The 72,089-nt window shown below is 38.1% G+C and overlaps 1 protein-coding gene across 1 annotated transcript; it reads right to left on the reverse strand.

The window, feature by feature from the left end:
• Positions 1–11,574: 11,574 nt before the first annotated feature.
• On the reverse strand, positions 11,575–50,452 carry NDUFS4 (NADH:ubiquinone oxidoreductase subunit S4). The gene is made up of 5 exons (XM_053448063.1): positions 50,309–50,452; positions 42,718–42,796; positions 13,928–14,100; positions 13,067–13,140; positions 11,575–11,793 (listed from the first exon to the last, which is right to left on the reverse strand). The coding sequence occupies exons 1-5, from the start codon at positions 50,386–50,388 to the stop codon at positions 11,690–11,692; spliced, it is 510 nt and encodes a 169-aa protein (XP_053304038.1). The 5' UTR covers positions 50,389–50,452; the 3' UTR covers positions 11,575–11,689.
• Positions 50,453–72,089: the final 21,637 nt, after the last annotated feature.

Consider the following 72,089-nt stretch of genomic DNA (forward strand, 5'->3'; position numbering starts at 1 on the left):
GAAACTGGGCTGCTACCTGATAACTAGCCAACCAGAGGCTGAGCTGCTAGCTGATAACTAACCAACATAGGCACTATTAGTCTAGGATAGGAGTTGTGAGTGACACTTCTTGCATCTATCATTCACTCTCCATTATACCCGCTGACGCCACATCTGGTGATGTTACGACGACATCCGCTTGTTGCTGAAGCAAAAGTTTCTTCATCCGTGTACACTGCAGTCTGCAGATTGACACACTCATTGTCCGAATATGAAGGTGGCAGGGGCCCGGGACAGTGCCCCAAAATGCGGGACCGTCCCAGGTGATCCAAGACACATGGTCACCCTAACGTGTAGTGATATGTAGCCCAGGATAAAGAAGCATGATATGCAGACTGAATTAATGAGAGACAATCTTAGTAAAATGTCTGTCTCTATCCATCTTTGTTTAAAATAAAATGTTTGGAAACTACAGACATTAAAAAAGGTGCAAAACTAATCAGTGCGGAAGAAAAATTGCTGCATGGTGAGAAATATCTCATATGTAACATACGGTTAAGGTTAGAGGTTAAAATAGTTTGGAAGCTGTCGAAGACTGTTCTGTTGGTTAGAGTTCTCAGAGGTGTCAATTCTAGTTTCGTTCAGCAGTGTGGCATTCTTTAAAAAAATAACCATTTCCATTCACATTGTCTATTCTCAGACAAGCGCTTTTTAATAATTTCTCTTGTAAAGTTTTTTTTTTTTTTAAACAGGCTACAAGTTTGCATTTGAACAAAACTGACAGACCTGCTTAAGATTCAATAGTTCTTTTTTCACATGGACCTATACATCGCATACTGCTAAATGCATCAGGCCAAGGCACATTTTATTGGCTGTATAATAAAATGTCTCCAGAATTGTCCAGACAACAGGTGTGGAATTTACACATGCCAAATGTGCTGTTGATTAGTGCTGACATGGTCCTGGTTGGTCTGAGTTTTTGCTCCAGTACGTGATTTGGATGCTGTTGCTGTACGGTACTAGGTGCAAGACGTTTTAATAAATCATAAAACAAAAGCAACTTAGCAAAAGTCTGAGACTGGGGCACATTCCTTCTGATCCTGGTGGTCCCAGACAGCTGAAATGAGTGAGTGACTTGTGTGATTAAGCATGAAACGTAGATTTCTTTAGTTAGAAACACTGCTGTGTTAGAACATCATGTCTCAAAACTAACGTGGGGCTGGTGGTAGAAGCCACTGTGTACAAGCAAAAAAGCAACAAGGCATTCATTGTTAATGTAATAAAATTAGGTATAGTCCTGGTCCAGGGGGAAAAAGGTGACGGGGAGAAGCAGGGTAATGAAAAATAGAAAAAGAGAGGAAAAAAGCAGCTGAAAACACAAACAAAACAGTTCCCAATGCTCAGAGTGCAACCATATAAATGATGGGGATAGTGCTAATAGAGAGTAGGATTATAATACTGGGTACGTTCAATATAGACAGAAAATTCAAAATAAATAGTACATATAAACATGTTCCAATGGAATACAATTGACAGGCAGAGCATAAAATAAGATAAAATGCTTGTTTGTCAATGGTGCAATGAACAAAAGACATGACGCACCGTAAGGCTTCTTCTCAGGTAGTGGTGTTAATAAGAAAAAAGAAGGAGAAGGGAAATATTGATGCCTACTATGTAATATATTTTACAATAGGCAAGCAGAAACTGTTTACGCCGAATATATATATATATAAAAAAATTAGCTGACTAAAAGTAAACAATTGTAGTTTATTCCTAAAATACAGAAATTAATTAAGCCTCTCGGCATTGTTAGAAATGTACTTATGAGAGAATGCAACAACTCAACATAAGAGATGGTTATAAACATATGGCAATAGAAAAACACATGAAAGTTACCATAGTGGGGATTTGGTTATTCAAAATGATAACTGAGAATAATAAACATACTATAGAATACTGCCACACCCTACTATTACTGTACAGTTGGACATGTATAAATATCCAAAATTATTACTCATTTTTGTATAGTATTAGCTAAAAAAAAAAAAATTTTAAAAAAAATTAAAAAAAAAAAAAAAAAGATATGCGGCTAGATGGTTGATGGATAAAAGAGCTGAGATATTGGTACAAAAGAGGATCTGTAAATAAAGAACTGCAGGAAATGAGAAATCAAACATGAACATGGAGCTCTTTTTAAGTGTTAAATAGGGGGGGAATAGTGCATCTCCAATTGCACATGAGCTCCATGTTTGGTTCCTCGTTCTACAGCTCTCCACAGACTTGCTTTTGTTCCAATATCTCAGGTCTTTTATCCAGCAGAAAGTACGGTTCCAAAAATGCAGAGAGATTTAATTTATTATTGTTTTTTTGGGATACATCCAAAATTGTTTTCAATTGGTCAGCCAATATTGTTTAAAAAAAATATTCCCTGTAAACAGTTACTGCTTGCCTATTGTAAAATATATTGCATAGTAGGCCTCAATATTTTCTTTTTTTTCTCTTCCTTTTTGTTTGTAGGACTTTGGGACTTAAGTTTGTGTTTTCCGATCAATACCTCTAAAGAAGCCTTACTGAAAAATGTATCCTGTCTTCCTCACATTGTGTCATTGATAAACAAGCATTGTATTTTGTTTTGTGCTTTGTCGTCCAATGTCATTAGGATATGTTTTATATGTACCATTTATATTAAGTTTTATGTATATATTATTTAACATACTCTGTGTTTTCAGCTTACTTTCTATTTGCGCCATCATTTGTATTGATCCATTGAAAATGATTTCGGAAATCCAAGAGGGCAGATTAACATGCAGGTGGAAATGTGCCCTCTTTATCCGATCGGGTCTTCTCAACTGTGATCCAGGTATTCATATTTGCCCTTAGAGCCAGCTAAGCCATTATTAGCTGAAAAGTACATGTCTTTTATCTAATATTTCAGCGTTTACCAGGCTTTTCCCAACACTTGAAAACTGCCCCGAGTTGACTTCAGTGGAGCTGTTGAGTTCCTCGTGAATTCAGCTGCTCAGGCAGTTTATCATGGATTTGCCTTTGTGACAGCAGAGGCCAGGTGCTGAGGGACAGCACTCAGATTAGAAATCGGTAGCACCAGCTACTTAAAGCAGGTTGTTATTGCACCAAAATGACTTGGAAAAATGATGAGTGTGGCTGTTCTAGGGTTTGTCGTGCTGCATTGGGTCATAGTGCTCAGCGGTATCATTCCGATAAGTCTCAGGTTGTTGATGTTTACCTTTTGCACATATGAGGCATTCCTTCCCCCCAAAATTACACTGTGAATATAGAAAAACCAAGTTTTAATATTAATTTTATTGAGTGTTGGTGTCCCTGACAACAGGTGCTGTTGCACTTGTACAAAAAAGTAAAACCTATGGTATGCAGACCACAGCTTTTTGTATTTGTAGTACTCTGTAGTTAAACATATTGGTCCTATGATTAATTTACACAATCACAGAGCCAAGCATCAGAATAACTGTTCCTTGTCTGCTCTACACTTCTACTGTATCAAACTTGGATATGATTTTCTTCAGATTCTTAAGATCAGAAACTGTCCAAGTTTTTGAAGATGCCCAAAGTATAAATTCCAATTCAGCAATCACACACACAAATACAGGGGAGGGCTACGATCTTCTGGCCTGGGGGGCATTTACAGCTGAGTGGCACCCACCTAATAACACACACTAGCACACACACTTTAACCAATACACACTAGCAAGCATGTACATTCACTCTAACACACACATAAATACTCAATCACACCTTACACATCAGACCAATCCATATGTGGATACTGTGCACTCGCCTCCATGAGTGGGCCGTTTGAAGTTGGACTTGCCCTGTTTGAAGAATTTTGGACCAGCCTTAGGGGGCAGTCAGTCCCTGTACAAATCCTTATTTGATGATCTTGGTTGTAAAAATATGACAGCAAAGGATAACAAATTTGTCTATTTTTGTCTGTCAAGTCTTGTGTCAACATGTTTCTTTCATCCTGCAGATTATCACAAATTTCCTAATCATACTTGCCTCTTCCACTTTTGGAAGGCAATCACACACCTGACACTCCAAATTTAAAATATTAGACTTGTTGAGATACTCCTCATATCAAAACCACCAGTATTCAAATACTACTCTTAGGATAATGACTTTATGTTATGCCTTGATATATAGAGAATGACAGTAGATATCACATATATGAACTAACCTACTGGGGACAAAGTAAACTGGAAACTGTTTGATTAAATAAATTTACAATACTTTTGTTTTCATAATTTGTCAAATGGTAGGTTATGAAAATAGCTTTCCCAATAAATAATTCAAATCAGTAATTCCTCCTTCCCTGTAAGTTCAGACACACAACATTGGTTTCTCGCTGTGATATTAGTAACTTATTTAACAAACTCCCCTATTTTTGAGGTACGTGTTTTTAACCATAATGTGGCTTTGGACATTTTTGGATTGGAATTTTAAATGGGTCTGTAAATGTTTCCAAATGGGAATATGCTAATTAATGTCATTTACAGATTAAAAAAATAATATAGACCTGGAAAAGAAACTTTATGTGCATACCATGAGCGAGGAATATTAACTTCCCTGTCTCTAGCTATAACTGGTTATTCCTCCATATTAAGGTATCTCTCCCATGTAGTTAAGATTCTTTTTGTTGGGTGGTTTTACTAACTGGTTTAGGCAGTCTTTGTCAGGGAAGGCGAGGAGATCTCCAGGACAGTAGTTTTATTAGATAATTCTAGCTCTGCCACAGCCTGCCACCGATCTGAGCTTCCACAAGATTCTATGTTGTAAAGAAAACAGAGCATTACTAAAGGATCAAACATTTCAATGATTTTAACTTTTTATTAAAATGTATTGTTGTTATGCAGCAGGTCCACACTGCCCATCGGTCACACTGCGGAAATCCCACGTACCGCAAGCACTACTGCTCTGCCTGATCTAATGCTATAGTATGTGGTCGCCCTCTGCATACATGAGAAATTTGGGTGCATTTAGGGTGACAGGTCAATAGCTGAGTGTTACATACAAAACAAGTGGACTAATCAATCATAAAATTTAGTAACTTGCTTTCCACCGAGGACTGCAATACATAGCAGACATATTTAGCGGTGAAACCACGAGTTATATTTTGTTTTTGTTTTGGATTTTTGCCTCCTAGGAGATGCCGGATATGCCTGTTGGCCATGACATCTAAGTTCTGTCTCAAACTGTAGGTCAATGGTAGAACATTCCTCTAATGAATCCCAAGCACGCAAACGCTCTGTAATACAGGGAACATTTGCATTGTTAAAATAATTGATTCAGATGTCTAGATAAGTCAGGCATCATACTACACTACAGCCCCTAGACTTTGCTGAGACTGCGATTGTTGCATTTTACACAACCTTGCCATACAGTACAACATCGCTGGAGGCAAAGCTCCAAAAACACAGGAGGAGGGGGATTTCATGTGGGAACACCTGTTGTTGATAACGAGCAAACTCTTGTGTAAGTCAGCTAAAAACGCTGAATATGTTTTCCGAATTTTACTTAATAAAAAAAATGTATATATGTTACCCTAATAAGGTTGATCATTTTTCCAAATTTCACATTCCCTACCAAGACTTTTTATGCGACCTTTTTGAAGTTTTTTTTTGTAATTAAGAAAAACATTTAGAAGACATTTTCACAAGAGTTAATTTCTAATCACTTTTTATGCTTTTTTGTATTCCATGCAGCCATGGCCGCTTTTTATTAATATTCGTTACTGTTACAAGACCATGCGGTTAATAAACATATTTTCTGTCCACTGATTTATGAGCTGTGCTAATCACACCATTAATGTTAAATTAAATTAAATGTTTTGAATTAGTCAATAAAATCTAAATTGAACCTAGCCACAAACAGTCATAGGAAAGTGAAATACAACTAGTGGATGTTCATCTAGCTACAATCTTTAACATTAAATAATGTATCATGTATTTAATTTGTAGCTGTGATTAATAATACACAATCTATAATACAATTGGCTTGAGAGTGATACATAAAGATGTTAGGATTATGGCTCAAACGTGAATTACTATAATGGCGTTTGTCTAAATTCCATCCATGGATGAACAGTGAATATCTGAAAAGTCTACACTTGTTTTTAAATATGTACAGACATTCTAAATACCAAAAATAATAATTGTAACCATTGTAAAGTAATTAGGATGGACTGAAACGTTGAGAACCACGGCTCCTATAGTCTATATACCTGTCGGGTATAGTAAGTGTTGCCCCTCATATTAGTTGAACAACTGATCGGTATCCAAATGGTTGGGGACTTCCAGATGATTGTTGGATTGACCATGTAAAAGTGAAAATGCCTCCTCCCATAGGCTGCAACCTTTAAGTGTCAATGAGGGACAGTGGACCCTTTGGGGGGTAGGATTTATTTTGCATAAAAAAAATCCAACAAAAGGACAAGTACCAACGCCATCCTACTTGATTGGGAGGGAGAGGCACATGGTGGGGCCTATGCTTTTCCAAAGGTTTTTTTAACCACTGCATCACAGTGGGAAGAAGATGGAGGGCACAGACGGCACTAAGGCTTTGTAGACTATTTTTAGCTCTCTTCCCACCAGGCATAGCATGGGGTATGAGACTGGCCTAGAATGGGGTCTAAGCCTCTCATAGGGACCTTTATTATAAATGGATCCCTGATCCCACTGAGCAGGGATTCAGGGTGAGTGGGTATACTTGGGGTCTTTTCTTATTACCACCCAACCGAAATTGGGTGAGGTAAAGGAAGTATGGTCATAGGCCCATAATCGGTTAAAACTTTAATAATGTTTTGGAGCAGGAGGAAGAAGAGGAGTGTAGTAAGTGATGTCTGTAAAGAATTTGCCACTAATAATCACAAAAAGGCATTTCTTAATGTGATATGGCAGGAAGATGGCATCTCTAACAGAAAATAAAGCTTAAAAAAAACAAACAAACCAAACACTTCTTGGCATGGAAAAATTTAATGGATTGGGGCTAATCGTTAAGTACAAGAAAGGGAATCTGTGTAATTAAGTGAATCATCATTTGCGTAATCAACGGGTTAATTAAAAAAAAATGTTTTCTTCTTCTAAATAGGTATTGCATATGTTGGCAACTTTCTTTTCTTTACAAATTCTTGGCCTGTAATCCAAAACACACCCCGTTTAGCCGGGTGTATTTGTCTAGAGCCCAACCACAATTATACTCCATTTCATTGACTGCAGGTTATACAGGTATCAATGTTCTGGCCTGTTGAAAGTTTCTTTGAAGTTTTCACTCGGATTCCATCATGCCACCTCTGAGACGGCTGGAATGTGTTCAAAACGAGTAGCTCCTGGCCTATTACACAAGCGTGCACTCCGAGCAGGAAGCACACTCATTCCTTTGGCTGTCAGATGGTCAGATTCACCTGATTGCAATTGTGACACTCCAAGGATGTTGAGAATGGACACACCTAGGTAAGCTTTGCTAATTAAGCTGTGTAGGGACTTCCTACATTCCATTTATCTACAATAATGACAATTTACAAACAAACATTGGCAGCTGGCTTAAAAAAATGTAATCTTTTACTTAGTCTTAAGGATTCAAAGCCATGTTTTAAATTCCGTGGGTCAAAAGCGTATGCAGTCTTTGTGGATGGCGAACGGAATGTATTGTTTGTACGTTTTTCAAATGGAAATGCAACTTTTAGTAAAATACTAAAAGTGATGATTTTTTTTAAACATCTTACTAGTACATTTGCTGCAAATAATCTTATGAAATACCTTAAAATATGGGTCCAAGGGATTACTGAAGAATAAGTGGAGACTTTTGACAAATGTAGTATTCAAAGAAAAACACGCTTAATATACGTATAAAGAAGTATAATAAGCTACAATGAGACTTCTCGGGGGAGAGCTAGCACTTTTTTGGCTAATGGACAGGTACAGCCCCCTACCCCTCCATTACACACAGACCTTACCCGCTGGGTATCTCGCTTCCCTCCTGCTCACACACAGAGCAAGCTACCACATTACTAGTGAAAGTTTATCAAGAATTCTGACCGGCCTAGAGAGGAGTCCTCCCTGCTTGGGCCAGATTGCTTCTCTTACTTAAATGGAAGTCACAGGTTCTTGGATTTGACACTTTGAGTATAAAGCTCATCATCAGTTTCTTAGCAGGTATACAAATTAGGTAAATTCGTCAGATGAACAACACATATTACACCGTGTCATGACTTATTCAACAAAATAGTTGATACGATTAGTAAAACTACACGAGATGTACTTTCAGTTTGAAACATTGTGAACAGTGGCAAAGATCAAGAGAATATTAACACCGAAATCCCTCTTGATTTTACATTATGATGAATAACACCCACCCATGCATAACAGTAGTTATTCTGTTTGTGATTGGTTATATACACACCTGTTCCATAAAATGCTGGTGACAGATTTGGCATATTAAGAACAGGAACTCTTTGTAGCTGTTAACTGACAGATGCCAGTCTGTCCTGTAGGAAAAAAAATGCTAATAATGGAACAAAAGAAAACCCATAGAGCCATAGTTGAGACATTCTAATACAGATGCATCTGTATCCCAGTCAGTTTACTTGTTTTAATTTTCTTGAGAACCATGTAAAATGTGGTCTTTGTTGCTGAGAAAACAGTACTAAAATTGTCATATATACACAATGCACTACATGCTGCTCATAGTTGCCCTGTGTATTTGGCTCCTATGCCCACTATTGTAGTAATTGAGAACCCTGGTGCTGATGGCAGCTCCTGTTTGGTGAACTGATACATTTTAAAACCCTTACCAGAAATAATGCTTTAATCAAATAAAATGGGCTCATCCATTACTTTTGACCAGAATTCTTAATCTATTGTGTGACACAAAAGGAACTGGTGGGTTGGTGATATAGAAACTAAAACATATTTAGAAAGCTCAAATCTGGATGAAACAGGGCCATTAAGGGGATCACTAAATGGGGGAAAAATACGTATTTCTTCACAAAACTGGAAGTTGAGCCATGTTCATTGTAATACCTAGGGCATGCTATTGTGTTCAGTTGACCTATGAAAGGAGGTAACCAACACCGAGTTGAGCTGATAATTATAGGACACAATGAGAGTTATGGAACCAGCCACACAGAACACAGGAGAGCATTACCAAATTGGTTTAAAATGAGTTTCTGACAGATGTTCCCCACATTTTAGCTACTTTGTAGGCAACGCTAAGGCTAGAAACACATCTTCAGAACGCACTTTTTTCACGCGTTGTGCTGAATTCGCCCATTGAGGAAGCGGACGCGAAGGAATTTTGTGAGAATCTAGCTGTCACTGCTACAGCACGGCACAATTCCGGTCCTCTCCACAGGAGCTTTAAATTTATTTAATGTAATAATTTTTCTATGTTAGATACTATTTTTTAACTCCTCATCTTCTTCTGTTATACCAGCACACAGAAGCCGCTCCATTCCATTCCCCAGAAGGGGCTCCATGGGTTTTCTAACAGAGGAGCCTACTGAAGAGTCCACTTTGATACATTTAAGTATTGTTTAACTTTCACACATATTGTGGTGCCTTTTGTACACTTTGTGCAGCACCTTATTTTTCTGGTTTGTGTACTATCTTTCACACACTTGTGGTCAGTGTGTTGGGTTTGCAGCATCAAGGTATTATACCTGTTTAAGTTGTGTCATTATACCAGAAATCTGGCATTTTTATTTCAAGCGCTGAATATCACTCTCTCTCTTTTGAAGTAATGTAGATTAGGACCGACAAAAAAAACACTTATCTTCCTTTGTTCAAATAAATTCCCTTTATCTTCAGGCCTGGGGACTACCTTTGTTGCCAGTCATGTGATATCATGCGATATATACTCAGACGCTGAGCTGCTTCTTTACGGCAATGCCAAGTAGTCCCTTAAACTTTCATTAATCAGAGTGTCCAGCTGAGTGGATAGGACAGAACCATTCTATCCTTTAAGTTTCCCAACCAATTTTCTACATAGAAAGTAAGAGGAATAACGGTATTAAAAGGCTGCACTCAAACCTACCTTTTAATAATTGTGTGTTTGAAAACCACTGTTAAAATTTTATTGCTAACATTTCAAGCAATTGACGATGAATGTAAACAGTGGGAGCTGTAAAAACAGATAAAATTAAATCCAAAAGGGCACGGATTATAAAAATCACTAATTTTAGGGCCTATTTTTAGCATAAATGCATGATAAATAAATCTAGCTAATTGCACTAAGATGAGTTTTGCATGTGTTTAGACTACCCAATTGCAGAGTTTATTTCCAGGAATTAAATATCATATACACATATATTTCACGATTTCTGTTTCAGATCATATATCTTTTTTTTTTTTGTTGTAAAAATAAACTGTACCGATTTCCACCCTCCAAAACAGCATGTTGTTAGACTGAATAGTGGCTCATTCATTCACCCACGCAATGAGCACGGGATTAATATTTACACCGTATCATAGTCAAAATGTCTATATAAATGCTAATGGTTTAAAATGTTTATGTAATACATACAGTCTTCAGTGCCGGTGTGAAGATATTGTATTTAAGCTTTTGACTAAATAAAGGGCACAGAGGAATTTAGTTTAGAGCTTGCCATTGGAAAACACCTGCTTGTGCCAGACGTTTCCGCAGGAAGCAGAAGAGTGGCATATCCACATATAATTTAATTGGTTCTCTGCTGCAAGTGCACCTGCTTCTTCACTACTCTGGAAAATCTGTTTGCACCTTGATACAATATCAAGCAATACAAAGCCATGCCACGTAAAAACTAACATGAGTGCACTGAAAACACAGAAGCTTTGCAAATATGCCAGCAAATGTATTATCGTAATTATTAAATGTGGGTATCAAATACAATTTTAATTGCGAATTTGATTCCGGTAGAAAATGATTGTGTGCTACTGCAGAGAAGAGCAATATCTGTAGACAGATATTTTCTTTTTAAAACAGCAAATGTATACAATGTATTTCAATGTATACAAAGACAACATAAATCCAGAAACTTAAAAAAAAAAAAAAATGCATATATAATTTTAAAAAAGCCAGTCCTTGGATTTGAACATAACCAGGCCTATTCGTATATAGTTTAAATTCAGTAAAAGGTGTATTTTTTCACTTCACAGGTATAGAAGCATAGAGTAACACATTTGTACAAGATTTTTTTTTTATCATTTGTTAAATTTTTCCTCCATTAATATTTCTTACAGGTGCTATTTCTTTCAATATTGATGTATGTAAGCCTTTTAACCAGTGGGGTGTTGATATTAAATGATAAACACAGTGTGTAACTATTTATATAGCTATATTGCCAGCCTTAAATCTTTATAAAACATATTTTATGTGGAAAATGGGAACAGGAGATGGTCTAGTGGTAGGAATATAAGTATAGGATTGAACAATGCAGCTGATCAGAAGTCTGCTATTATCAGACATGTCCTTCAGCAATTTCCTTGATGTATGAACCCTCTAAATCGCCTCTCTCTATATATATAAATTTATCAAAGGCTCAAACTTAAACTTCAAAAACATTTTAAATAGAAATGACAAGATGCGTTTGTAGTTTAAAGGTCATATTTATTAGGAGATTAAGAGTTGTATTATACTTGTTCTATAAATACAGCACAGCTGACTTTGTTCACAGTCAGACTTATGTATGGCCAATAACAATTCACTTTGTAGATACCCTTGTACGTTTGTTCCAAGAAAAGTTTGCCCCATAAGACTTGGATTTTGGTTTTGGAATCCTCTTCTCTTCAACTTCATAACTCCATCCTGTAAAATAAATAAATGGGAGTTTAATCTAAGCTTCTCTTCTTTAGTTCATGCAATGAAACATCAGAAAATTATCTATTTGAGGACTTTGGCGCTGTGGCTCTAAATAGGCTACATATTGTGTTCACAATCACACACAATGTTTGTCTGTCTGGTGGACAAGTTTTCATATATTGTAATACACACACATACTTCTAGATGAACAAACACTCGAGCATCACAAATAACGTCAAAAAAGTAGATGCTTTAATGCATAAAAAAACGGATCAACACTCAACCCAGCTCACTGCTGCCCGGTGGAACCCATCTAGTTTACCAGTGTAGGTTTTAATGGGCTCCATGGAAAGAAAAGTTATGCAAGTTTAATGGTCGTAGGATGCCAATGCAAACATTTTCTTTCAAAAGTCAGACATCAGCACTCTCAACACAGAAAGCTCCAAAAAGAATTGCGAAATCACGTTTCAGACAGAGCTCAAGTAAAGCAAGCATTCCAAAGCCGAAGACGTTCGTGAGGCAGGCTTTATTCTGATAAGATTTATGAAATTAGAGGAGTAAGTCAATAATATCCTCTTGTAGCTGTGACAAGCTGCATAGCCAACAGCCAGAGGCGTTTTTGTTTTGTTTTCTTTGTACTGCCAGTAATGACAGATTTGGGATAATTGATATTTTTATACAAATATTACATTTGTTTTTATTTTTTTCACCACAGGTGACATTGTTCCGGGAAATGACCTGGGTTTGGGTTAACTATGTAATAGATATTTTTAAAATTTAAATTATGAATTACTCTTTTCATGTAGTTTTATAGTTTTACTTGAATCCTTTGGCTTGGTGAATGACATGGGAGGCAGCAGCCATCATGAAACCAGTCACACGGCCACAGATTATGTGACTTAAAGCGACTGGTTAAGCCACCGACCCTTTAAAAGAAAATACTCATCTATGTAAAAGAACCAGAAATATTTTAAAGGAACAGTTATGTCTACATGTTTTGATGTTACTTTTGTCTACATATTGAAGTAGCAGCATGCTCCCCATATCCTATGGGGAACATCTTTTCAGGGTTTCTGGGGATCATCTTTTCAGTTGGGGCAAAAATAAAATTCAGAGGGTTGGGAACAAAATTTGAGGCACTACTAAATCATCTACTGTCCTAGAGACCAAACATACAATCACCTGGTGACCTGCACCTACAGAGGTGTTGTGATTTCTGCTAAGTAGCCTATATATGAATAAAAGAAAGACATGTGAGCAGTTTACGAAGACCACTTACCATTCTTTTCTGCAAAGGCAATGGCGTCTTCCTTAGAAGAAAACGACAGGAACATGTTTGACAAAGGATCGGCGCTTCAAAGAACATAAAAATAGAGAATTAGAACAACCTACTGAAATTCTTTTAACTTCTAATTTATACATTAACACAGCTCTGCTTGTCTGCTGACAGTGCTGATGTTTATTAAGTCAATATTGTCACATAGTTAATCTTCCATAGCAAAGTTCTTGCACTCACTCTATTTCCATATGTACAGGCTTCAACTTCAAATTACACACAATCAACTGGAAGGCATTTGCCTTAAACACGCATGTCTATGTTAAGTAAATACAATCTCACGGCAGGCAAAAGCATTACTTTCTGCAAACAGAACAAAGTGAAGAGACACAGGCTCTTGAAGTCAGATGGACCCAAAAATCATTCAGTTTATCACAACAGCAGTAATTAGACTATATCGTTAACAGACGCTGGAATTGTAAACCACCCAAGAAAGTACAAGTCACCTTCTAATCCATCAACCTGTCTGTCCCAAACTCATCCCAACAGGCCATATGCACAGATATGTAGATTAGTGAAAAACATTGCATCTCTAGTCAGTGTACAATGTATACCCATGTGAAAGGTATTTAGAATACCCATTTCATGCATTCAGTAGATGAGGACAATTCCAAACGATTTATCAGACACACAGTATATACACACAGACTATATGTATATATATATATATATATATATATATATATATTATATACACATATATATATATATATATATATATAAATAAAACGTGTATACTGTGGGATATGGGATTGCGTATTTACAGTGAAGGGACTGTATAGATAACATGGTAATGTAACTTACGTGGACGCCCATCCCATCAAGGGATTTTCCCAACGCTCACGAGTGTCAAACTCCATCTTCCATTTCTTTGTGTTTTGCACGCCAGACTGCATCGCATTCCGTGCAGGGACAAAAATGTGAACCTTCCTAGTTTTTATGTGCTCTTCTGGAACACCACTTATGGAAGTAATATCCTAAAAAAAAAATATTAACATTATTTTACACTCCTAAATTAAGTGCATTGTCCCGTTATTTTATCGGCCATAGGAATTCCCCCCCCCCATCAGTTTAAGCCAGGAGCCCTGAAAACTGTACTGAAGTCCTAATACACTACAACAACAAACTGGAAAAGGTCACACAATTGACCCTTCTATTTAGGAAGAGGAAACATCTAAAGAGTTAATATTTGTCAAGTTTTATCAACCTAAGGATTGGAGTTAAATAATTTTCCAGACCAGTGACCCGCTTCCGAGACGAATGGATTATTTGCCGCAAAGGTGAGGTTAATGGACATTATTAAACTCTTATCTGCTTTAGATTCTAATCAACAATCACTCAACACTCTCATAGATGAGTAAGACATCTGCCCCATGCACGTGTACATATACAAAGGAAAATGATATAGTTGCATTGGCCCCAGGGAAGAGGATTCTTTATTTGTGGGCGATTCTGAAAGGTTTGGCGGCTGTACATTTTTGTTCTAAGGCATCAGCGGCGAATAAGACACAAGGGTTTGGTTGGTAAGACATAGTTACCCTACCGATTGAGCTATGCATCATGCAGGCGGTTGATGTACACTATAGGAGAGTTATCAAGAGATGAGTTATCCTAGGTAGGAGGTGGAGAAGTTTTGAAATGCCCCCAAAACTCACAACTCCCTAAAGACATGTACTGCTGAAGGGGTAAACTGTTTGGAACCACTCAATGGAGCCACTTGTGTCCATCCAGGTTTTTAACCATCTAGTGTGGCTTGAAAGTCTTCAAAATAATTGTTACTGTGCCAAATAGAGAAGAACCTAATCTAATTTATTTTACAGCCATTGGGCACTTAATGATTATATTATAAACACAAGCCTCTTTAACATTTACAACAATCTGCATGTGTTATTCATAGCTAAATACCTTAATAATAAAGCTGTCCCGTGGTTTTAATGTGTAATAAAATTGGTTTAGGTATGCACCCAATGACTACACTCCTGTGTAGCTATGGCACCTTCCATGCCCCTTACCCCTATAATTCACACTGGGGAAGTGTATTCTTGTGCTCTGTAGACAAGTACGCCCCCTTGTGACATCAAAATTACAGTACAATTCCATGTACAGATAGGGTAGCATCGAATCATTTCTAATCACTCAGAGCCCTAATCTAACAAACAAAAGAATTCTATCATGAAACACAGAAAAGGGAAATAAACTGTATCGGTATTGAAAAGAATCCTGCCTGAGCCCTGGCACCAACAAGCCCCACATACAGTATTCAAGGTCAAGAGTTAAACTAGAGATAATATACGTATTACTATCTGACAAGGTTTTGTGCAACTGAACTAGTTACTTTGTCACATCTAGAGAAGAATGCCGTCCAGACACTACATGAAGAACAAGGAGTAATGCATCCAGTCCATTTAAAAAGCCCACAAGTGGTTAGCCACAGTTAATGTTCTCTAAAGAGAAAGACTAATAAAAAGCAAATAAAAAACAATTAAAAAGGCATTTTTGTGCATTGTTTTAAAATGATGCAGCTGAATGTTCACAAGCACACCGATGAACATTGCCTGACTTTGTAGCATTCTGCAATTCAAGGTTCCACGCCGCCGTTGCACCTGTTCTCCCAAACGGTGGTCTTAAGTATTGCTATCCACTTTAGCCAGCAATCTGTTCTTAGTTAACAAGCGTCTTTGCTTTGTCAGCCCGCGGGGTGTCCTGTGTTAGATTTGTTCCATACAAAAGCACGCATGTCATCTGAAAATGCCCGTCTAGACAGCATAGCGAGGGACTTTGGCGGAAAGTGGGTCATAGCAGGCCATGGAATAGTTTCCTACATTGCAAGCATTCAGTTGCTGGCAAGCGGCATAAACTACTTTATCGGTAATTTATTTGCGAACTCCGTTAACCCCTTCAGTGCTGGATCAAACACATTCTTGTACGTACACGTGAGCTAAGACAGGCAGTTCAAATCTTAACTACATACACACAAACGTATTATATATGTTTCCGTTCTATAGGTAAACATTTAGTGTGTATATTACTAAACAATATGTTGCTGAGGTTCTTAGCATAGACCATATAAAGCTACGTCCCTCAAACCCACCAAAGCTCTAAAGCACCTTTGAACTATTGATGCTGTCCAAGCTCCAAACACTTACTGCTGTGTGTTGCCACAGGATTGGATTAATGAGCAGCCTTATTTTTGGGAGACACAAAGTCATTACCCATATAGAGCCGAGTACTGTAAGAAGACCCAGCTCTTGGATGGCAGATGCAAAGCACACTGTGGTCAGCGGGAAAAGTTGTTATAAAAAATAAATAAATAAAATAATAAAAGTGAAAAATCAACACTTTGCCCTTCTTTTATTATTTTATTTTATATTGTTTGTGCGGCTCATTAAGACGTCTTCACAAAAAACTTTGATTATTTCAGAAATATTCATTCTGGATAGACAAGTTTCCAAATCAATTATCGTAAAAATAAACCCCCCCATTACGTTGTGAAGGCATTTATCTTAATGCACCTGGAGCGTACGTCTGTTTTAAAACAAGAGCAGCTTGATCAGCTGGAGCTATTGTAAAACCTTACCAAGATTATAGTAACAGTTACATGGAATAAATGATTTCATGCCTATTAAAATAACTTAACTCCCTGCTAGGCCATTAATTAACAGGGCATTTTCAGATTTGCGTGTGAATGTTTAATGGAAAAAGGAAACGCAATAAAGAAAAACTACGATTTGGACAAATTGGTCTAATGGCTCAAAAGTTAAATTCCGTCCTAAAATGCGAAGGGAAAATCTTGGAGTGTACTCATAGTGTAAATATATACTGTGTTTTTCTTATGGAGCCAAATTAATTGTATTTTTTCTTTTATTAAAGGCGTATTCACGTTGGTAGCAAAGGCTACAGCTGTTTTATATGCACTTTCCCCTAATAAAATATCTGTGCAATGAAATTTTGACATGCCTGATATTATTAATAGCCAACTTCTCCAGGGTGTAGGGTTCCACTCACAGAAAGTCTTCAGCGAGATGAATGAACATGCAGGTATACAATGACAGCTGAGGATAGATGTCAGCCAGATTGTACAATTTGTTGGGTTTATAACAAGTGTTACATTAGATATTCAGTGAAAGAAGCATGAGACGGGGGTGCAAATGCCTTGGTAAGGACCTAAGTGGCGGAAATGTAGCGAGTGAGAAAAGGAAAGACCTGGCAATGGTGGAGGTGGTGGGTCGTAGGTAGTGGACGAGAGTAGAAGTACAAATGTCGCATGGGCAAAGAGGAGGAGAAGTCCGGGAGAAAACGGTGGCACGGAGAAATACTTTCTTTTCTAGCGATCAAATCCGTTCAGAGTTTTATTAGTGATCAGAATTTACTGGTCATGCGGAGCACACAGATACACACACTGATATATATATGTAAGGCTCTGGTATTTCTGATATATATGCAAGGCTCTGGTATTTCCTGATGCCCTGGTACTGAAAGTATTAGACCTGACAAACATTTTATTCTTCTTTTCAGTTCCATAACTACTTGCGCTGGCAAGAGTTAAACCTTGTTTTCTTTGTATCAACTTCATGATGGAGCAAGTGACACATAAAGAAGTGCTAAAAAATAAATCACTGCTCATCAAATTAGTATTCGCAAGATTACTGCATGACAAATATGCTGTTGGCTGTAGGGCGTGTGTGTGTGTGTACGTGCTTGTGTGTGTGTGTAAGTGCGTGTGTGTATGTGCGTACGTGTGTGTGTCCTTTCAATGCCTTATGAACGGAGCACAAGCTACAATGAATAACCGGAGCTTGTTCAAATAAATTGCAGATCTTTGCCTGCACTCCACTCTCGAGTAAGTCTTTAGGGGAGGGAGGCCTGCATCCCAGTAGGACGACATCTTTGGCCATTTTACCCAAGACATGCATATTAAAGCGCTGCCTTGTGTGTGATGTACAAAATGTAACATGATCCAATGTAGTGTTGGGTACCACTGTCAGCAAATGCATATGCTCTGGAATAATTGTCTGTTCTAGTAATGTTAGCATCTTCACATGAAAGGGACCAACTGTTTTTCTATTTGTTTTTCTCATATGCCAAAAAGACCACTGGCAACACTGCACCCCCCCATTTGGCAAATATTTAAATGTATATATATAAGACTACCTAGACTCATACGTGAATGTTTGTACACTATAAAGCTAAGCCTGCATATCATCAGATTCTCCACAAATTTATCTTCAAAGAACTGGACCTCTAAAGAGATCCGGCATTTATTTGCCTTAAAACAGCGAACAATGGGGGCCCAGAGGAACCCACAACTGATCACCAAGTGTCAGGCACTTGATGTGAGTATATATTATCCCTATAGGTGTCAGGCATTTAATGTGAGTATATATTATACTCTCTCGAGGGATGTAGCCTCTGTCTCATTCATATGGGAAAGACAATTGGAGATGTGAAGCGGTCAATGAGCATGGAGATAAACTTCATGATAACGTTTAACCTGAGAAATGTCTGACATTCTGGACAGTTATATAGAAAGACTATTACTCGTTCGGCGGGTGAAGAAGGAAATTGAGCAATTTCCCCACTTGAATGTAACACTAATACTTGAAGAGATTATCACAGCAGGGAAAAACATGCACTTAAAAGTTGTAGCAAACTATAAAAACGCCATAAAACATATATTATATATAAAAAGAGAAAGCAGCCTGAACCTTATCTACTGGTCACAGCAGATCTACTCATTTTTTTTTAAAGTTAAAAGTGCAAATGAAAAATCTTCTATAAGAGATGCAAAGTTAGTCCAAAAATGCCTATTTTAAAACAAACCCACCTCTACTAGGCAGTCTGCTGCTGTGTGAGACCAACCTCTAAGACACTCTGTATCACATCGTTACCGTCACCTCCAACGCAAAGTCTCTCACAAATAAAAGTATTAAAAAAAATTAAAAAAAAAAAAAAATAAAGAGAAAAAAACCCAAAACAGTCCTCCCATGGAGGCCACATGGGATGCATTCACTTTACAACATGGAAAGAACATGCAGTGTCCATATCTTGGGGAGGTATAAAAAGAGAATTACATTGGCACAACAATACAGCGCTTTATGTTACAGATCTTCCAGTCATGAATATGTTAGGAATTTCAAATGTGTCTTAGGATGCAATTATTGTGTGATTTTTTTTATGGTTTTACAGTGTTCAAATAAGAGGAAGAAAATGTCGGCTGAAATAATGGTCTGCAGGTTGGAGGAGTGAATAGACTGTTCTTGGCCACTGGAGATCAATTTCCCAGAGGCAATAACATTTTTCAGCAATAACCCAACCTGTAAATGGTTCATAAGCCTGCATTTAATTCTACTTTTCCTATAAATCGTGAATAAAATGTATGGTTTTGGTTAAATACAAATTGCTTTTTGCTGGAATGCTGTGTTTTGACAAAGTCATAAGGCATGAACAAGGGGTGCTTCAAAACATTGTGAGCTTCTTGATACGAGACTATGCTTACTAAAAGGTAATCTCTCTCTCGGTACTGGTAAAATAAAGTGCTTTAAATACGAACACATCGAGATATATTTAATGCAGTCACGTGATTAAATGAGGACAGAATGGGGACTTACAGGTCAATAAACAAGCGAAGAGACTTGCTGAAAAGATCAGTATGTTCTTGAGGACCTCTCGTTCATACATTCTTGTTGCCCTCTCTCACCTACACTTGATCACAGAAAACAGGTACCACATAAAGCAGAGCCTGAGACACACAACCTGTCACAGGAAGTGCCCATACTCCAGACAGGAAGTGACAATGGAACAAACCACTTGAGGCTGTGGGAAGGTTAAATCTTTTCCAGCTAATCAACTGACTCAAGTTGATTAGTGGGCAATGTGGAAGCTGTGTATAGACTACCGAGGATGTTAGTACCCCGGGTGTACCCTAGTCATTCGTAACTTTTTTTCATGTGTGGCTCCCAATGTGAACCCTCACATAACCTTAAAAGTTTGGGGACACCCAGCCAACAATAGCCGTATATTTGATGAAGTACAGATTGCAATTAAAAGCACCAACATTCTGAGCTACATGAAACTCTGCAGACGATCAAGAGAATAATAATAATGGCAAAGCATGTAGCTGACAGCTAATTTTATGTCTAAATCCTTGTTCACGAGATGCCAAATTTCATGATGTTTGTACATGACGAGAGGGAATGGCAGACATAATGTGCAAGACTAGGAGATGTCGTCAAGGACCAGAGGGAATCTAACTGAAGCCTTGTCCAGAGGTCCTTGTCTCATAAGTTACAAACCATCCATATTTTATTTACTCAATATATATATATTTTTTACTCAATAAAATAAGTATCATGGCTTAGTCTTCATTTTGTGACCAGAACATCCCTTAGAAGAAGAAAAAACTTTCACCTCATAAACCAGTTGTAGTTGCAACAAGAACCAAGAGAACAGCAACTCTATCCAAATACTGAACTAGGAAGAGCCTAGGTAAATCCAAAACATGCTAGGAAAAAGGAATATTATATTACATGCCACATACACGGCTTGTGTGCCATATAATGAGGGGACGGAGATTACGCTCCCTGCAGAATGTCTATCACACAGTACCCCGATCATAAAGTCTGTATGGCAGCACATATTGTATTTCCTGCACATTATACTGTAAACTGTGTTAATTAAACATGTTATTCCTTAACAGACATACATACATCTCATAGATACAGCAGGGCACATCTCAGATGTGATAATAAGCTAATTCCCTAAATCCTGGGCATACCCGTTCTACACCAGCAGTGCCTATAAAACCACGCAGCAAATTGAGAATATGATTTATCATTAATCTATATCTCAGGGTCCCTTGAAGGTTAATTTTTTGAAACAAATCCACAAAGATTTGTAAACCATTCACTTTTTAGCAGCCAAGTTGGAGGTTTCAAAAGGTCCAGAACCGGCTGCATTACCGACTCATTGCTATATAAAGGCCGAGCCGCAGGGGCACGTAGCGTCTCCCATCCTTCTCCCGACACTTCATAAGGCAGCCACGGAATAAGGAGATGGTGAGGAAGACAACTCAGAGAGAAGGTGGTGTTGAGGACATTTAGAAGTGAAAATATATTTCTTATGGGTGAATGTATGTTAGGATCCCACTGATCTAATGTTTCCAAGATAACATTTTAAAATGTATTTATCGGTTTGATTCTAAAGTTTTTTTTCAGGGTTTGATTAGCTCCAAAAATTTACTGGGCCTTAATCAAATGTGTCATGTGGAGTATGTGAGTATCTTAGACAGTTCAACATCTACATAATTTATATTTTTTGTTTGATTTGGCAACAAACAACATACAAACCCAATAATACTTCAGACAGAGAATGTAGGTGTGTGACTTACAAGTCCATGCAAGCCTTTTACCACGAAAACTGAGAATGTATCATACCATAAGATAAGTAGCACATGCTGATATGCGTGTCCTGGTTAAGGTGGCCTTAAATGTTTCTATTCAGCTTGAAACAGATCTTGCAGGATCCTAAGCTCCGCTGGTACTAAAGGGAACAGTTGCCCATACGGTTTAATACACATACACTATCTTCAATAACGGATAAGAGACTGTGGCTGGATCATTTCAATCCATGACTGTCGGCCCTCATCTCCCTTAGACTGTAATCTAAGGCCAGTTCCAGTTTATCTAATGGCACTTACTAAACTTATTTCTGTCCTAGCATGAGGAGCATAAACAAAGCTGAGGTGATGCAAAAGAAGTAGAAAAAGAGACAGGATAACAGATAGGGTGGATAATGAAGAACTAGCAGAATGCTTCTCACTACCTTTCAGTAAATCAGGGGCCTAAAGATCAATTATAAAAATCTATTATTAAAGATCTATTAGTTAAACCGCTGCTGTTGCCTGAAATCCTTCAATACTTTTCTGTAGGCACTGTGCTCCCTTATATACCGCGCAGGGCGCATATGGACCTTTTAGCATTATTTTTACAGTATCGACACATTTCTGGTGGCCTCTTAACATTTCTGGTAAACAAAAAAAAATCCTGTAGGTTTGTCGGGCAAGTTCACCTAGAACGGCTTTCATTATAATAAGCGATAAATGAGTTAAATTTAACAGGCATTTTCAGCAATGATATCATAGGATCTTTTATGGACGTGAGTGACTCCATACATTGACAGTAAGTGCATATTATGTCTGAATGGCTTATACATTATTATGTCTGTGTGGTTGTAAAAACAAAGTTATGTGGATGTAACATGTTTAATGTAAAATGGGGCTTCCATAGCTAGGAGCTTTTAGGATAAATGTCAGGTCTAGAAGAAACACGTCAGGCTTGTCAATTCAGAATATTGCAAAATACAAGAGAATAAGTTCCTATACTAATTATCGTGTTTCACAACTACCGGGGGACACACATCTCTTGGAATTTTAAGCAGAAAAGCAAATTCTGAACATTTTCAAAAGGACAAAAACATTGCAAATTCCGGGTCGGGTATAATTTGAAGCTGATTAAAAAAAATGTAGGATTATTAAGAAGGTCAAAGAAGGAAAACAAATCAGAAAGGAAAAAAAAAACAAAAGAGACAAACAATAGCGTTTTACATCTTTAAAAACAGTCCATTTTTTTTTTATAATCACAAATAAAGTGTAAGAAATTTGTAGCCTGATTCGGGAAATCTTTTTCTCGCTTGTTACCGCTCCAGCCACCTTGACACAGAACAGCTATTTTCTGTGTGCAGCAGACATGAAAGTACCAAAGTATAGCTTACTTGTTGCCAAAGATATGGAATGACAAAAAAAAGACTTGGCATCTATCTCATGCTTGACACGTAAAGGCCACAGAAGCTTTAAAATGCTTTTCCCTTGTCGGCGCACTCTAAGTCTAGACACAATGATTTCTCACACTTGTAAATTGCCTTCCAACACTCTCTATTGTGACTGTCTTATCCACAAGGCCCTTTCTGCTAGTGACAAGAAAACCTATCCTTTAAGTGACATTTCAATAGGTGAATGCCTCGGCGCTACAATTCCACCAACACAATATGAACTCTTGAAAGGGGCTATGTGGCACCACAGTGAACTCTTTACTGCGGAGGTCATTGAAAAATCATAGTGCATTTTGTGCAAAACTAGGTGGTGGGGGGGGGACAGTCTGCTTTTTATCTGCCATTGGGTTTGTGGGATGAGATGTTATACAAACTTAAAAAAAGAAAAAAAAAAGAAAGAATAATATCAATAATAGCATAACCAACAGAAGCATTTAAAAATAATATACTGTAGCACATCACCTAAAATTGGAACTTTCATCAGGGTAGTAAGAAAAATGTATAGGCAGACATACCAATATGCAGCGCCTTAGTGTGTGTGTGTATATATATATATATACTATGTTTTTAGAGTGTGAATGTTTGCAGAGCAATGACATATTTTTGGGTAACATTACTATTTATATTAGCATTAAATGCATAAGTTCCCAAATCACAATAACATAAGTACTGGAGGCCAGTTATCCAAAAAAAGGACAAATTCAGGAGGATCTATGTGAGATTTTGAGTGCCTCTGATATTATGGATAAATTCCATATCATCCTGAGGGTAGACGTCACTCAGGAACCTATGAATAGCACAAGATGGTAATGAAGGTGCTTGGCAGGAGACATACCTCCTATCTGAGAACTGATCTAACATGTGGGATGTTCTGGAGAACACACAGGGGTGAGCCATGGGCTGCAGGTATAGATAACTACCTTCTGTACTTTTTCTAAGTTTACTAATAATGATTTGAGATTAAAAAAACCTAAAAGTGCTTATCTTTTTACAACAAATCTATATTTAACCAAGAAGCGTCTTCATGCATTTATTTGCATACGCTCCTGGGAAAATAACTTTAGAGCACGTATATCACGTAACTCAACGGAGTTATCTCAATGAAGATTTATCCCTGTAGACGAAGATGTTGTATTTAACTTAAAACTGCTTGTTATGGGTTTTTTTTTTTGGCCCATTCACCGACTGCTGTAATTCAAATCAGATTCATTGAGAAACTGTAAACTCATGTAGAGATGAGCTGGGAATGGTTACTCCTAGTACTGGAGTTCTCACATTCCTTATGTTGACTCCTGCTGGGCCAGACAAGCCAGGGACACGTTGTATACGCATCTCGCTTTGCTGGCATGGACAGATTAGCAGGAATGGATTTTACCGAGGACTCTGAATCAGTTTCTAGGCAAGTACTTGCTAAATAAGTACAAAAAAAAAAAAAAACAAAGTTATACTTCCCTTGCATTACTTATGGGGCATCATCAGGTGACCTCCACTTTAAACATGCTGGTTAACACGGTTAGGGGAATTTAAGCATGCATGGGATAGGCATAAAGCAATCCTGAATCTAAGACGAGATCAAGGAACGATTAAAGTTTCTACATCGGGGCAGATTACACGGTCAGATGGTTCTTATCTACCGTCAAATGTTTCTATGGTCAAGAATACGTCAACATTATGAGCATAGCGGGGGGGGGGGAACGTTCGATGTGGGACTCCTAGCCAGAAGCTGCCATAATTTTAAAGCTCTGACATAATTTTAAAAAAGGCTATGACTAAGGCCATTCCCACCACTAAAAAGATTAGTACATTTTGCTTTGTCTGCTTGCTACAAAGAACTTTGTTAAACACCAATGAATGGGTTTAACTGCATAGTTGCATATAATACAAAACAAAAATAAAAGTGCGTTAGACGTAGCAGTGGAGTTTACAATGACTTATAATTAGCTCTCCTGATTTTCCGAACAATTTACACACCAGTTAATATCAAAATAAAGGGGTTATATAAAATTTGGAAATCCATTTCCTCTCCACACGTCTGAACAAGATGTTTATTGAAGAAGAAAAAAAAATGCCATGCTCTACATGTATTATGAGGAATGTTTTATTGGCTCAGTTTCCATGAAAAACCTATTAAAACTAGGCTGAGAACAGACCATGTAATTTATCAGCTAACAGAAATGGCAGAAAATGGTTATAGCCGTATTACGCTCTTGATTAAGAGGTTTTATATGACAAATTGCCTGCCCACGATCACAAAGGCAGCAGTCATGAAGTTAAACGTCTCGTTTGATGTAACAAATCAATCTGCATATGTCACTGTGGCAGAAAGCATGCTGTTTGAGCTTGGCTACTAATATGCAAGCAGGTCCCTATACTGATTGGGCCACTACGCATTTATAAACATATGTGTTTGCTGTGCCTTTTAGCGCCTCTACCAAGATATTTTGTAGGGAATAAACATATGAACATGAATTAGATTCAAGATTAATGTTAAACCTCAAAAGTCTACACACTGGCACATAAGTGTGTTACAAAGGCTCATGAAACGCTTCTCTCTGTGCTATTTTGTGCCAGGAACGTGTCATGGTGTCCATGTGTCATTTTCCTGGCTGGATTTAATGACCTAAAAGCTAATTCAAACGAAAGCGTGAATATGTACATGTTTCACATATTAAGTTTCTATAATTGGATTTTGGGATTGTGGATTTTTTGTTCTATTTGAAGCAGGGCTTGGGAAATCCCGGGAGTCAAGCAGCCATGGCACCTACATTTTTATATCTACTGCCATTTGATTTTCCACACTTTGTTTGCTCCCAGATTTGCCTGTCCGGCTGCTAACGTCTACACAAATGTGTCTTGCCCTGGTTTAAAGTGCTTGCAGGACAGCCACGCAAGTGCATACTCAATGAACATATTGGTTCTGTGCAAAGCTCAAATATTTAAGTTTTGAGTAATTGTCATTTTTCAATCTCTCCTCTAAGCCCACCTCACTCCTGTATGATGTCCCGTCCATCACTTGATTAAGAGGCGTCAGATGTGAAGGTTGTGTTCGCATTGCGCATTCTTTGCTCCCCAAACCTTGGCACCCCAGCCTTCCTAAATCAGAGTTGCCCTGCATTGTTTCATAGCCAACACGTTCTCAATAAATTTCTCAAACACAAGCAGATTAATTACAATTTTATGTGAGTCTTTGGTTAAAATGTGGGATCCCTTTCCGTGGTCTACATGTCCACAGCATGACGATCTCAATCTGTATAAAGCTAAATATATTATATATATATAGATATATATATATATATATATACACACTTCAAAATACTGATTTATTTTTTCTATACTTTAGATTTCTTTTAAGAGACAAGACTATGTATAGGATGAACATTTATATTTTAAGTACTTTTATCTTCTGTCATAAAAACGCATATAACTCTTCAGACTGTTTGCAAACCCAATACATTAACTTTTATACAAACTCCACTCTCGCTTTTAGGTGAAAAGACAAAGCAGCACCTGGCTGAATGTGTAGTTCTATTAAACTGCCTGGTATCAGGGGGTCGATGACTTTTTGTATGTTAATGTTAGAATGCATAATGAGCTGTTAAATTCTTGTTAGCATACTAATTTGCGTTAAGGCAATCAGTAAAACGGCACGAGGGCAAAAACCCATTATCATGTTTTCTCACATTATCGTCAGAAGCAGAAATATATAGTGAATAGACTGATAAGTGACCAGGTGTTAAGTAGTACAAATGTTTCCATTTATCATACTCGGTTGAATCCATGCCATTAACTTTCGGTGTAGTCCATATAAGTCCTTCATACCCTGTTGATTATTGCATGGAGTACGCAAATTTGCACATAATTCATTGGCACGTAACGAGGAATTCTGTAATGATTGAATTAGTGAACACTAACCCCTGCGGGTGTCTGAAGAGGAGTCAGTGGATTAACACACTGGACACTCGACAGTTAAATCTTTTAATAGACAACCTTCTAATGGTTTCTGAGCAGATACTTAAAATCAGGTGCTTCTCTATTGCCTTAGAAAAACCCAACAAAACTGAAATAACATTTAAAGCAATGATGGGTTTCTGCTATTTTGGGGTTAATTGCTTTAAATACCCCACATTGAATAGAATTAACTTGTGGCACTCCAAAGGATGTTCGAGAGACGGGCTTCCTCGTGACGCATGATGCACTATCCACTGAGCAATTGGGTCATAGCCTCTGGCCTGTTCTGCTGATGTTCTCCAGAACTCGAAGTCCTCATCTGACTGCGACAGATTAATTCCAGACTCTGACTGGGTCACTACGCAGTGATAAAGATACGTATTTCCTCGTATAGACCCAGACCTTAACAGAACTCGTGTTCCATGAGCAGTGGTGCTCACATCTGGATCAACTTACAGAGATGCAATCCCTTCAAAACATCCGTGTGCGCATTCTAATAAACACGCACATGAGAAGAAATGATCTTTTCAATCGCTTATCATAAAATGCAACGGGACACATAGCTGGAGAAGGAACCTGAAGAAGTAATATAGCTTACGGAAGTTGAATATAGGAGTATTTATTATTTTAAATAAACAATGTGATAGAGGGACAATTCAACCACTTACTCATAAAGAGCAAAGTGAAAATTAAAAATGGAGTTAAAAAACTAAGCACATTAAGTCCTGCTTTTGACTCGTCATAAGCATGAAGAAAAGGACGGCAAGCACAAGACGTAGCTTTTAATAATCTATACAGACACTGTTAAACAGAGACCCTTTAACCAGTCAACAAGCACTGCTTCGTTATCTTGTAGGGATTCCCGTTGGCTTCATACAGTTCTGCTAGTGTGACCTCCCAACACACTACACATTTGACCATGGAGTCCCGTATTGTTCATTTGTCCTAACCAGTCATCCTTCTGATGACCCTGCTGGCAGTGAAGGTGAATGAGAAGTGGGCAGGGAATGTTCACAATGACAAATGGAGATGTTTGGAGGTGCTTGGAGGGATGTTGTCAGGGAGAAGCAGGTCAAAAAGGAGACAGAAATGGAGTTTACATAAAAAAAATCCCAAAGACAATTAGAATAAGAGTGAAAGTTCAAAAGGGAAACTGCTTGAAGCCAACAATCTAAAAGCCCAACGTGAACACAAGTAATACGCACGTTTCATTTGATCTTGCAATAGCTGCACGCAGAACGGTTTATTTAATTATACAGCAGGGGTTGACACATTTTGTGTTGAATCTGAGAGCCATCCAGAATTACTTAGGAGTCAGCCAACTTTCCTTAGGAGCCAAGAAAGACATACCGTAATTAACCACTATACAAAACGCTCAAGAAAGTTAGGAGCCTGCAGTAACATTAATGTGCGCTGTGAACGTTCCACGCTGTAATACAGCCATAGGCGGCTCGGCTTCTTGATCATATAGCTGTGTAACTAAATCATGTGTGGCAGTTCATTATCTGGCTACCTCATTTAACCCTGCTGTATGAAGCACATTTAACAGCAACCTCTAAAAGAACTGATTTTAGCATGTTGGAGGGGAGGAACACGGTCTCTGAAGACAACTGAAATTAACCATTGGACCCTCTTGTGCAAGACCTTCTTTTGCTTTTCAACTGAAATTAATACAAAGGAAATTTTATGGAGAAGCGTTGTATTTACAAACCAGGAAGAGTAGACAGAACTAGTAACGGCTAATATTTACGGCGGTGCTAAACAACATAAGAGCAATTAATCCAAAATTAAGTATCACACAGCCTAAACAAAAAGCTATTTAATCGATTCTTAGGTCCTGGAGAACAAAGGTCTAGAAATGAAAGACACCAAACGCATCAGCACTAACTGCCCCATTAAAACTGCCTTCACACTACTGTACAGGCATCCAGCCGGCCGGGAAAAGCTCAACACACCAAAGCGAGTCTGTGTGTATGTATTATATATCATTTATGCGTAAATAAACAGGGGATAGTTACTACATATATAGAGAAACATGTTTCAGAAAGTACCCCTAATTTTCATAAAGAGAAACCGGAGTTCTCGTCCTACAGAATCCTCTAAAACCCAACAAAAAACACACAGATCTTTGTTAAGAGAGAAAAGGAGTCTACTCAGGACTGAAAACAAGCATGTAATATATAAACACGCGTGTATATGCTATTTTACACACATTTATATATTTATATTAAACACCCAATATAAATGAGGACAAACATGGAATCATTCAGTCACATCTCTGTAGGAGAGAGAATAACCAGCAGATCACTGTAACTACACACATTTAACACATACAAAGTCTGGATCCTTTTCAACAAAGCTGGCTCTGAGGTTTCACAAACTTGGCCTGCTCTCTTTTACTTCACTAACACGTAACGCTACAATACGGATGGGATCTTGTCGGCTAAATGAACGCGCTGGCACAGTAATGATAACACTGGGTAAATTGGTATAACAGTGGAAGCGTTTGCCGACTTCAACTTTAATCAAATTAAATACATTTTTCTTATGATGTTCCTGAAAAACGCATAAAAGGAATGCCCACAATAACAAAAGCAGTTTTGTATGAATATAACGCTATTAACGTAAGAATTTGTGATGACAGATTAGAATCTAATAGAACAAAACTAAAAAAGGAAACAGAGAGAAAAGCAAAGTGAGCGTAACTATTTTTCAATATCAAAAACCAGCATCAAGATTGCTTAACTTACTTCTCTGTAAAAAACACAATACAGAAAAGCAAATACAGCTCGCATGTGTAACAACAATGTGTGTTCATTAATCAGGTACACATCTTTATACCAATTATATACATGCAAGATGTGCCAGGCAACAGAACTGGTGTTAATGCTTGATTTATGTTAAAATTATATATATATATATATATATATATATATATATATATATATATATATATATATATATATATATATATATATATATATATATATATATATATATATATATATATATATATATATATATATATATTGCATTCTTCTTAGGGTTAGGGACGATGGTTTAAACAACTAATAACCATGAAAGCAAATTTGAGAACAGAGGGGGGAAAAAGCCCAGCAACCTATTTCCCGCCGCCCTTGCAATGACCTTTGTCCTGACCTAGAGGGACCACCCTCTTTGGTCATTATCTAAGCTGTGAGCTCACAAAATACAAAGGTCTACCAAGTTCTGAACAGCTCAAAGGACACGAGACATTAATAATTTGTCAGCGTGCTTCTGTCTGATTAGGTGACCACTTTCTCCATGCAACGCCCCCAAACCATCTACTATACAAATCTATGGCTTACTTCCCCCAACTAGGATCAATCAAGAAAAAGTATCAGAAGATCAGTGAGATGGAGCAACCTTTCTACTCGACTGCCACTAAAAGGAAACAGTATGGATTTTTTTTTTTTTTTGCTTTGGGGACTTATTTAACAGCATTTCCCAAGACATTCCTTCTATCGTGTTTATTCATATGAAGAGAACATGGTCTTAAATGAACATGCAAAAAAGGACCCTCTTATTCTGAGATTTTTTTGTCATAAAAAAAGTAGAGTACAGAAAAGGTCACAAGCCCACTGATGTCAGGAAACAAAAACTGATATAAAAAATGTAACTAAATATCAACATATTCATTAAATAAAGTTAGATGGCCTGTAGTGACATCAGGGCCACATGGAAACTCTTAAGCGTGTAACATTGTGTGTAGCTCTATTAAGTCATGAGAAAATGCAGAGATCATTTGATGCAAAGTAACACAACTGTTATTAAAATAAAAACTTATGGGGCAGCTAACAAACCACAGACTGACCCAACGGAAAGAACTTTGGAACCTAACTCTCAAACACTCATAATGACTTCAGCATGGACGTGGGGGTATTTCTCTGTGTTCTGGGTTACTTGAGGCTTGTGCTGTTTAGCATAAATGTAAGTTTCTCCCCAAGTGTCAATGCATTGTATAGATAGAGGCAAGAGAATTCCTTGATCGGTATTAAAAGTCAATATTTGCTTTTGACGGCTCTCTTAAGTTCTAGGTTTGACCTAATCACGACCTGAGGCATGAAAGCTTACCAATTCAGTAATCTAGTCAATGTGTAGAAAACAAATCTCGGTCACAGCAGGCAATGATGGAAGGGAAAAAAGTAACACTTTTTCCTCGTTAAAGGGATTATACAGTAAGCAGTTGTTTGAAAATGTTCGCAGAATATAATCCTATGCATTACAGACGACACTCAATTTGAAGTTCAAACTTTCACTGTAGTATTCTAATTAAAATAAATATGTCAGGAGATAAACACAGTTTACTTTAACTTGTAACAGCGCACTGGATGTGCCGCTTAAGGCTTAGCAGGCCTAGAATGAAAACCAAAGCCAATACGTCAAACCTGTGAAGAAATAAACAGAAATCTAAAGCTGAAGGATACCACCATGGCTGGTAGGTACGGAGATGACAGACCGCAACTCACTGGAGAGTTTCAACACACATAAAAAAAAAATGGCACCGCTCACAAAAGCACCAGTATCCACATAATTTTAATATCTATTTCCTACATGATCTGCTGCGGTAGAGAATATCTGGGTGCTACATCTCTGGTGTTTTATTAGGGAAGAATGGAAATAAGCGCATCTGTCAGTTTAAATACATCTTCCACACCTCGACTAATCACAGTATTTTCCCGTATACCCTCTTTGGACTATGCTGCCTTATCAGTATGATATGATAAAAAAATAATGGTCTTACTATTCTGCAATAACAAAGCGCACCCAATCAGCACCGGGGTTTTTTTTTTTTTTTTTTAAATTTTAAACCATGTTTGCACTTCAAGGCAGACCAGCAGCAGCAGATCCCCGTACAAAACGGGTATTAGCCCATAAAATGCAGCGACTTTTTTTTTGCATGACATACCAGGTATGTCACAGACCCAATGAGCCCACTTGGGCATGACGTACCTGGTATGTCACTGGACATGAAGGGGTTAAAGGGACATTCAAGTCATCGTATGCACTTTAATTCATAGTTGCGTGTCTCCATTTAAAGTATGTTTTTCTCCCCTTTGTAAATTTATGGAGGCATTCTGCAGGACCCATTCTATGGATTTGCATATTTCCACACCTGTCGGGCGAGAAAACCAGACAACGGAGGGGGAGGTGCACTGCAGCTCTTCAGCTGCAACTTCTCACAAAGGCAAGTACTTTTTTTTCCCCTTCATATACAGTACTTAAACCCATTAATGACAATGCATTGTGAGCTCATACATGTACGGGCTTTGTCCTGAAGGGGTTAAGATACATTCTTATGTATGGGGCAATGGACTGCTTTAATGTCAACAGATATCCTACAGTTGTGTATACCACATACAAGTGCATAAAGGAAACATAACATTGGGCAGCACATGGGTGTAAAAGTCTTCCCTGTTTAACCCTTTCAGCACACTGCATTACACTGGCCTGCTTTTCCTGTAACAGCTAAAAGTTAAATCAATGAAAGTATTAAACCCCGTCTGCTCAGCCCACCAGCGAGTCTAGCAGCACGCACAGTAGCGAGCGCAAGTCAATCCTCCCGAAAAATAAACACAAATCAGCAGTCCTTTATATAGCAGATTAGCATTTGAAATAAAAACCACTAGAAACAAATAGGAGACGGTGTAATTATACAGTAATTAAACTATTTCCTTCTTTATTTTAATTTCTGCAGGGAGTGAAAAGTCGTGTCTGAGACGCATTTAAAGTACAGAGTCAGGCAAGTGTTTGCAGGCAAATGCATTCTTTCAGTAGGCACCAAGTGCCATATTTACATGTCTGCTTATTACATTATACTCAGCAGCTTGCCCTGAGAGCGTTATTCTTTGATGTAAAAGTGAAATCTATTTAGCGAATAAAAAAATCCAAAAACAAAAAAAACACCTCCAGTCTACTCTTCAAAGAGACGGATTCTTTGACCCAGTGCTCCAGACTGAAGCCTTGAGATTTTTGCACAAGAATGCTGCGTGAGGGAAGTGCAGACAAAACAGACATTTGAGATGGGGAGGAGTGGGAAAGCCCGCGTCTCAGACAGTCCTCTCCTACCAATCATGTAAAGCAGCCAGCCCCACCGCCTTACTACGAACCTCTAGTAATGTCAGGGACAAGGGCTCATCTCAATCAGAAAACGCTCCAGCCTCGTGGCTCCACACAGACGTCACGGCTATTCCATGCTGCCATCTCTACGTGACCCCCAAATCGTAAAAACACCCACAACTTCTGACTCGGTATAACGAAGTGTGTGCATCTACAAGCTCATGCCGCAAAGCCATGACATGGACTTAAAAATTAGGTTGGATTTTTAACATCCAGTATGATAGAATACACCCTCTGGTATAACGGTGCGGGATATGGGGTACAAATATACAATTCCTATTTTTGCGATTACAATTAGTAGTTTTCCTCTGCGTACCCCTAAACTTCCAAACTTGCTCATTACACATTATTTAAACTGAAGTCTTCCGTAAGATAACTATTAAAACTTTTACGGCGTGCCAAATATAGTAATTAAAACCGGAAAGGACAGTTTCATGGACATATAGCCATTCCTTAAAAAAAAAGTCTGTTGAAAGGGTTACTTGCATTAGTTTACAAGACGCAGGCAGGCATCTATTTTAAGGAAAGCAAAAGAGAATGGTGCTAATCTTCCGGCAGAATTAAAGTCATTAATACGAGGCACCCCAGTAAATTATCCGGCTGGTAGCCGCGAACGCCTGCAAGAAAAGCATCATCGTTACTGGGTCTATAAAAGCTGTACAAGTGATAACGGATCTGGTTATTTCTTCACATGGTCTGTCAACGTGGCTACAAAAGCCCATGTCTTTCTGCGGCTGCGGGATTACAAACAGCCTACAGACTGCCCGGCCACAAGAGCCCTGCTTACCCCGCAACATGCTTACTCAAACAACACTTTCGCAAGCAAGCCGAGAAGGACACCAAAGGCAGATAGGGGACGCGATTGTAATTGCAGTGGACGGAAGATCTAGCACTTTCTTGACAAGGGGAGAACTCAGTTAACCATCATACCTGATTTTTTAACATAAAGTGAGTTGAAGAGCGAAAAAGTAATGAGGACAATGACACACCGGCACTCAAACTGTTAACCGTGTGCTTTAAAGACAATGGAGGGAAAAAAGGAAAGGACGACGCTTGTAGTCCAGCGAGCATCAAGCTACAGACTCCGGATAAAAGAATAAAACATTCAGTTCATTAGGTCACAGTGTAAAGTGATAAATGATAAATATAGCGAGCACGTATCTCACGTGTTTCGGCTACACGCTTAATCATAGATCATGTGTTGGCGGTGAGGAGATGCCGCCGTCCGGCTGCACTCGAGGAGGCATTTTCACGAAAGGTAATACGGACGTACCGGCTCGCTGCCCAGCCTTTTAATTTAACTATTTATTGGTTCTTCCAAGACTATGCATACTTTACTGTTCACATGAGGGCAACCCATTGTACAGCGCTGCAGAATATGATGGCGCTATTTATATGCTGTTCAGTTGGGCTGCAAGCCCTTCCCCTTATGGGGTAAACGCACCTAAAAATAACCCACCCACAGGGAAGTATGATTTTAAAAGGAGTCCTGTAGCGTACGTTCCCCATAACGGGGAGGTTCAGACGTCCTATTGTCTTGGGTGGACAAGGCAGCTGCCAGCTGACTTCACATCATCGCACCCAAGTCCAGGTTAGCTTTCAGGGCAAGCCAAGTGATTTATAAAGCTTAAATGGAAGCTTTGTGTAAAGCTCTCCAGGCTCATTCAACTAGCTGGCATACTTTGATTTGATATCTCAACCCGAATTTCAAAGGCTGCGATGATTGGAATCGTTGGGTGCAGCGGAGTCGCATTGCATCCTGTAACAAAAATGCGGTGTATCGGAAAATGCCAAAAACTCACTTGTGATGCAGGGAAGGATTAGCGTGCAGCTGCTTACATCGTCTGGTGGAATATCCTTCCCCGGCAACGCTTCAGTAGGGTTTTTCTGCAATGGGCGACTTACTGAGATGTATTTCAACCATGCGCTGGGAAAATGTGTACCAGGGAAACGTATCTACACATATGGGGCATAAAACAGATCCACTTGGCAACACAAATGGCTCATAAGTATTAAATTAGACGAGTCCTGCAGTACTGTAGCAACTTTCACAGAGTTTAAATCCACAGCGCTGTGGAATATATAAATCAATAATAACAATTGTATTTTTTAATTATTATTTAAAATGATATAGTGACCTCACCGATTGAACTACATGCATACCCCATACCCCACCTTAACGTACACAATGGGGTCCAGAGCATGTAACATGAAAATGTACTTAACCTTTTTTCAGTTATCAATGCATGTACAGCACGGTAATCAGGTCATTAATTCCACAAAAGACTGTCCATTCTCGCTTACCGAACTACAGACACAGGGGACCGGTTGTGCTGCAGCTATGTCCTTAAAGCAAGGTATGCCTGAATGCAATATGCAGGGCCAGCCCGCTGCAGAGGAATTCGCCAGGGACGATCATATCTAACGCAGTGAAGGATTCCCTTGAAAACTCGCAGGCTGGGGAATAAACCAGACGGCCGGGACATTGCAATGAATGAACGATAGAAACTGAACCAAGCAAAATGTTCTGTTACATCAAAAAATACATTGTAAATATTTCTGCAAATAACTCTCCAAGTCTTATTCAAAGACCCGGAGTTCTTTATGGCATACACCAAAAAATACGAAACAGGCGAGATCTCAGACAAATAGCAGAATCTACACCGCATCGGGAAACAACGTGACCTGCGAATCCTTCGCATTATATGCCAGGCAGCAATTACAAAGATCCGTCTCCCGTCCGCAGGCGAATTGGGCTTGGTATACAGTGGCCCAGAAGGCCGACATGTCATTCAGCAGCATATCACAAAACGCTGTGTATTCGGACCTCTGCCTTTGATGTCCCTCTCGTGGCAGTTTAGCATCATTACTACACGGTGCTGACTGACTGCCAAGGATATAATATGAAATCTAAAAATAACTAGAGTGCTTCCAGTATATATAGCATGAGGGTATTTAGAAACGTGAAAACAGACGGTTACAAGGAAGCATTTCTAAATTTACGTAGATACAGGTGATTCGCCGTTAATCTGTACAATTTTATTTAGATTCAACAAAGAGTTACGATCCACTTCACTTTAGTAGATTAATGGTATTAGCCGTGTGTTTTTATATGTGCCGTTCCACCTACTCTTCTGAACGTAACGTTACGAACATTCCTGGTACTGATTTATGGCCAATCCCAGAAATAATTACTTAATCTTTTTTGTCTCATTCATAATTTTTGTCGGGAACACTTAGTCATATGAAACCAAAGACGGTAATCATAGGGTGTTGATATAAAATTTTTAAAAACCTTCAGACGTAATAACGCTGAGCAGATCCGAGAGCGCAATTAAAAGTTTTGTCTATGAGGAACAGGACCATCATCGCAGGTTGGTGGGGAATACGGTGCTAAACCATTCATACAACGCGATTCTGGATCAGCAGAACCCTGGTGCAATCTATTGATTTTTTATTATGTTTTTACTACTACTTCCGTATGATAACTGTTATGATCACAGTCAGTAAAGTATCCAGTATTTCTTATAGAAACTAAAGTTTTATTTCCCTTTTCACAGAAGGAATAAAACATTTAACAAGTTTAACAAGGTAGGAGATGCACTTTGTCCTTTGACCTTGAACAGGCCTCTACCCAATCGTGCCTCCATGCATTACCTCCCACGTCCTCCCCTACTTTTTTCCTATTATAGTAATTTTCCCCAATTTTAGTTACTTTGAAAAAATTGTTCTTGCCCCCCCATAGTATTTTCAACTATATAACTCACAAATAAAGATGCTAAACATTTAAATGATTATATATATATATATATATATATATATATATATATATATATATATATATATATATATATATGTGTGACACTTCTTTAGACAAGTTGTAGCTTTGTGTAATGCATACTATGAAATGAGGGTCTGTCCCTTTAAGATTTGAAACAGCTATAATAAAAAGGGCAGAGGAATTTCTATCTTATACGACTGGTCCTATGACCAAGGTGTACACATAAATACACACAATACCTATTCTTTTTTTCCACACAGCAATCCAGGACATGCCTCGCATGAAACGTGAGCTGCGTCAACCCGATCGAGGTCAGACTTCCTTAAATCTATTTCCTTATCTGTCAGCATGCTTCTAATTTGTATATTTCCTTTCAGTAAATTGAGAAATATTCCTGCAGAATGAATGGTGAATACTCGTGTTTTACTGCCTAGTCTGTGAATCTAGGCAAAGGGTCACAGAAGCACCTGAGATATCCGATAAGTACTGAGATTGCAATAATAATTCTAGATTAATTAGTTCATACAAAAGATCAGCAATGTGCAAGGGGTGGGTTAAAATTGGCCCCGGCACTTTAAGGATAGCGGCTGATAAACGGCTTGCACGTGGCTGCCTGCTGGATACACGCCTCCGCTGCGCATAGATATAAGAACCATGCGGCCCATCTAGTCTGCTCATTTCTCCTGATTATAAGGAATTCAATCCACTGTCAGTTGTCGGTCTGTCCTATATTGAGGATCGCTTTAAGTCTATTCAATGCATGTTTAAATGCACTCACAGTATTAACCACCCTCACTTCTACTGGGGAACCATTCCATTTATCTACTACTCTCTCAGTAAAGTAGAACTTACATTACAGTTAAACCTGTAAACGTCTAGTTTTAAATTATGATCTCATGTTCTAACACTGCTCCTCCTTTCAGATAAGCTTTCCTCCTTTTAAATACCTTTAAGTATATAAATGTTTTTTTTTATCACATCTCCTCTCTCTTCTTTCCTACAAGTTATACATATTAAGATCCTTTAACCTTTCCTGATAATTTCTATCTTACCACTTAGCATTTTTGTAGGTCTCCTCTGAACTCTCTCCAATGTGTTGATATCATTCAGTAGATGGCGGTCTCCAGAACTGTCCCCAATACTAGATGACCAGGGATCTGTAAAGTGTCAGAACCACATCCATCTCCAACCAGGCACCCTACTTACTTTTCCCAACGGTTTATCACATTATCCGTTTACCTTTAAGTCGTCAGAAAGAGAAATAATACTCTCAGCCCCCACCCTCCTCTGTCGTCACAGAAAAGTGCCTTTAATGCTATATTGTGCTTTGGGATTTCCACATCGCAAGTGAATTATTTTACATTTATTAACAATACTCTCTACACTCTCTACACTCCAAAGTCACCCTGACTGCTGGTCACGTTGCTCAAAGTCGAACAAATGATACAATCCAAACTCATCGTCCAATTGTTTTTGGTCTAAGCCTATAACTAATGAACAAAATATGAAGACATCTGGGGGAAAACACCAGGAGGTGACATCTTTATCCCTGCAGACTCAACCCTAACATGACAGTACAATCATGGTGTGAATTATTTTGCAGTTTTTCTGAAATATTTTGGGTATAAATCCATTCATCATGTACTAACTGCTTTTGCAAGTGCAGCTACGGCATACATATGTGTGTGTGTGTGTGTGTGTGTGTGTGTATATATATATATATAGCTCCCGCAAGTAAGTGATCAGAAACAAAATTCAATCCAACGTTTCTGCCAATTGTTCCATACCTTGCAAACTACTCCAGGTCTGCCATGTACAGCATATAACTGAATATAACACACTACATTGAAATTGCCCATCGTATCTCTACTCCTCATATTAGGGAGACAGAAAAAGAAGAAATAGTGCATCAGGTGGGCTGGCAACGCAAACCGGCAGCTTAGGCAATGCTTGGGGTGTGTGTGGAAGGAGCAAATTCATATGAGGGAATACATTCATGCATTTCCAAAACATAGGATTTTTTTTTTTGTTCTTTTTCCACCATTGTACTAAACGAGTTAATGTTGAACCGCATTGTTAAAAAAAACAAAAACAAAAAAAAAAACGCACTAATGTATATGCTGTGAGAAGTATATGTATGATGGAGTGGCTGCCTTTAATCACAATTCCCTGACCACTATTTAGGCAGATAAACCTTTTTAGAACAAACACAAACTAAAAAGCTCAACAATTATGTTTTCAAAACCTCATGACAAATTGGCATTTTCTGTGACCCATCACCAGGGAAAGTTGGGAAGCCTTATTCAGTTCGGGCTCGGAGTAAAGTAAGCAGAAATATCAGGTTGCATATGAAATAACAGACCACACATAGCTGAGCTCTGGAAGACTTGCCAAAAGTCTAATCTGCTACTAATTAGAACAAGAATGCCATCAATTTTTTTTCCTAATTGTATTGTAACTATCACACTCAGAAAGGCCATGGTACAGTAAAACGGGAGAATGATTCCCTGCCCGTAAAGGCTTCACGCTGTTAAATACGTGTGTGTGTGTGAATTCACATCAGTTTGAACCCAACATGTGTTAAACTATAGTGAACTGCTATTAAAAAATACCAGAAATGTTGGCAAATGTTGATCTCTTGCGAAAATAGGATTCTCATCTAAAAAATCATAAACAATGCATAAAAAATGGTATTTCAACACTTTCTAAGACAGTTTGTGAGAGTTCATTAGGTGTTCCTTTCTTCTACACTGTAACGTGTAGCATTCCAAGAAACTAAACACTGAAGCATAACAAGGATTACGCGTAGAGACCAGTTGTAGTGTAGAGTGATTAAACTGGTGCAATCGCCATAGTAACCAACAGAACATTCCACTGACTTGCCAATTGGGAAGACTTTAGCAACATCCCAGCCAAGAGGGCTTTAAAGTGTCAGTCCCTTCACAATACATTGAAATAGGGTAGGTGTATACAGGGGTATCCAAGTGAAGATGGAGATTTGGTTGCAGCTCATGTCTTTCATTAATATCAGGTTTTGAGATGTCAGAGCTCTCTTCTAAAGGCTCCTCTCTTGATTTGTTGCAGTATCAGTTTTATTTCATGCATAGCACAGGTAGAGAATGAGTAAACCTGTTAAGTCAGCGTGTGTTCAAGACGTTTCTGTGTTTTAATCTCTCAGCCTGGGGTTGTTGCTCAACCGCTTATATATCACTTCTGCGACACTGACATCACCAACATTTGGGAAACTGAGACGATTACATAATGACCTTTTGTAGAAAGAGAAAATGATGCAGATTGCTTCATTTCTATGTCTGGACTGTTGCAGTAAGTTCACCCAGAAGTATCACAGTAATCAAACCACCTCATTCGCTAATAAAATGTAGTAAAATATTCTGTGTTGTTGTGTTCCTTGGCTGATTACTAGACCAGACGCGGTTACAGACCTCCAGCTGTTATTGGACTAAAACCCCAATAATACTTAGCCAGCATCAGCCGCAAACACGGCCATCGTCTTTTCTGCTTCGCCTCTTCCCACAGCAGAACCCTGAGCTCTTACTATATATCATTTAAACATGTACAATATTGTGATTTGAATGACTATTACTGCCGTAACCACTTTCTTCTAATCCCGCTGCTCCAAACATGGAGTACCAGAGGGGTAACTAGGGCTCTGGGTACTTTGGGCAGGGTTTGAGGCCGAATCACATCCGTGATGCTGGTGCATTTCCTACAGTTGTCTGAGGAGCGCCCCTCAGCTTGTGGCACCTGCCCCTCCTGCCCCATGGAAGTTACACCCCCAGCTCTTACATTTTAAATGAACCATATGGTTTCCGATATGAAAACAAGATTTGACAACATTGGAATTTTTTTGCCCAATGGTTAATTTAGAGCGGTGGACTGATTCCGGCAGCCTTGGAGAGGAGTGTCACAGGAATATCTAGGACAGAAGAAACTTTTCCGACACAAAATTAGCCCTAGAATTTAAAAACCTTCACTTTGGCTTCTGTTTGTGTTCCTTTCTCAGAAACACTGGCCTAAACATGACAAATCTATAAAAACCTCTTCTAGCATCAGTACACTTGCTAATCACAATTAGCCTTACAGAAGCCTCTGACTAATCTTAATGTTGAGGAAACAAAACGTCTATGCTCACACATCATTGTGATCCAGATATTAATGCGCCCGGCCAAGTGCAATGAGTATGCAAGAATGCTGCACCCACCAGTTACAGTATATGCCAGAATTCTTCATTCATTTTGCCCGGTCTTACTGGTTACAGACCATGCTTCGTAAGTCTCTGTACCGATTTGGAATAAGTTTTATGTGAAACCTTTCTACAAAGAGATGATATAAAGTTCAATAAAAGCAGTTATCACCCGCTTTTAAATATTAGACTGTCATTAGTTGTAAGCCTGAAGATGCAAGAGAAGAGCAAATTTATTCACATTCCTTTCACACACTACAAGGAAACATTCTTGCCTTATATCGTAGATTTTCGAGCATGTTTAAGGGGGTTATTACTCCTCCGCCAATAAATTGTAAAGCGAGACAAACTGCGCTGCCACAGGATTTAAAACTCTCCCAAACAGATGCCGAGATGCACCTATTCACATTGCCACGGTCTGACAGAGCCTTGCAGTTAATTGGAAGCAAATGGCGCTATCCTGATAAAGTGGCCAATTACTGCACTTGACTACTTTCAGCAAACTAATTCCACAGTTTAATATACATGAGTCTTGGATTCATTTATGAACCCCTTTTTTTGCACTCAGAGTGACCCTAATAGCAGCCTCGATTGAACAGGAGACAATAGGTAGAAGAGTTTTTTTTAATTTTTTTAAAAGATACGTGTGTAGTTCCCATAGTCTTGACGTACTAGAATGTAACAGACTTCGTACCAGGTGAGCAGCTATTCTATCATTATAGATAAGTTCCAGAATGGAACCTGGTGCATTATGTGTCCCCAAAATACAAAGGTACATTATAAATAATATCAGACTCTGTCCTACAATTCATACAAATTACAGACACTATAAATAAGGGATTTTAGGCATTATTCATGTATCATTAGGCGCATGCATTTCAGAGGCTCTTGTTTAATGCAAAGTATTTGCCCTACCATTACGCTCCAAGACGGTTCCAGGTAGATTAACCCATTCAGTAAAAGTCCTTTGTCCAACATGAATTATTCTCTGTTTTTTGCAGCACATCTAATGAACGATCCCCTCTTACTCTAAATCATTTTAGATATTCTAAGGTTTCTGTTGGACCGTCTCCATTTGTCTCATCAAAACACTGACATTTTACTAATGTTTAGCATCTTTTATAGACTCACCAATGAATATGACTTTTCTTTACCGGGCTGGTCATTGCTAGAATTGTTTATTATTCTTACTAACAGATATTAAGAATATACGTTAAAAACACTAAATAACAGATGCGTATTTTTTTTTCTTCAAATATCCAGAAAACTATACCGGGATTCTCACCGTTGAACTTTATGCCCTGTTCTCTCTCTAACACTAACTAGGTTTTTGTTGAATACAAACCTATGCATGTATGAGCAGTGAAGGCAGATTTGGTAGAAGAAAGCTTTTTATTAGCTTTTATTTCATAGCATTATTGGTGCTTCTTATCTAAACGGTGTGATGTGCTACATTTGTATATCCACGCAGATTTAAGGTACGGTTTATAGCTTATTTACTTATTGGCAAAACATCCAAATGATGAAATAATGAAATGATGGATTTGTCTTCCTCTATGAAATCCACGATTGCATAGAACGGACAGAACGGTATTGGTTACCATCGTGAAAGCCAACCACAAAGATCTGCTCAAGGCAAACCCAAGAAAACTGAAGTGGGAAATAAACACCCCTTACCAATTTTTCATCCACCGTGATGAGTTGCGTGTCTTGAGCTTGGTTCTGCGCCAGCTGCCATGTGGAAGTGTTCAGTGACCTGCAGTGCGAGACTTGAAGTTAAAGATGATTCATGCAACGAGAAAATAGAGGCAGACAAATCTTACATAAACAAGTTACTTTAACAATATCTTTCTTGTAAAGAGGGAGAGATGAGGGCACAAAAATCCTTTTTCTCCCCAATTAGTTCTGTCTGCTGAGTTTTTGGCAGACTCCCACTTAGCAGTTCACAACAGGCTGCACTTGATGTCAGCCTACAGGCTCTCCGTCACAGACAGACTGCCACTGGCAAGGAGTGTACCGCTCCGTATGAAAGTACAGTAGCGGGTTTGTCACGAAATATAGAAACGACAATGAGCCCAAAACTGATGGCATTGGAGGTTACAAAAAAGAAGAGAAAGGCATGTGCTCAATTGCATTTACTGCATGACTTGAGCTAGAAAGTTATGGAATGAAAAGATATATATATATATATATATATATATATATATATATATATTATATATATATATATATATATATATATATATATAAAATGTTAGTGCAGCATTTCATTCTTCATCCAAAAAGTCTTAACAAAAAACAGTTTTATTTAACAAATTAAAAGTGTAAAGTGATGCCTCAGCTGCCATCCCCGTGATCAGAAAAATTAGCACACAGGAAGAACTCTCTATTCCTTTCCTTCTACAAACTGTGCAGACATGAGGAAATCTATAATAAAATAAAATGCTTCCTTATATGCTTTTACAGAGAGAACAATAGAAAAACCTGCCTACTAGATGACTAACGGCTACTCTTTATCCTGTTGTGATGCAAAAACAATCTGGTAAATGACAGCTTATGCAAACTGTTAGAAGGTAAACCTTCATGATGCTGTTACACGTAGAAGAAGAAAAAAAACATTAATGAAAGCTCAGCTACCTTGGCATTTTTGTCATTTTATTCTTCCCTCGGAAGGTTTCATCATCACACAAAAACATTGAGCAAGCCTTTCCAGTTTGTATAACAAACAGTGTCTGCTTTTGGGACACATGGCAATTAAATGATTCCCCAAAATATTATGAAAGAGTTCTCAAGGAAGGGTTTGGCATTCACCAGTGCTAGGAATTACACATCTATGAAGGTGTCACACTCATCAGACTTTTGAAGTGGACAGTCTACTGCTAATCCACAAAAAACCTATGTTAAAGTACTTTGTAATTCTTCACCTGCAGAAGAAAAAGAAACAGTCGCTTACCTATAGGACAGCCTGCAGCGAGCTGCCCCCTCTATGGTGCCGCCTGTAGCAGCCAAACAGTTTTAGGAAAGAGCTCCCATTGAAATGGATGGGGAATCATAAGCCCTATGAAACTCGTGAGCCAATCACATCTGCTGCAATCCTAGCAGGAAGCAAATGCGTGGAAGGGCCCAGGCAGGATCCCTGTATGCACTTCCAAGGGGAGCAATGATTATTTAAAGGGGATACTAAGCTACCATATGCAATAAGGTACAGGAGGAGTTTTCCTTTCATTATGAAATTTCTTTATGCAACATTCACATAAATCGACATATAAAACTGAGCAGTGGAAAGGCAGTTTCAGATGACTCATTCTTGAAAAGTAACATTTTGTTTATTTACATTGCGCCATCATATTCCGTAGCGCTTTACAATCAGAGTCGGTAGGATACATTTAAAATCACAAACAATACCAAACTGGTACAAAAGGAGAAGAGGGTCCTGCTCTTGTGAGCTTACAATCTAGTCGGTCGTTGAGGGGGAAATGAAACAGCAGGAGAGGACAGCTTGGATGGGGATGAGTTGGTCGAGTCAGGATCAGCTGTCAAGATTCTTGGTTGTTAATTTCCAATTCATCAAGACCATTGCTGAGCCAAGGGTGGTGAATAACAATCTTTAGGAGACAGAGAGGTTGGAGCTTAGGGATGGCACTCTGCTTCCTTCAATGATGTGTCTAGGTTGCCCGACTGCACAAAAACAAGAAAAATCCTAAAACTTAACAGTTACTTGAGGCAGTCATCAAAGATTCCATCCTTCATAATCTCTTATCACTGAAAGTTACATGCTGCCCATTAGAGACATTAAGTAACAGAGTGGAACAGCAGCGCTTATCGTGTGGGCTGGCAATCATGGTAAGTTTCCGTGTTCTGTTGCAGTGAGGGCATGTGCATTTATCTTTGCACAGGTAACTTTCTACCGACTGAGTACATAATTACCCCCCCCCAACAAATATGGATTTCAGACGGAAGACATTAAGTGTGTGGGAGTAACTTCAAGCGAGGACGGGAAACCTCTGAAGTGCAGGTGGCTTGTTTAGACCAGAATGCAGTCATTTGTGTCGTCACGTTAGCCTCAAACCCTGAAGTCCCGCATCCAATTAAAGTTTCAAATGGTAATTTTAATTCCAGGAACTAAAAGGATATAACAAGAGCAAAAAGATCCTGCACAATATTTATCAGTAATCAGTAACATGCTACAGAATGCAGCCAGATCTTTCCTTTAAGCACAGAAGGATATTTACAGAAACTTACGGTCTCTGAAGAATATATATGGTACATTCCCTCTTTAAGGGAGCATTTGTTATTCCACAGTTTCATTCACCCGTATTTAATAAAAAGATAACAGAACAATGAAACGTACCAGGAGAGCTAGTAAAGTTGGTTTAAATATACAAATTAATTATCATTCAAAAATTGGAATTATACTAAACTAGCATACATTATTTATACGGTATATATTATATATTAGAACATACACACCCCTAGTAACCCTGCAAACAACTTATCATATACTGTGTGTGTAATTATATATATATATATATATATATATATATATATATATATATATATATATATATATATATTTATTATCTCACAGAAGTGAGTACACCCTCACATTTCTGTAAATATTTTATTACATCTTTTTATGTGACAACACTGCTACAATGTAGCAAAAGTAGTGAGTGTACAGCCTGTATAACAGTGTAAATTAGCTGTCCCCTCAAAATAACAAGATAGCCATTTACGTCTAAACCTTGGCAACAAAAGCGAGTGCACCCCTAGGTGGAAATGTCCAAATTTATAGAGTGACTATAGAAAGAAGAAAAGGGGAAAAGTAATAGGACCATCACAAGGTAACTGCACAGGTGCAGTGATAATCACAGAGATCTGATTTCCAAGGTTTATAAAAGCCTCCACCCTCCCATCCACCCAGATGAACCCTGGGGATCACATGTCCTATGCCCTCGGAACACTGGCTGGACCCGGAAGGGCTCAAGAACAGACAAAAAAAAGGAGAAGCCGTAGGAGGCAAAGAAAGAGGAAAGAGACAAAGGGCACGAGAAAAGAAAGGAGGGGTGCACCCTTTATAATTATATTTAAGCAAAGCATTATAGCAATTCACAGGAGAAACATTCATTATACTTAGAGGTGAGCAAAAAACTGGGGTATATACCAGGACCAGCCAAATATCGAGTTCGGCTTGTTAGGCTCCTACCAACTTACGCGTCCATTACGTATGGAGACACGGGGACATTCCTCGTGGGCGTAAGTAAAACACCAAGGGGGACTAAAATCCTGAACAAGGGTAGGAGTTTGAGTCGCCTTCCCTTATGAAAAGCTTGTCCAGTTATACGGCATTATGTATTTGGGGGCTGGGTGCTTACCCATAAATGTTATTTTATCAAAGGCAAAGTGCTGAATTTCAGGCTTTTAATAACAGAAAATTCAATGTTCAATAAACAGCTCATAAGAGCTAATGGACCTTTGCCAAGCGATCTAGCAGAGTTAGATGCTTCAGACAATTAAAAATCTATAATTTGGAACCCAAGAACTTTTTCATTGTTTGGTACATGTTGGTCTTAACACAAATAAATGCTTATTTACAAAATGTTAAAGTAAAACTAGACAATTTATAAGAATATCATAAAACAACTGGGGTTTGTGAGTTTCCAGATATGACAAACGCACAGAACATTGTGTTCATCTTCCATAAAAGACAGCCTCTGGAATGTGTCGGCACTGCGTAAACAATAAGAAAGGCAGAACATGGTGCAAAAAGATCAGTCAAAATCAGTCACTGGTCTTGTCTTAGATTCAGGATAGCTTTATACCTATACCATGCATGTTTACATTCCACTTCTGCTGGGGGCCGTTCCATTTATATACCACGCTTTTAGCAAAGTAAAGTTTCCTTACGTTACACCGAAAAGATTAATGCCTCTTAGTTAAGAGAACCATTTCAGTTATTCTGTGTCTGAATGAGAAATGATGGCCGGTTATTTTCCTGGAAGCTGCTTCCTCACTTCAGTTAGGCACCGCTTCTGGGTCCCGCTTATGCTTGCTGAGAAAAAAAGGTGTGACTCCTCCCTAAACTTCAGGACCTTCACAAAAGGGACAGGTCTAACCTTGCACAGTGGGAGTGGTTATATGGTGGAGGGGCAGGGCTAGCACCAGATAGAATGGAGTTGACTAGAAGTGGGTGGGGAATGGGGGGGGCTGCGCCTGAGAAAAATAAAGAGCAATCAGAGATTCCCAGTGAAACACACAGAGCTCCCAGGCACGCTCATCACTACTAATTAAGCCGCAACATTCAACAAAACTGACCACTTAGAGTGGTATTATTCACCACTAGACTGAATTAGACAAGTTCTCTATGTATACAGTATTTGTCACAGACACCTATGCCTCTTACAAAAAGTGCTGGACAGCTTAAAAGTAAATACGTCACACATGGCACAAATATAACAAACACCCCATATTAGAAAAAGAGAACTTAACAGCAAACTGTTTGGCCGGTCTTGTCTGCCTATTATTCCTGTTAATATCTAAAATCTTAAGGGGTCCTTGGCCTTTTCTTATTGTCAGGACAGCCATATGCCTATACCATGCATGTTAAAATTCTCCCAATACACTAACCTCTACCACTTCTGCTGGGCGGCTAATCTACTTTTCTATCACCATTTCCCCAGTGGAGTAAAACTTGTTCTCCACTGCAATAAACGTCTTTCCTGTGTTTAAATGCTTCAGTTCTTTCACATCCACTCTTACCCTCCCTCCAACCTATACATATTGAGATCTCTTGGCCTCCCCTTATATTTATTATCCTGCAACCAAATCATTATTTTAGCACTTTTATCTCCATTACTACCCTCATCCATTGTTAAAGACTTAATTCTTCAAAACTCCCAAATAATGCCTTATAATTTAAATTTTTTGATTGCATCAAACCAAGTATCTGCTTATTTATTGGGAGCTATGGATTCTAGAATGGAAAAAGGTCAGCCGCAATAACCATGGCAACACTAAACCAAACATTTCCTCACAGCCAGGCAATTCAAAGTTTACATTTACAACAGTGTTATTTTATGTCATATTTATATACTAAAGAGAATGACGAAGGGCCAAACCAACTGAGCTTCTGCATAACCCATTATGGGTTGACCCATGGTGGTGCGCACGTTAAGCTGTAATTTTTTCTCTCATTTACTGAACCCACTTAATTGATAAATAGTTTTTTAGTACAAGAAGGGCTTACTTTAGATACCATTATTTAGATCGTATTGTATAATTTCCTATAAAAACAAATATGGTAAAACTTTGAAAACTTTTTCTCATCTACGAAAAGGTAATGAGAAAAAACGCTAACTAGGGTTTGTCCTAAGTTTAGAAATACCCAATGTTTTTATGTTTTTTTTTGCAAGTTATAGGGCAATAAATACAACTAGCATTTTGCAATTTCAAAATTTTTTTTTTTTTCAAATCTGGTAATCCTGTGCCCATGTCCTATTTGTGACATCTTTGAAGCCGGTCAGTTCAATTTACCTCCATTAAACCATATAATTTTTGAAAAATAGACCAGGAGGCATTTCAAATGCTCGTATTTTAACACTTTCCATGCACTAATTTTACTACCAACCTTTCTCAAACTTTGCAGTAGTCATTTATTTTACAAATTGTAAATCAGGTATACATTTGCAGCAACTGGTATATGTCACTTCAAAACAACACCCCAAATATTTGTTCAGCAACATCTCCTATGTACAGTGATACCATTAATGCGTGGGTTTGTCAGGTTATTTGGGGGCGAAAAGGCCACATTTGGGGCATGCGCAATTCAGTTTTTCAACTCGCAATTTTGACATCTGGTCCTTCTGCCCCATGTCCAATTTACCCCAACCAATCTATATATTTTTGAAAACTAGGCACCCCAGGGTATTTTAACACTTTCCATGCACTAATGCTACCATCAGCTTTTGTCATAGGTTGTTAATTTGTGTCGTTTTTTTTTTTTTTAAACACACATTGTACTTCAGGTATAAATTTATAGCTCCTGGTATTTGTCACTGCCATACAACATCCCAATATATGTTCAGAATCCCCCGAGTACAGTGATACCACCAATGCATGGGTTTGTCTGGTTGTGTGGGGACTAAAGGGCCACATTTGGGAGGTGCGTATTTTTTTCTCTTTTCATTTTGACATCTGGTGAGTCTGCGTCCATGTCCTAATTGGGACACCTTTGATGTGATGAAGATGGCTGAACACATCTCATAGAAGCTGGGGCAGAGCAAAGACACAAATGCATATGGTGGGGATTCTGCAGAACCCCACCATGTATTCTCAAGCAGGAACACGCAAGAAATGGGACATTCAGCTGTCACATGCATTAAGGTACCTGAACTACAGCATAGTTGTTTTTTTATTGTATATATTGTATTATAGGAGCAGCTGAACAGGTACAGATCTGTATCTCACAGAAACCTTTTGGCTCAGAATACACCAATATGACGACTCATTGATGACAGCATGAAGACGACAACACAGGACAGTGGTGCTCATTGGGGTGTTTCAAAAGTGGTCTGGCAAAGATCTTAACATAGTATTAACATATGGAGCATGTGGGTTATATATAAAAAGTGAATCTGGAGTTAAGTTTTAGTAGTGGTGTTCTGTAAACATCAAACCACAATCAATTATAATTAACCCTTAATGTTTTTGTATTGGTGCTTAATGTATTTGTTCTAAGGACACATTCTGACAAGGCAATGTGGTCTGGTCCAGCACAGACAGGCTTAGTTAGCTATGTCCTGAAAGCAAAATAATACACATTGTGCAGCGCTGCAGAGTATGATGGCGCTACATAAAACAATAAGTTATAATAAATGCTGCGTTTGACACCCTCCAATATCTCACAAGGCATACCCAAGGCATTCCCAAATACCCAAATCCCATGGTGCACATGAGTAAATGTAGAGACTTTTTGACCCAGAGGACGGCCATTTATGAACATGTGACCTTTAGATCATATCAGTGCCTTAAGTGAAAGGGGGGGGGGCGCAAACTGCCGAGCCCCAGTCTTAACGTTAAGGGGTCATTTAGCTGTGGACTGCTGAATAAATTAACCCAGCACCTGTAAGCTTGTTTCAATTGAGACACAAACATGAGGGAATTCCCACCAGCAGCCCCCTGTCCACCCCCCCCGCATAAAACAAAATAACACAAATTGCACGAAGCTCTCGTAGAGTTCGCACCTTATGCCCTAACGCAGTGACATTACCTGGACGGGCTCAGTACGGACACAGCTACTCTCCTCGCCCACATGAGTTGTCTCAGCGCCGGTGACATTGAGGACGCCATACTGTCTGTCTAAGTTGTAGGACGGCGTGCGTTCAGGGACAAAAAGAATCAGCGTTGGAAAGCGAATACCGTGACGTCACGCAAAGCGCTCTCAAGTCTGGGTAGAAGGCGCGAGGTTGAGTCCCATAGAACGCTTGTGTGAGAATAGCAGCAGCTGCAGGTGTGTAAACGGTTGTAAAATGAGATATATATACATGTGGATTTAGGAATACTGGTGTAATTGAAGGGTTTAATCCCAAAATGGAGCTGAGGCACTATAATCCTCTCCCATTATAAAACAGAAAATAAATAATTCTGTGTTTACAAAAATCCCATACCATGGTGCTAGCCTGAGAACTGCGGTTTCCCTGCATACAATACAGTGCGTTCATACATACTAACATTCCCGCATAAGGGATGCAAGTCTTGCATACGTGAGATACGTGTTTGGCATCACAGGCCTTCATTGCCAAACATAGCACACACCTAGCTGGCACTGAAAAGAATGCTGATTAACGTACTCTATAAAAAGGTTAATATGTATTTTTTCAAAACACAAATAAGGTAAAAATGCAGTCACCTACCTGTTACAGAAGTTGCAGTCTTTCTGCAGCAGCTGCCCTCTTCCACCAGGATCCAGCTGTTCATTCCGCTGCGTGAAACATTCACATTTGTACATATTTAAAATTTAACAAAATTTGCAAATTTAACTAGCAGGGACCCCCCCCAACGAAGCAAGCAAGCAAAAATGACGAAGAAAGCACTGAATTTTAATTTGCATTTTGTTACTTCATACTCTCACTCTCTATCACACTGTTACTCTCTATCACACTCCTACTCACACAGAAGAACAAGAAGAGGCAAGAAATGAAGTGGAGCTGTGGAAAAGGTAGGGAGAAATTGACATAGTCTGTGAGAGAGTGAGCGACAAATTTTGTTTCCTAATGAAAAAATGCTCTCTGAATTTTGTCAGAACCGAAAGGGTAGGAAACCAAATTCGATGTCTGAAAACGAATGGACCAGAAAAACTAGTCCGAATCATTTTTGGTCCTTTACACCATCTACAGGCAATTGCTATAGAAATTGGTAATAAAACCTCATGTAACCTGAGGTCAGTGGCCCAGAGCAGCTCAGCCAGCGTTATCTAATCAGTAAGCTGTCCTCAAGGTTTGCTCTTTCTCACCAACTCTTACAAAGTCTGCCCCAACATTCGAACTACGATCTGCGTAACGTGGCCATAGGGCAGAGATGAATAATGAAACGGATCATGAGAAGAAACAAGAAACCTTTCCCTATTGAATACATATAATGGAGTTTCGCAATACATCTACTGCATACTTCTTATTTTAATCAGCGGACAAAAAAGTTTAGGATTTTGGAAAAGTGACTGCTTTAAATTGTAGTGACCTAGGATTCCTCATTTTAAGATGCAAATATTACTGTATTTTTCAGTGCTGCTTTAAAAAAAGGCAATGAATAAAATAGCCATTAAACATCCATGTGCTGTAAAAAGCTACAATGCTGTTTATAAAACATAGTATAGTATAGTAATAAAAAATCTATTATGTTATACTAATGCATTCTTTTGTAAATAGCACAGCCTCTGGCTTGGACAATGACAGTTCATAGCAAAAGCTGTTTCACACTCTTTGGAAACCATCCAAACTAATGCAAAAATACTTAAATGCAATTCTTGAAAAAGAAGTTTGAGTCTAATGGCTCTCTCCACCAAATGTATCGGTTTGTCTTAGTCTGTCAATTCTTGTCATATCCCTTGAATTTATGTATTGTATTAAGCGCTGCGTAAACTGTTGGCGCTATATAAATAAAGGATAATAATAATCTTGAATGTCTGCAACAAGGAAGTTTGTGTAATATGAAATATAATCACTGTTATGTATACTGTAAAAAAAAAAGGTGAATTATTGCAGCAGTATCTAGTAGACTTGTGCATTCGGATTCGGATGACTTGCAAATTTACAGAAATATATGAAAATTAGGCCAGACTCCCCCGCCACGATGCAGATGAAAACCAAGCAAAAAGCTGTGAATTCACTTACACTCTCGATTCCGTTCACTCTCTAAATGCTTCCCTACCTTCTCTGCTGACCACTTCCGCATCTTAGAAACATAGAAAGTGACGGCTGATAAGAACCATTTGCCCGTCTAGTCTGCCCAACCTATGAATACCTTCCTTAGTCCCCGGCCTTATACGTAGCTTAGCCTTTTGCCTATCCCATGCTTGCTTAAACGCCTTTGCTGTATTAATCTTTACCATTTCTGATGGAAGGCTATTTCACGCATCCGCTACGCTTTCAGAGAAGTGCTATTTAATTAATAGATTATCTAGCTCTTCTACTTGTCCAGGGGGTCGATAAATCACAACTACACAAGTTACTGTACTATTACCAAATTGTAATGTAATCCAAACTGACTCTATGTTGTCCTCACTAACTTGTGTTTGGCTAGATTTTATGTTATCTTTCACATATAGTGTCACCCATCACCCTTTCTTGCCCTGCCATAGCTGTGTCCCTTCATTTTTCTCGTTATACCATGTCTCAGTAACAGCCACTAAATCCACAATCTCAGTTGCCACTAATGTCACAAGTTCATGGATCTTATTCCCTAAACTGTGAGCATTTGTAGACAAGAAGGTAGGCAAACATTTAGAGAGAGTGAACAAGAATGTAAGTATGAGAGAGTGAATGTGAGCGCGGAGCAATTAATTTAATTTCCAAATGAAATACGCCCCGATTATGGGGGCCAAAAAATTAATCTGCAACGTTTTTGACCCATTTGCACATATCTTGTATCTAGTCTTTTAGTTTTAACAGTTTTGAATACAAAACTTAAAGTATTATTAACCTTTATTGTACCTTACCGTACCTTTTAGGAACTTACTATCCTTGGGCAAACCTCTTACTAGATTTCCTGCCTATTAATTGCACCAATAGCACTTATGGTTATCAGTTCATATACAACTTGGTACATATAACCTGTAACCCTATGTATAGGAAAACTGTGTTCAGCTGGTAAAGAGTTAGTTGTATAGATTCAGCTTTTGTAAGGCATGGGAGATATTAAGTATTATCTACCCTATTATCTGACTTTTTGAAGCTTACGGTGCACAGTTTCTTTAACTCTGTGGAATGGTATTGTATCCTCCATCCCAGACAGTGGACTACTGGGTCCCTCCCCGTCTTTTTGTACTTGGTTCGGCTCTATGTTTCCATCTTGTCCACATCATTTTGCATAGAGATAAGCCTTCTGGGCTTCTTTTTCAGGACAAGAAGGGCTTTCTTTAGAGACAATATTCATGATTCAGTCATTATTTTGATATTGTATAATTTACTATAAAAATATAAACTATGTTACCCGATGTTTTAGGTGGTTTTTTTTGCTTTTTTTTGTGAGGCAATAAGTACAGGTAACATTGCTATTTCAAAATCACTTATTTTTCCAAATCTGGTAATTTTGCCCCATGTCCTATTTAGGTCATCTTTGATGTCGGTGAGTTCAATTTACCCCATAAAACCATATATGTTGGAAAACTAGAAATCCCAGGGTACGGTGTATATCACCCACGCATGGGTTTGTCGGGTTGTGTGGCTACATTTGAAACATGCACAATTAAATTTTTCAACTTTTTTTTGTAATTTTGACGTGATGAAAATTCTGCCCCATGTCCTATTTTGGACGTCTTGGAAGCCAGTCAGTTGAAGTTATCCCCATCGAACCATATATGTTCGGAAACTAGACACCCCCAGGGTATTTCAACTGCTAGTATTTTAACTCTTTCCTGCACTTTCCTACTACTAGCCTGATGTCACCGATGTCAGCAAGACCACCAGCAACGTCAGTGGGCAGTACAGGCAGCGCCCTGCATAGGTAAGCACTGGATTGCATATAATAACACAAATTATGAGAAACCTTATTTTTCATGATTTTATTGCTGATCAGTCTAAGCATAATTCTCATAAAACGTACATTACAATTACATATTGTAATAAAAAAATAAATTTCAACTTGCAGTGTTAATATGGTTTATATTCTTGCATAAAACATATAAAAAGGCCCTCTTGTTTACCCTTATATTATATCATTAGGTTCCTTAGACGTAATACTGTATAGCATCTCAATGAATTCTTTGCTGGTTGGTATGGAAGTGGATTGTTTTCTGTATAACTCATTTTGCTTCACTGGTAGAAGGGTTACATCTGTAGCATGGGAGACAGAGAGGGCATTGTTGCATGCAGGGATTCAGAGCCCTGCATTGCTGCCCAGTTTACGCCTCCTCAGAGCTGATACTTTTAATGATTTCCCTTGTGCCTAGTTGGTAATTGGCTTGCAGACACATGCTAATTAGCTGGCCACCAACTTTTGCTGCTCCTGTGGGACATTTGCATGTCCTAGACACAGAGCACACAACAACTCCATGCCCTGTAGGGCTTCTTAAAGTGTTGCTAATCAGTTACAGCTGCTATGTATGGCCATGGAATCCAAAAGTAAGTTAAAGTAATGAGTATGAAAATGTTAGCAAATGCGTCCAAGCAAAGATCCGAATCATACAATTCGACAGCAGATAAGAACTATTCGACCTATCTTGTCTGTCTGATTTTTCGTTGCTGCTTTATAGTCCTTAACCTTAAGCAGTCCTTGGTTTTATATTAGATTCAGGATAGCTTTACTGCTATCCCATGTTCAGATTCCCTCACTGTACTAACCTCTACCACTTCTGCATTGTTGCTTTAAAAGAGATGTATCATACAATAATATCATACAAATGTCACACGTTTTGTTTTCCTTCAATTCAGGTGCTAGTTTGCAGATGTTTTACAAGGTACAGATCTTGTAGGATTGTGTCAGTAGTTAATTATTATATATATATATATATATATATATAGACTTGTACATTTGATAATTCGTAGGAATCCCTAAAAATGAGGAAAGACCAAAAACGAAAACAAAGAAAACAAAGCAAAGTTCAGAATTTTCATTTAAATTTCGATGGTGCTTTCACTCACACACTTACTCTCTAATGCATGTTCTCTCTCACTCTCATTCACTTTCTCTCATGCTCTCCCGAAATGTCTCCTTATCTTCTCTGCAGACCACTACCATCTCCCTGTGCCTCAGAGCTCTGCTTCTTATCTTGCATTTTCTTGTTATTCTGTCTTATTTCTTCTGTTTTGTTTTTTGCCCGCTGCTCCAAAAAGTCTGCTTTCTTCATCTGCTTCTCCATGGACAAAGTGACATGACCTCCTGGGGAAATTCTACAAAATAACCGAGCTTCCGGGCACACTCTCTCCCCCGATATGTCTATAAAATGACAGACTTGGGTATATGTGTAACGAAGAATGTAAAGAAAAAAAAAGTTTTAGATTTTAGGAAAAACAACTTTTCTAAAATGAGAATATGTGTAAAGGAATCATTATCAGATTGGGGTCATTTAAACGGAATCCGAGAGGAATGGGATTATTTAAAAGTTGAGTACTTGAAGGTAACAGAAAATTGTATTAGGCTGGCCAGTAGGAATAAAAAAAATTGAAGAAACCACTGTGGCACTCTGCGGAAGTGCCCAAAATAGTAAAAAAAAAACCCACAATATTAGCATTTAATCGTTATTAAAAAAACAGTGAGAAAAAGGCAAAGCAAGTTATGAGAGCTTCCAAAACACACACAGAAGAGAAACTAGTCCAGGAAGGTAAAACGTTTTTTCAGATATATATATAAATCAGAAAAGGAAAGTAAAACAAGGATTAGTTAGATTAAAGACAAAAGAAGGAAGGTATGTAGAAGAGGATAAAGGTCTAGCTGACTGCTTCAATGAATATTTCTGTTCAGTTTTTACAGATGAAAATGAAGAAAAAGGGACCTCAGTTATGAAAAAATGAGCCATTTGATACATATTTGTTTATTGAGGAAGAGGTTCTACTTCAGCTGTCCAAGCTAAATTTTTGAATTGTTGTTAGCTTGCGTTGAGTGGGCTAAAGGGCTTTCCCTATGACTAGTGGACAAATATTGGTGATAAATTTAAAAACAGATCACTCATTTGTAGTGAATGAAGGGAAGTGTGGAGAAGTATGATGTGCCTCATACATTGAAGTTAACTCATTTCTTCAGGACCAAAGACCAATTCATCCAGGCTTTACGTATGGTAATACATCAGCAATGAACCATCATTTTGTGCAACATGTATGGTCATGTTAACCTCTTACTACAAACGGCTTCTAGCAGCTATTCCACACACATAATACTTCCCCAGTCTACTCCAGTAATGTTACTTCTGCTGGACGTGTGATAGATTGTAGTTATAGCCCCATGACCTAGGTCTCATTTCCTATTAAGTAATATAGATCGGTAAATGATATACACCTACAGTGCATATCATGTAACAATGTTACCAGGAATACAAGCTTTTAGTTCTTTGCTCCGTTCCATAAGTTCCTGCCCATGCTCACTAACAACTTTAAGTGATTTAAAATAAACAAAAAAGCCAGGAAAAAGTGCAAGTTGCAATAATTTTAAATGCCAAAATGCTCTGACTTCTCTAATACATTGCCAATAAATGAGGACAAAAGGTTGTTGGTTTATGCTTATGTGCATGCCACAGTTTATTTGTAGTCTTAAGATAACAGAAATATGGAATGAAATATAAAGCCTCTTAATTTATTTTGGCATTTCTACTTACCAGAACTAATTTCAGTACAGATTTTCGATTGTATTATTAACATTCCACTTAGGAATCAGTAACATTTTTGGGTTTGTTCTACTCTAATTTGTGAGTTTAAACTATGATAATATATGTTACTATAATTTTTAGACTCAGAATCCAGCTCCAGGCAAATAATGTTGATTGGTAAAACATTCCTGTGCTTTAAAAATGGACAGTAACCTCCCCTACCAAGAAAATTGATATATGGTGTTATATGGGATTTCTGTAAAGCTATATAGATATCCTGCTACCTTCTCCTGACTAAAGTGGATTCATTTAATGGACTGATGAGATCAAAAGCCATGGGTTTTCAAGCTCTCATAAAAATGGTGGTCAAAACTTAAAACGAATGGGACAGTGAAACAAATCATGATTTACTTTTTAAAACATTAACCCAAATTTCTTCCCCTTTGAAGTAAGATTTTAAATCTAAAATAAGGACCTCTGACTGAAAGTGTTTCGGTTTTCCTGCATTTTTTTCCATAAATCTTTAGTTTGTTAAGTTTTAAAAATGCAGCTCTCTCGGTGGGGTTTGCCTTCTTAAAAAATAAAAAAGCAGTAGGTAGCAAACTGCACCATGTAGATTACATGCTTCTTACGCTAAGGATCTCAGCTTTGCCTCAGAATACCTTGGTATCTCTGCTTTGGGAACCCTTTGTCTTTTTTCTAGTGGTACCACAAGCCACAGTATCCATACACAACAGCAGCTTGGACAATGGGAAACCTGTGGAGTAATTATCTACATACAAGTGGTACCCTATATTCATTAGGGGATTAACACACAATTTTTTCACTCATCCCCAGATGGTTTGAGCAACCTGATGGGCCAAGCTGGAAGTCTTCAACTTCATATGCTATTTGTGTACTCACCACTACACTAATACTGAAGGTCATCTTTGCGAAGGCTCTGAGTGTTGTCACTAAATTGTAAAAAAGTGAAGGACAATTTCATACCTACACCTATACACCATGGTATTTGGGAAAACTATAGTTGAAAAATAAGGTCTGTGCTCCATTGGGACCTCTTGGAGGACTTTTTAATGCCCATTATCATAGTGCCCAGAATCTTTTTTAATTCACACACACTAGTGGGAGTCCATGTTACATTAGTGGCAGCGTACAGATTAGTTTCATCACCCATAAGCAGTTTCATAAACTGGCATAGGCTAAAATCAAAGACATCAGGATGAATGCCGGAGTTAAAAGTGAAAGGGAGAATATCCAGCAAAGAGCCGGCAGCAGTGACCCACCCCAAAGAAGGATCAGGATCACTCTTTTTAACTGGGGGTCCAGCATCATTAGAGCTGTTAAACTGGTCCACTGCAAATTCTGACACAGTGTCAGTGGCATCAGAATCTGATGCCAAAATAGCTTATGCCTCTTCAGTATACAACTTCTCGATAACAACTAAAGTATATTGTTTTATCCCTACCTAACCTTAACTAATACATTTCCACTAGCTATTAAATTGCCCACTAAATAAACAGCCACCCACACTAATAGTAATATACATTTAAGGAAATAAATTAACCCCTTAGGGTTAGGTACTGCTTATCAGGACACTCATTAGCTGTGAAAAAGAGATTCTAAGTAATTATATAAAACACTGTAACACCATACTCTATCTATTTCCAACTCACAATCACAAGTGAGGAGAGAGGGAGGCAGGGTGAAGAGACAACAATCCTGTTAAAGTGGGGATGAGCTGTAGACCGATCACTTGGGTCACCAAGCGGTCAGACATAGACGCCCTCACCCACCGCAATCCCAACCTGGATCTTGTGGAAGAATACAGGATGACCTATGTCCCATATTCTGTTCTCCTGAACAGAATATTTCCACCAACTACTCTCTGACAATGGGTGAGCAACTTCTAGCGAAGATGTACCAGGAATGCCATTGGTCCTCAAGAGACATTTTCTGATGGTACGTCCTTTTTTGCGAAAGGGTTAAGAAGACAAGGTGTATGTGCATCCATTGCCATAGTCCAAAGATCCTACTCAAGTGAAATTGGTGGTCTCCTGTTTGTTTCATGTTTACTTGTTATTTTTTCCTTTTAAAAGCCAGTCAGGCACATGAAACAGAATTTGTGAATTCATACAGTATATGTCTACGTGTCTCAGTCTGGGTATTTGCACTTTTTTGCCTTCTGTTTTCATGTCCTTATCACTAATACTAGTTTTTGCAGGCACAGGTAAGTTTCAATTTTAATTGTGTCAATGAAGGATAGCAGTGTATCTTCCTAACACATAACTCTGTGTGCACCCATCTGCCCCATCTAATGTGTTTGCACATTCATGTGTCTTTTGCACAGGGATACACAGTCAACCCATTTACTGGTTCTTTGAGATTGAGTTGTGCTTCTGAAGGGTGTTTTTTGTTTTATTGTATATTGATCATCCTTTATCTGGGCCAGCATTATACCTTTGTACACTTGACTACACTTGCCCTCTATCAATCCTAACATGTTCCAATTGCAATTATGTGCAGCTTGCCTGGAGCCTTGGCTGTTCTTCCCCTTTCTGTTGTTTACTCTTGGTACCCAATAAGCTCCCTTAAATAGTTAGTTGTGGAACCTGGGTAGGACTGTTGATGGGGAAGTTCTCCACTGCAATGTCTAGTTATTACCCATGCACAGGTTGTCCGTCTACATGCTTGTTTTTGAATTTTACATGCAATGTTCATTGGGTTCAGAATGATATCTGAGAAATGTTCTTCGAAAAAGCATTTCATAAAAAGTAAGCCCAAGTTTCCTTCTGGCATACCAAATATTTTCAATGGCAGGATAGGTTAACTTTTTTGGTCAAATGGAGGGCTTATTTTGTTTTGGAGATTAGAAAGAAAAATATCTGCTGTAAGGATTCAAGCATTATTCTATGTACCATGACCACTTTTGACCATATTTGGTTTTCTGAGACAAAAAATGTATCAAATTAATACATTATAGCTAATAATGAATACCAACAGCTATGTATGTGTTTACATTGTTTGACTGTCTAAGCAATGCATTACTCAAGTTTGGATGTTAATCGGGCTTGTAAACTTATTTGTATTCATCTAAGAGATAAATGGACGGAAGTGTTTATTGGTAATGCCCTTTGGAATTTAGGGTTTTCCTGGTCTTTTTCTAAAGACTTTTTCCTCGAGGGATGGGATTATTTATTTGGATGACATCCTGATCCATTTTAAAATACTTTAGGATCGCTATGAGCAAGTTAAACAAGCTCTTTTTTTTCTCTGTACGGATAAGTTCTATGGCAAACACGTAAAGTGTTTATGCAAACAAAAGAGTATTTATTTTTTGGGCTATATATACCCTCTTTCTCTTTTCAACAAATTAAAGCATGCTTACTCTTCACACACAGAACCTTCAAAGCCATTCACACTTATGGTTGATATCTCTGATATATTCTTTGAAACGGGATTTTAGTTTTTTGGCATTTTTCTTCACAGAATTCACACTTGCTCTTCTTCTGCACTACAAGCATTTTGAGAAAAGGGGTGATTTTTGTATTTCTGAAAATGTTTGATTGATATTGTTTATTTAACAGAATCCTATATAAGGATTGGACGTTGCTTTACTGAGTAATATGATCATCTGTATAGTTTTGTTCAAAAGGCTTCATTAAATTCATTAGGTGTAAGACCTTTGACACATTGCAGTATTTTCAGTCCATGTGTCACATTCCTTTTCAGTATCTCATGGTAAGCAATCCATTGTCATAGTCCATTAAAGGAGCAAAAGAGAGATTCAGACGGTAAAGGAATGCATCCGGAAGCAACGCACATATCCACAACTAAAGTTATACATCTGCTGATGAGTTAAGTTTTTCAACTCACAGCAGACCTGATTTGTCCGATGCCTCCCTGGTTACTCTGTCCCCGTGAGCCAGTCCGATCAATAAAGTATTAGCTGGGAGGAACTGGAGAAATCATTCAGTTTTACAAGTACGGTATATCTGCAGCTTAAGATCCAAAACTTGGTTTCAATGGCTATAAGAAATTCTGGACCAGTAAGGCACAATGTATACCATAATAAAAGGTCCTAGATGATAATATCATATGCTAAATGTTATGTTCTTATATATGAATAATCATTTCAGAAGAAACTGATGAAGCACCACTGCCAGGGGAATAAGTGCTATAATTGTCCATGCCATCAGATGAGGTAATATAAAGGATGTAGTAGTTCCTTGACTACAACTGTCACTTTTAGGTTTTGGTATAGTTTGTGGGTTTTCATTTATATATACAATATATATTTTATAGTGGCCAGAGGGAAATAATTGTGAGAAGGAAAACCTAGCTGCATGGAAGATTGCATTTAGTTTGCACTACTTCTTTGACGTTTAAGGAAACTTCTTTTCTTGTTACTGATTTTTAAGTTGAATCATATTCAAGGTCTGGAACTGGACAACTACTTGGGGACCATGTCTTCTCTTGAGAATCATTTCACACTGCTTGTTTCAGACATCAAAGTCATGGTCAGAGGTCAAAATCCAGACATCCAAACAGCAATTAGCCACAGATAATAGACAGGTCATGAAAACCATGGACAGACAGAGATGCTAAAGAAAGCTCTGGTTTAAATAGCGCATCACCTGTCACTGTATCTGTCTGGTAGAGAATACATTTGGCATATCCTCAAGTTTGCATGTCATCATATAAAATATCAAGATCAATGTCAAAATATCAACTGTATTTCCTTGCTGGACTCATTTTTCATTTATCAACTCACCTGTATAACTACAGGACCAACAAAACTCTGAGTTTTGATGTATAATGTGTAATTTGCTCATTGCTGCCAGGATACAATGCCAGTATTTAAACATAGGCTTGAAAGTACATGCTTCTTACGTTTTATATTGTTACTAGCAAGTACGCCTACTTTTTATGATCACTTTTAGGGAGTACAGAAAGTTGTGTGAGAATTAATACTCAAAATTGCTTGGTATAAAGATTATATAAAAGGGGATAACTGAAAAATTTGACACAGATCATTTTTTTCACAAATATACCATTGAAACTATATAGTTATTTAGATAAACATGGCATTAAAATAGATCGGATCTGTGTTTCAACAATCAAAGGTGCAAAAATGTGCTTCCTCTGTAGACACTTTCATCTAGGACCTAATATTGTTTAAATGTATTCCAGGTATCAAGCATGTGACCTTTTAGATGTTTTTGGACTCCATTATTCATTAATATGATGGTTGTTATCGTTTCTTGTGACCCTTGCCTCCTGTGCCCTAAATGTGTGAATGTCTGTTTGTTACCATAAAATCATTTGTGACAAAATAAGTCCATTGCTCTGGTTTACTTTAAGTCTCTTTCATCTCATTTACTGGATATGTCATCCCTAATTCATATGACATAGAGAATATTCTTTTTGGATCAGTCATAGCAATGCATGTGGATGTTTACACAAGAGTGTTTTTTGTGAGAATTAACTTTTTATAACATCCGAAAAACATCAGCTTCATATTTAGTAAACATTTATAGTCTTTCCGGAGCTTTCCGAAGCTGTAAGACACACAAGCGTTTATGTATAAAAGGCAGCTCGGTGGAATATTGAAGCATTGCATTGTTTTCCATAGGACTGAACCACTTTTAGTATTTTGTCCTCGTATATTTTTTAGTGTAATTCCACATTCAGTGAAATGCAATGGAAGCGCAGTTGTTAGACTTCCAGATTCAAATTCGTACACAATTTTATTTTTAACAAATTTTGCCAATTTAGTTAACTCATACGAATGTCCAAAAATGAGGAGGGAGCCCCCCCAAAGAAACAAACAAGAACAACGTTTTTATTTGCATTTCATTGCTTTTGTTGATCTCAAACTCAGCCTCTCTCCTACTCTTACTCAATCTCTCACACACTCTATCTCACACTCTCTCGTGCTACTCTCACTGTCTCCCTATCTTCTCTGCGGACTGCTTCTGTGTTCCTGTCTATTTTTTCCACAGCTCCGCTTCTTCTCTTGCCCCTTTTTGTTCTATCTTCTTTCTTGGTCCACTTCAGCCCAGTAAACCAGGACACCCATAGCACTTCCTAAAAAGTGCAGAGCCTCCATACAGACCACCTCTACGGGTTGGAGGAAACCGGGAGAGTCTGTCCCCGTTAGGCATGCCGTGGCTCTGCCAAGAGGCCAGAATATTGCAAAAAGATTCATAGAGAAAGAGAAGTGTTTCTGCATCTCTCTTCCTCCGGGAATCTGTCTGCATTATTCTGGCCTCTAGGAGTACTTCCCACAATGGGGCAAAACCACGGCGGGAACCACGGGGACACCCTCTTCCCCTATTCCCCCCTTTTGCAGAAGCGTTCCAGGAGGCCTGGTTAACAGAGTGGAAAGTGGGCAGAAGACAGATGAAAGAAGACAGAAGACAAAAAGAAGTATGAAAAGAAGAGGAGCTTCGGAAAAGGAGACGGGAGACAGGAGGTTGGTGTTGCAGGTAGGGGGACATAGAGAGGAAGTGAATGAGAGTGTGAGAGAGAGTGAATGAGAGTATGAGAGAATGCAATGCATTATATTAAATGCAAATCAATGTTTTGTACTTTTATTTCCTGAAAAACCTCAGATCTTTTTTTTCCCGAACAGTGAATATAACAAGTTCCAACTACAGGTTTCCATTTTTATGCATAGTAAATAAAGAAACATTTACATGTGAAGTCTGACACTTTACGGTTATTTACTCATAATACCAGGGCTATTTTACACCGCAGAACCATAACTGTAATCTCCCAGCTGGAACGGTCAAAATATTGAGGACTGCTTTTGCGGGAGTGGATGTGAAAAGCTGACAAGTGTGAAAGTGAGCTGAAAATATTCCATTGCATACAAAGCTTCCTGAAATGTTGCGTGCTACATGACCTGTACGTTGGTGGCAACAGGAACAGCGTTTTCCCCACAAGAGCATGGCCACTTTTTAAGATGGGTGAATAGTTTTACCCAGCTCTTTCCCAAGCTATTGTAATCCTAACTGATCGCGTTGTGAACAGGAGCTTTGCCCTCCTGCTTTCTGATCATGCTAGGGTGTAATCAGAATCAAGGAGGCCTGATCAGAGTCTTAACAAACCCTGGGGGTGTCTGTTGTTTTAGTGATGGTGTGAGCCCATGAATTGTTGAAACTATGACGGTTAGGTATTGAAACATAACAGTTCCCAATCAAAACATTCGTTATACTTTAACTGCTGTGGATTTTTTTTCCAGATGAAGGGGGGAGTCTAGACTGTCTTTAAACAGCCTCATCTCCCCTGCTGGCACAAAATTGCCATGACATTCCAGGACCTACACTTATCCTTAAACTTACATTTTTGTGACATTCCTTCCTTGTCGTATATTTGTAATGTGCATTTTTAGGCCTTTACTGTAATGTGCAACAGTACTATAGCTCGGCGAATCTCATCCTGATATCATGTTATGATAAACTATACTCACTCCTGATTGATTAATGATTCACCCATTCAAATAAAATGTAACCTTTCTCTTGAATCCTCTTGACCAAGGCCTGCATGTACTGATATTATTTTGTTTACAGATATCTAAAATAAAATGTCATTTTTTTACAGCAGAGTTCACTTCCACATTAATCATATATGGCAATAAATGGTTTCATTGTTTCTCACATTTTGACAAATCCTCAAAGAGTGCCCTTAGAATCTCAGTAATAAGTGTTTTTTTTATTATCAATTTTCTAATGATATTTCTTTTTTTAGGTGTATTCTGAGTGACATGGTCAACATTTAATTAACATTAACAGCATTCATTTTAAATTAACTGAAATAGGTTGATAGATTTATATAGATTAAAACAGGTACTGATATGTTAATTTAAGGGGGGTCCATTACTTTTCCAACTCCTATATTTGTTGCCACTTTTAAAGTTGTAAATGTGATAGCTTAAATAAGTTCTTTTTTATACCACCATATTCGTAGGCATTCTTGTGAACCTAAAGCACAACCTATTTCATAAAAATTAAGCAAACAAATGTTGAATTGCTCCTTTTTTTTACTGCTACGGTCTATAATTTTGCAATGTGTATGTTTTTGTTTGCTTGCAGTTATTGTCCTTTTAATGGAAATGAAAACAGGTTAGATAATTCTAAAGATAATGAAAACAATATAAAATAAATAATGACATTTATAGGTAATTATTTAAAACCTACAGCCTGTTTCTTGCTGAGTTGCTTGATGTTCGCAGGCTAACCTTTTTATTTTCTGCAAAGTAACCCACGCTATATTTCAATGAGATGCCCTAATACCTAATCTTTTTGCTTTTACTTTTTGGATGTTTTTGCTTCCCTTTTGTCAGCGTGTCTTTGCTTTTTCAACCCTTATCATTTGTCTGAGCCATCATTCAAAAGGGAAATGTTCATTTCAGGGAGATTATCCTTAGCTTCATGGGGGAAAGAGAAACAGGTTCAAATGAGGGGGACTTCATCAAAGAGACTTGTAATCCCTATTGTGTCTACAGAGCCTTCCCAGAAGAGAATGTGATGAAAGCCCCTTAACTTCTCTCAGTACTTAGGGAGGCCTGGAACACATTAATCTACTTGGGTTTTTTTCACAGGAATCTTTAACATAAGGGGTTAAAACAACAATTCTGTCACCCATGATTTTAAAATCTTGTCATTTACCATAACTCTAAGATTCCATTCCATTCTAAATATTAATTATATATTAACCTTCCCTCAAAACTGTGCATTTGGATTTCCTTTAGTTGTCAAAATTAATTTCACACGCTTGACTAGACTTTTATCCCTTGTTCTTTTTTTTTAATCGCGTCATTTTACTTTTTTGGGAGGGGGAAAACTTGTGGAAAACATCTTTGCACTAATATATTTGTTCGTACATACATTCTTTGGTGTTATTAATTGCCAAAATGTATAAAACGTATAAAAAGGATATTGGACATAATGCAGATCATAATATATCTCCTATGTTATCTCTCTGTTAAACAGCAATACTGTAAATTTGCCTATTACCTGGAGGGTGGAAATGCCATTGTATTTGTGTCTGGAGATACACATGTAAAAATGCTTAGCATACATAAGTAGTGCACTAATTGTGTTGTACTCTGCATGTAACGCACATCTATAAACCCTGGCCATGCACTGCTCAGTCTAAAACAGATGGCTATGTTCATATTTCACAGCCAAATGTTTTATTGTTGTCCTTACTAGTAATGTAATCATGACCTGTGATAATATGTTGAGGACCTCATAATAGGTGTTCTCTCCAAAGGTGTTGGGAGTTATATATGAACAACAAATTTTAGGCAAAGTCATACTAGCCCTTACATGGATCCCGGTGGCTCCATGGGACACTTTGACCATAGAGGCAGTTTGCCGCCCCATTTTCCTTGGGGCAAGGTGCTGTAAGACAGAATAAGTCCTCTCTGTAGTAAGTGCGTTGTGTGTGATTGTGTGTGTATGTTAGTGTGTCTAGGTATGTTAGTTTGTGTGTTTGTTAATGTGTTTAGGTACGGCAGTGTGTATCTGCTATGCGTGTGTATCTGGGTATGTCAGTGTGTGTCTGAGTATGTGTGTGCGTCTTGAGTATTCTGTGTGTGTATGTGTGTGGGTATGTTAGTGTGTGTGTTTGTTAGTGTGAGTGTCAGAGGAGCATGGCAGCAGGGCAGCATGATGAGCAGGAGGCAGCTTGGCAGGAGCATGGGGTGGTATGAGCAGCAGAGCCCTGTCGTTAGGTCTGTGCCCTATGATTTCTGATGACAGCCTTGACCAAAGCAACTATTTGAATGTTTCTGCGGATTGCTCTACTTTCCACCTCAATCACTCTGTGCCTTAACCCCACTGTGCCGCAGACACAGTATCATCCAATTTACATCTGAAGCTACAATGCTGCTTACTCAGCAGTTCCCAATATAATATTTCATAGAAAACACACACTTTAATGTTTTGAAGCTGAACGCTCAATGCAAGGTTAAAAATGTCTTTACCATTTATGTTGTGGTTTGAAGTAAATCAGTTCAACATAGTTTGGTAGTTTTTAAGACATTTATCCAGAATGTAGGCATTTAGTTAGGTCAAAAGAAATGTTTGTTTTTCTCCTTATCTGGGAAATAAACTAAAAGATGCTTTATGAGGCATTAGTTATTTTTTCATATGTTGGCACTTTTTATAAAGAGTAGTATTCATTTATTTAATTATAATGAGTGTTATATATGTGCACATATCAGACATTGTGACACACAAAAACAACTGAAAAACCCCCAATACATTTACAATTGGTATGCCTGGGTCTGCATATAAATCTGAAGCTTAATTCCACTTTCATCTTCATCAGTGCTCTTGTTATATATATATATATATCTATCTATATATATATATATATATATACAGTCCTGTGTAGAAGTTCATACGCAGGTGTGAAAAAATGCTGTAAATTAAGAATGCATTCAAAAATAGGCTTTTTAATTGTTTTTATTTTTTGCATTTAACAAAATGCAAAGTGATTGAACAAGAAAAGCCTAAATCAAACCAATATTTAGTATAACCACCCTTGCTTTCAAAACAGCATCAATTCTTTTAGGCACACTTGCACAAGCTCAGGGATTTTGTTATACTGCATCAGCAAGGTCTCTCCCAGACAGAAATTTCAAGGCAGACAGGGTTTCACAGATGTTCTGTCCAAGGTCTTTTGAAGGAGCACAAAGAAACAGGGACTGTTGAAGATCGTAGACACAGTGGTCGGCCAAGGAAACCTGCAGCAGATGAAGGACATATCATGCTTTCTTCCCTCTGCAATTGGAAGATGCCCAGCAGTGCCATCAGCTCATCATTTCAAGAAAACAGTTTGACCCTGGTGCGCTCATCTTCTGTCAGAAAAAAGTCTGGTCAGAAGCGGTCTTTGTAAGGCCAAAAAAGACACCTCCAAGCGGAACTGGGGTGCAGAAAAATGGCAGTAGGTGCTCGGGACTGATGAGTCAAAATGTAAAATGTTTGGCTGTAGTGAAAGGCAAGAATAAATGTTTGCAGGCAACAGTGAAGCATGTTGAAGGTTCCCTGCAAGCTTGGGGCTTCATTTCTGCAAAGGGAGTTGGAGATTTGGCACAATTAATGGTCTCCTCAATGCTGAGAAGTACAGACAGATACTTATCAGTTATGGAATACCATGAGAGAGGCAACTGATTTGCCCCAAATTTATTGTGCAGCATGATAGTCACCACAAACATACAGCCAGTAATTCTGAACAAGGAGGTCTGGGATGGTATGGCCCCCAGAGATCCCTGATCTCAACATAATCGAGTCTGCTTGGGATTATATGACGAGAGAAGCAACTGAGGCTCCCTAAATCCACAGAAGAACTGTGCTTAGTTCTCCAACCTACCTGGCGATTTCCCAGAATGAATGCTGTTTTGAATGCAAAGGTTGGCCACACCAAATATTAATTCGATTTTTTGTCTATTGACTTTACATTTTGTTACATGATAAAAATAAACTATTAACATGATTATTTTTGAAGGCATTTTTACTTTACAGTACTTTTTCACACCTGCTTTGGTACACTAATATATATATATATATATATATATATATATAAATCTACCTGTCTGCCTTTCTTTTTAAAATACATTGTTATTGCAATGATATTTGCTATATATATTTTGTCAACTGCAAACAACTTGCATGCAGTCTAATGAACAGACAGCTGCCTTGGTTTAAAAACCAAATTTCCCTTAAAGTATAAACTATTTATTCATGTGTAGCAAAATAATTTGTCTGTCAGCGTAGTAGACTCTGAAGCATATGCCGACACTACTAGACAGCGTTGCAAAACCAGGATGATTAAGTAAGTGTAGCTTATAATTTTTTTTGGGGGGGGGGGCTGGCCTGTTGCCATCCTTGTGTATTTGCCAGTTAAATCTTAACCCATAGTATTACAGTTTAGTTTAAATGTTTCTAGTTCTGTATATTTTCGTATGCGGATGGATAAAGCGAGCGTGATGGGTTTTTTTCACCATTAATTTTGATAAACACTCAGACCACATGTAAGTATTTGACTTAAACTCCAAATGCATTTCACTCACTATACCAACTGACTATTTTAAACATCTGTGAATTGTGTTAGCCTAACATCTGTAACATATATAGAAGTGTGGGTGTGTGGGCTTAGTTTATAGTTGGGAGAATTTGTGCAGTTAACTGAATTCAGGAACCTGCTACAATACACATTTTATGGCACCAAAAAAGTAATGAATTTCCTTTTTAGTCTGGTAGTGGCTTTGGTTATTGTATATAATGTACAAAAAAAGTATATCATTATTGTTAATTCGATAATTCATACTGTCGCTCTAAAAATTTGAACATTATTATTAACACTACCAAACACTTTTGAGTCACTGGATTTTGTTAACTGTACAATTATTAACAATGAATTAAAAATGATAACAGATTTTACTTTCAATGTATAAAGTACCTGCAGCCTCTTTATTAGAAATCAATTTTTATATAATATAGAACGCCAAGAAAATTTCAGATAGGTACATAAATAGAGATTACCATATGGGAAACATTTACTGTATGTGAGTTTACTTGAGTAGGGAGAAATCTGCCGAGTCCCCTTTAAACAGGTGCTTTATTTTGTCCCATGCCATAGAATGTGTGGGTGGGTATTAACAAAAGGTATAAACAAATACACCCCAAAATCATGTTAATTAAAGTAGTAATTCTATTTCATAGCAGGGCACAAAGATTCCATGACTGTAGAATTTTTCATGAACTTCATAGACTTCTTGCAAAGTAAATTGCTATGTCACCGATCCTCCTTTTATTTGGACTATCATAATTGAAAATGTGTGTAGACTTTGAAATAGACTATTCCTAAAGAGCTAGTGATAAGGTTCTACTTTATGTGAAAAAATTACTTAAAATGACAGAATAGGTAATACAAAAAAAAATGTTCAGGCTAAATTAATTATTTGCATTCTTATTATTATTTATGATATGTCCTGCCATTCATTACTTTATAGTTCTGGGGAGTATTTGAAAGCAGTCACATAGCTGCATAGTGCGCTCCAAATACTATGTGCAGTGAGTTACATTATGTGCTGCAGCAGTAAAGTGTCATCTTGTGCATTTGATGTCTACACAGCGCAGCTTTAGTGGGCATGGCCGGTATTTCAAAGATGCTGTGCATTTAAAATAGTGTCATGACGGAAATGGTGGCCTTTTTGTTTTTCTTCCCCATGACACCAGCACATTAACTGTTTCCATGTTAAAGAACCATGCAGCACATAATGCACAATGATTCGTTTGTTTTTAATTCTGTGAAAATGTTGGCGGGGGGGGTATAACAAAATTAGCAACTCTGTAACTGAAATATGCATCTGTTTTGAACAACAGACCTTTCACGTTGGACTACTGGATATAGAGTCGTGCATGTGTGATACCATATTAGCTATGTGTGATCACAGTTGCAGTTTGCCAGAGTTACACCATACCGGGATCCTATGTATTTTGTTTCAAAACCAGTGTGGGCCCATAATAGATTTAATTATGTGCTTAATTTTAAAAAGATGAGAAGATTGCATGGTACTATAAATCCAGACCAAATACAAACAGCAGCAAGTCTACCATGTAAGAAAGCTTTAGTCCATGGTAACAGTGTGTTCCCTATGATGGAAAATGGATATAGCTGTATTGGTCCAAGAGAAGATTGGATTTTTGGTTGAAGATAATACTTTTTATTGGGCCAACATAGAAAAAAGATGTAGTCGCATGATCTTTTGGGACCTCAGCAGTATCTTCTTCGATTGGAATGAAGAGGATACCTCTGGCATCCTGAAAGCTTATGTAGCATATGGCGATACAGTGGTGTGTAAAAATATATGCCCCCTTTCCAATTTATTTTTTGCTTTTTTGTCACATTTAAATGTTTGAGATCATCCAACTAATTTTAATAGGCAACATTTTATGTTAAACATGGACAAAGACAATGTTAGTAAACACAAAATGCAGCTTTCAAATGATCATTTAATATATTAAAGGCAAAGAGTTAATCAAAACCTATATCACCCATGTAAAAATGCATTTGCCCCTCTAAGACTAATAACTGGTTGGGGAACACTTGGTGGCGACAACTGCAATCAGTTGTGTGCCAATGAGTCTGTTACATTGCTGTTGAGAAATTTTGAATTGTTTTGATTCAACCACGAGCTACCTTTTTTGAGGTCATGCCTCAGCATCTAAATCGGATTCAAGCCAGGAATTTGACTAGACTACTCCAAAACCTTTATTTTGTTTCTTTTGTGCCAGTTGAGCAGACTTGCTTGTGTGCTTCCAATGGTTGGCCTGCTGTATAACTCAGCTGCACTTGAGCTTTATGTCCCAAGCTGATGGCCAGACATTCTCCTTTAGGAGTTTCTGGTAGAGAGCAGAATTCATGGGAAGTTGCCCAAGCCCTGAAGCAGCAAAGCAGCCCTGGAACATCACACTACCACCACCATGTTTCACTATATGATGTTTGTATTGTAGAATGCTGTGTTAGGTTTATGGCACATGTAACGGGACCAATGTCTTCCAAAAATGTCCAGTTTGTACTCATCAGTCCATTCATGGGTTCTTTTGTGACCTTCTGGTTAACTCATTGGTGCTCACTTGGAGGAATTGTGGTAGGCTTACTCCTAGTAAGCAAAAAACAAAAACTGCACAGTTTTTGTTTTTTGTATACATTGTACAGCCAATTCACTGTTTTTGCAGCATGCTTACACCTGTTTGGTAGGCCTCGTATTATACATTTGTATTATTTGAGCCTGTGACTAGCTTAGCGCACCAACATTTTTTCTTACTCTACATTTATAGATAATGGTTTTCATAATGGTTTGCTGAAGTCCCAGAGCCCTAGAAATGGCTTTGTAACTCATTTGTTTTTGAATTTCTTTAGATCATGCCATCATGTGCATGTGAGACCTTTTAGTCTACTTCACATTGCAAGACAGGTTCTATTGAATTGATGGGACTGACAGTAATCATGCCAGCCC

This window comes from Spea bombifrons, chromosome 1 (assembly GCF_027358695.1).
Source record: "Spea bombifrons isolate aSpeBom1 chromosome 1, aSpeBom1.2.pri, whole genome shotgun sequence".
Taxonomy (NCBI): domain Eukaryota; kingdom Metazoa; phylum Chordata; class Amphibia; order Anura; family Pelobatidae; genus Spea; species Spea bombifrons.

Coding starts and splice junctions, on each gene's coding strand:
- NDUFS4 (XM_053448063.1), bottom strand. CDS start 50,388: ATGGCGTCCTCAATGTCACCGGCGCTGAGACAACTCATGTGGGCGAGG. Junction 42,797..50,308: donor TCCGTACTGAGCCCGTCCAG/GTAATGTCACTG, acceptor CTCGCACTGCAG/GTCACTGAACACTTCCACAT. Junction 14,101..42,717: donor TCACGGTGGATGAAAAATTG/GTAAGGGGTGTT, acceptor TTTTTTTTTTAG/GATATTACTTCCATAAGTGG.